The 66,941-nt window shown below is 49.1% G+C and overlaps 1 pseudogene; it reads left to right on the top strand.

Moving 5' to 3' along the window:
• The first annotated feature begins 32,332 nt into the window (after nucleotides 1-32,332).
• Nucleotides 32,333-58,436, top strand: LOC123082239 (subtilisin-like protease SBT3.9; annotated as a pseudogene).
• Nucleotides 58,437-66,941: the final 8,505 nt, after the last annotated feature.

The raw sequence follows: 66,941 nt of genomic DNA, 5'->3' as shown, positions 1-66,941 counted from the left end.
GCTCCGCCACAACCCCCTCCACCTCCTCGTCGAGCCACGAAGCTCCGGACGCCCTGTGTAGCCGCCATCGCCATCGTCTTCCTCCTCGGGCTCCGCCGTCCGTCGCCGTCGATTCGCCGTCACCGGTTCTCCCCCGACCCCGCTGTGCTGCTCTGCGTGACCGCCGTGAGCCTCTCTTCCTTTCCCCTCACCTCTCTCTCTCGCGCGTGCCCTGTAGCCGCTGCCCCACGAGCGCCCGAAGCCACCGTCCGCCATGGCCGGCGAGCTCCGTGCCCCCGAGCACCTCCGCCTCGCGTAGATAGCTCGATGTGCTCCTGCTGCCTCGTAGCTACCGCATGTGCCCTCCGTTCGCTCGAACGCGAGCTGCAGCCCCACGCCCGCACTGTTCCGAACTCCGGCCGCCGCCCCGAGCTTCGCTCCGGCGAGCTCCGGCCGTCCCCGCTCCCTCCACCTACCCTATCAGATGCGCGAGAGCCCGGGCTACGCCCCGGTGCTCTCAGACGCCGTCCCCGTGGCCTGTGGCGCGGACTCCGGCGCGTCCAGAGGTCGCCGGCGACGAGCCCCCGTCGCCTGAGTCCTGCCAGGTGGGGCCGGCCCGTCAGGTGATTAGCTTAGTGCTAATCACCGTTGACTAACCCCCCCCTGACGCTGACCAGTGGGCCCGACCCCCCTTAACCTTTTTATTAAATTAAATTAACCCTGTTAACCCCCCCTGTCACTGACGTGTGGGTCCCACACGTCAGGTTTGACCCGGACCAGCTCAGTTGACCGCTGATGCAATGATGACGTCATGCTGACGCAATTATACATTTTCTGGAATTAAAATAATTCAGAAAATCCAGAAAATGATTTAAACTTCAAAAATTCATATCAATTCAACCGTAGCTCAGATTTAAATAATTTATATATGAAAAATTATCAGAAAAATGCCATCTTTCCATCTGTACTAGTTTCATGCATGAAAAACCAACTTATACATGCTGAATATGGGAAAACACATTATGGCATATATAAGAGACCTAACTTAGAAATGCATTTGAACCTTTGGTTCAAATGGACTTCAAACCAATTGAACACTAGTTGCATTAGCTCAACAGCATCACATCTACATGCCATGTTCATGCATCATATTGTTGCATATGATTGTGTATTGATTGCCGGCACCGTTCCTTCTCGATAGGTCCTGCTCCGGAGACGTTCCAGAGTACCTGTCTGTGAAGCAGTGCCTCCCTTGTTGATTTACCAGGCAAGCAAACCCCCTTGTTCATTTCGATAAAACCCTACTCTCTTGCTCCTGCTCTCAGTTATTGCATTAGGACAACAACGATTCATCTGCTACTTTATGCTGCGGTAGTTGAACCCATTCCTCTGCATGACCTGTCATTGCCACAGTAAATAGTTGAAACCCACTAGCATGTGTAGGAGTTGATTGAAGCCACTGATGTGTTCCTACCATGCTATGCCTGCTATTGCTTAGAGTGTGTCAGGTCTGGTTCATTTGGAATGAATTGGAGTGTCACGATATGTCCTATTGCTGAGAGTTAAGTGTGTGAACACGATTTGGTAAAGGTAGCGGTGAGAGGCCATGTAGGAGTACATGGTGGGTTGTTTCACTGGAACCGTCCTTAAGCACTGAGTTCTGTGTATGTTGTCCAATGACTCGATACTACCACACATTGGGTTCCGGTAACTCGACCCCTCTCGACTTATTAACCAACTTGGTCTCTGTCCAGGAGTCGCAACTAGTTTCTGGTGTTTGTAGGTAGTGCTATTTTTCTACCAAGTGGCACCCGGCAGGGTGGGCTTGGGACAGACTAGGCACACGTGGCACGGTGTACCGAGTGGCACCCGGTTGGTGGGCTCGGGAACCCTGCTCACATCGTTTGGGGCCGTGAGTGACACCCCGGCCGGATCTCCTTGCGGATGGAACCCGAATAGGCGATAAACCTGGACTAGAGTCTTGTGTGGTTAGTCAGGTCGTGGCCGACACCCTCGCCAGGCTTCCGCTTGAAGGTTGCCGAGATACATGACGTGTACATGGCGGTAAGTGGCGAGAGCGTGTGTGAAGAAGTACACCCCTGCAGGGTTAACATGATCTATTCGAATAGCCGGGTCCGCGGTTATGGACTTCTTGGATGCTTACATGGTACATAGACAACTTGAAGTGGATACTCTAAAATGCTCAAAACAAGTGTGAGTGCTATGGATGGCCTTCTCGTAGGGAGACGGGGATGAATCCATAGTAGTGTATTGTGTGGTGATTAGTGGACTCGTGTACGTTGTTTCACCTCCAGAGTTTCTGGTAGTCGTAGATTAGGATAGCCACAGAGTCAAAGCTGGCTTGCTGCAACTAAACCCCACATTACCTCTTGATACAAATGCATGTATGATAGGATCTGATGTAAGTCTTGCTGAGTACCTTTGTACTCATGTTGCTTTATTTATGTTTTTGCAGCGGAGACTTCGGTCTTACTAGTGTTCTCGTGGACTTCGACTAGTAGCTAGTACCTCAGCTACGATCTTGATCGGATGTTGTAGATAGTCAGGCTCTTCAGCCTTTTTCATTTGTAGATGTCTGTACCCAGACATGTAATGCTTCCGCTTGTTGTTTGTATGCTCTGTATGATGGGTCTAGTGACCCCTGTTTGCAATAAATGCTATGACGGCTCTTCTGAGCCTTTATCTATATAATTGTTGAGTTATGCTGTGATGCCATGTTGTACAGCACATACTTGCATGTTATGCGTACGTGTAATGTGTAGTGCTATGTGTGGGATCTGACTATCTAGTTGTTTATCTTTAGTAGCCTCTCTTACCGGGAAATGTCTCCTAGTGTTTCCACTGAGCCAGGGTAGCTTGCTACTGCTCCGGAACACTTAGGCTGGCCGGCATGTGTCCTTCTTCGTTCCTGTGTCTGTCCCTTCAGGGAAATGTCACGCTTTGAGTACCGGAGTCCTGTTAGCCCGCTACAGCCCGGTTTACCGGAGTCCTGCTAGCCCAGTGCTACAGCCCGGACCCACTTGCTGATGACCGACACGTTCGAAGCTGGGTCATGGATGCCTGTCCCTGTAAGTCTGTGCCACTTTGGGTTTACGACTAGCCATGTCAGCCCGGGCTCCTTATCATATGGGTGCTAGCGACACTATCATATACGTGTGCCAAAAGACGCAAACGGTCCCGGGCAAAGGTAAGGCGACACCCGTGGGGATACCGTGCGTGAGGCCGCAAAGTGATATGAGGTGTTACATGCTAGACCTATGTGGCATCGAGTCGGGGTCCTGACATACGACTACATAAACCGCGTTGTCATAACACTTCCGCTTACGGTCTATGAGGGTACGTAGACAACACTCTCCCCTCTCGTTGCTATGCATCACCATGATCTTGCATGTGCGTAGGCAATTTTTGAAATTACTGCGTCCCCCAACAATATCCTCTCTCATGCCTCTCCATACCCCTTCTTCTCTCGCATCGTTGTTGGTGATGGCTCTACTCTTCCCATCACTCACCACGGTGCATCCTCCCTCCCCTTACCATCATCATCTTTACCTCTTAACAATGTTCTTGTGTCTCCGTCCTTAATCAAAAATTTATGTTCCGTTCATACTCTTACTCATGAACGTCCTATTACAGTTGAGTTTGACAAACATGGTTTTTCTGTTAAGGATGCCCACTCCCGGAAGGTTCTGCACTGATGTGATTCTCCCAGAGATCTCTATACGTGCGGCCCAATGACAAGCCATGGGCCCGCCGCCCTTCACTCGCCGACGTCTCCCTCTGGCACGCTCGCCTCGGCCATCCCGGTGTCGACGTCCTTCATAAAGTTTTGAGGACTTCTCCGTTTTGATGTAATAAATCGGAGGCACACACTTGTCATGCCTATCGCATAGGAAAACATGTTTGTTTGCCGTTTTCTGCTTCATCATCAATTGCCACTTTTCCCTTTGATGTTATTCACTGTGATGTTTGGACATCTCCCGTGCCTAGCAACTCGGGTTTATCATATTACCTCGTGATTTTGGATGATTTTTCTCATTTCACTTGGACCTTTCCGTTACGCCGCAAATCTGATGTTGCCTTAACACATCATGCTTAAATTGCTTGGCCATTGTAGAGCAAAAAGGCTGTGGAAGAAACGCCGGTTTACAAATCACTCAGGATGACATACAAGATGTAATGATATCAACATATACTGGTACATAAGATTGCGTAAACCGGAGACTGATATAATAGTGAAGGACAAGGTCATATCAAGGATATAAGCATATTGCTAAACTAGAGTTGGCAATTCTATACCAGAATTTATTAAATAAAGGCTATAAGAGGAAGTACATTGGTGGTTCAACAAGGGGACTAATGGTGTATACCGGAATATCATTCTTGCAAAGTTAAACCGCCTATATTGGTGTGAGGAGTACAGATCTAAAAATACCTAAGTAAGGGGAAACAGATTTCATAGAGTTATATGAAAATTTCAGATCTAAAGTATGACAGAAATTGGAATATATTCAGGTTCAAGCTTCAGGTATTTAAACAGTTCAGCAGATTCAGATAAGTTGTTCTTGATATAAAGAGGGAGTCTAATGAGGAGAATACGATTATGGCTATGGTCGCGCAAGGATAACAGGTCCAACCTAGCCTGGGATGCTACAGAGAAGAAAAGAGAAGAACAACACTGAGTTTTTTGATGCACTCCGACGAGCAGTGAAACACTAAAAAACAAGATCTAGGGTGGAAGTAAAAAGGGTTACCAGTGTCACAGGAACGGCGGAGAGATGCCGCAGTATTCTGGTGTGTTCAGGGTGATGCAGCGGCCAGGGTCAGAGCAGAGGCGACGGTCGATGGTGGCAGCGGAGCTCTGGAGGTTGAGCAGCGCAAGGAAGACGACATGAAGAGGAACGAGGGGGAAAAAGTGAAAAATGAGCCCTCGGTCTTATTTATAAAGGCAAGGGATAGGTGTCAGGCGCAAAATCGAGGAGCCAAAACTTGGAAGTGAGGCGGCGCTGTCGCCTCGATTGTCGGAGGCCCATTAATGAAGATGTGTCATACGTAGTTTTACAGATGACGTCACGACAGTTTACCACGATTCGAGAAGATGACGTCATGGCGGTTTACCAAAGTATGAGAAGATGTGGAAGACGAAGTTTTTACTAAGGATTGACATGAAACCTGTTCAAATCAATCTGGTGCCTGATGTTGGGGATATTATTATTGGGCGTAAACTGGCGAGGAAAGGCCGGGTTAACTTCATCCGTAATGGATTATGCTTGAAACCCATGTAAACAGAAGAGGAAAGTCCCAGGGCCCAGAAACCAGTTTAAAGCCCGTAGTCGTGAACCGGAATTAGTATGTAACTTGTGTTGTAAGATAGAAAGAGTGGAGACCGAACCGGACACGTTTATGAGCCGGTTGCGGGACTCTGTAAACGGACGGGCGCCACCCATGTATATAAGGGGAGGACCCGGCAGCGGTTGAAGGGACAGACAACAACTCGAGAGCCAGACAAAGCGGATTCGCTCCCTAGCCCTTGAAACCCAAGCAATACCAATCACAACTAGACATAGGCTTTTACCTTCATCGAAGGGGCCGAACTAGTATAAACTCCCCGTGTCCCCTTGTCCGGTTGAACCCCTTTAAGCTAACCTGTTGCAATGGCTCCACGACTAAGTCCTTTCACGAGGACATCTGCCGTGACAAACGCACGACAATGACGAACTTATGAACTATGAGGAAGCAATGATGAGCCTAGATTCCGCGACATGGCTTGAGGCCATGAAATCTGAGATGGGATCCATGTATGAGAACAAAGTATGGACTTTGATTGACTTTCCCGATGATCGGCGAGCATTGAGAATAAATGGATCTTCAAGAGGAAGACGGACGCTGATAGTAGTGTTACTATCTACAAAGCTCGAATTGTCGTAAAAGGTTTTCGACAAATTCAAGGTGTTGACTACAAAGAGATTTTCTCACTCGTATCGATGCTTAAAAGTCTATCCCAATCATGTTAGCAGTTGCCGCATTTTATGAAATCTGGCAAATGGATATTGAAACTGTATTCCTAATGGATTTATAAAAGAAGAGTTGTATATGATGCAACTAGAAGGTTTTCTCAATCCTAAAGGTGCTAACAAAGTGTGCAAGCTCCAGCGATCCATCTATGGACTGGTGCAAGCATCTCGGAGTTGGAATATACGCTTTGATGAGTTGATCAAAGCATATAGTTTTATACAGACTTGCGGTGAAGCCTGTATTTACAAGAAAGTCAGTGGGAGCACTACAACCTTTCTAATAGGTATATGTGAATGACATATTGCTGATCGGAAATGATGTAGAGTTTTATGGAAAGCATAAAGGAGTGTTTGAAAGGATTTTCAAAGTAAGACCTCAGTGAAGCTACTTACATATTGGGCATGAAGATCTATAAAGATAGATCAAAACGCTTGATAAGACTTTCAATGAGTACATACCTTGATAAGATTTTGAAGGAGTTCAAAATGGATCAGTCAAAGAAGGAGTTCTTGCCTGAGTTGTAAGGTATGAAGTTGAGTAAGACTCAAAACCCGACCACGGCAGAAAAAAGAAAGGGAATGAAAGTCATTCCCTATGCCTCAGCCATAGGTTCTATAAAGTATGCTATGTTGTGTACTAGACCTATTGTGTACCTTTCCATGAGTTTGGCAAAGGGGTACGATAGTGATCCATGAGTGGATCACTGAACAGCAGTCAAAGTTATCCATAGTTACCTAAGAGGACTAAGGAAATATTTCTCTGTTATGGAGGTAATAAAGAGTTCGTCGTAAAGTGTTATGTCGATGCAAGCTTTTACGCCGATCCGGATGACTCTGAGTCTCAATCTGGATACATATTGAAAGTGGGAGCAATTAGCTAGAGTAGCTTCATGCAGAGCATTGTAGACATAGAAATTTTGCAAAATACATACGGCTCTAAATGTGACAGATCCGTTGACTAAACTTCTCTCACAAGCAAAACATGATCACACCTTAGTACTATTTAGGTGTTAATCACATAGTGATGTGAACTAGATTATTGACTCTAGTAAACCCTTTGGGTGTTAGTCACATGGCGATGTGAACTAATCACATAAAGATGTGAACTATTGGTGTTAAATCACATGATGATGTGAACTAGATTATTTACTCTAGTGCAAGTGGGGGACTAAGGAAATATGCCATAGAGGTAATAATAAAGTTGTTATTTATATTTTCTTACATCATGACAAGTGTCTATTATTCATGCTAGACTTGTGTTAACCGAAAACTTAGTACATGTGTGAATATATAGACAAAACAGAGTGTCCCTAGTATGCCTCTACTTGACTAGCTCGTTAATCAAAGATGGTTAAGTTTCCTAACCATAATGTGTTGTCATTTGATGAACGGGATCACATCATTAGAGAACGATGTGATGGACAAGACCCATCTGTTAGCTTAGCATAATGATCGTTAAGTTTTATTGATATTGCTTTATTCATGACTTATACATATTCCTCTGACTATGAGTTATGCAACTCCCGAATACCGGAGGAACACCTTGTGTGCTATCAAACGTCACAACGTAACTGGGTGATTGTAAAGATGCTCCATAGGTGTCTCCGAAGGTGTTTGTTGGGTTGGCATAGATCGAGATTAGGATTTGTCACTCCGAGTATCGGAGAGGTATCTCTAGGCCCTCTCGGTAATGCACATTACTATAAGCCTTGGAAGCAATGTGTCTAATGAGTTACTACATGATGATGCATTATGGAACGAGTAAAGAGACTTGCCGGTGACGAGATTGAACCCGGTATGATGATACCAATGATCGAATCTCGGGCAAGTAACATGTTGATGACAATGGGAATGACGTATGTTGTTATGCGGTTTGACCGATAAAGGTCTTCGTAGAATATGTAGGAGCTAATATGAGCATACAGGTTCCGCTATTGGTTATTGACCGGAGATGTGTCTCGGTCATGTCTACATAGTTCTCGAACCCGTAGGGTCCGTACGCTTAACGTTTGATGATGATTTGTATTATGAGTTATGTGTTTTGGTGAACGAAGTTTGTTCGGAGTCCCGGATGAGATCACGGACATGACAAGGAGTCTCGAAATGGTCGAGAGGTAAAGATTGATATATTGGAAGGTTATATATACAGACACTGGAATGGTTCCGATAAGGTTCGGGGAATTTTCGGAGTACCAGGAGGCTACCGGAACTCCCCGGGAAAGTTAATGGGCCTATTGGGGCATAGTGGAGAGAGGGAGGCTGCCACAAGAGGTGGGGCACTGAGGGAGTCCTGGATTAGGGGGTCTCCGGACAGCTGGACTATATCCTTTGGCCGGACTGTTGGACTATGAAGATACAAGATTGAAGACTTCGTCCCGTGTCCAGATGGGACTCTACTTGGCGTGGAAGGCAAGCTAGGCAATACGGATATGCATATCTCCTCCTTTGTAACCGACCTTGTGTAACCCTAGCCCCCTCCGGTATCTATATAAACCGGAGGGTTTAGTCCGTAGGACAGCAGACAATCATACCATAGGCTAGCTTCTAGGGTTTAGCCTCTCTAATCTCGTGGTAGATCAACTCTTGTAATACCCATATCATCAAGAATAAATCAAGCAGGATGTAGGGTTTTACCTCCATCAAGAGGGCCCGAACCTGGGAAAAACATCGTATCCCCTGCCTCCTGTTACCATCCGCCTTAGACGCACAGTTCGGGACCCCCTACCCGAGATCCGCCGGTTTTGACACCGACATTGGTGCTTTCATTGAGAGTTCCTCTGTGTCGTCGCCGTTAGGCTTGATGGCTCCTACGATCATCGATAGCGATGCAGTCCAGGGTGAGACTTTTCTCCCTGGACAGATCTTTGTGTTCGGCGGCTTCGCACTGCGGGCCAACTCACTTGGCCATCTGGAGCAGATCGAAAGTTACGCCCCTGGCCACCAGGCCAGGTTTGGAAGCTTAAACTACACGGCCGATATCCGCGGAGACTTGATCTTCGACGGATTCAAGCCCCTGCCTTGTGCGTCACACGGTCACGATGAGTACGATTTAGCTCTACCATCAGACAGTGTTCAGGAGATCGCACCGGCAGCCGCTCCGACCCTCAATTCAGAGCCAATTGCGCCGTCCATGGACGGGTGGATGGACCCCGCCACAGAGGCCTTATCCTTAGCGGTGATCGAGCCAAACATCGACCTCACCCTGCACGAGAGCCGTGTTGTCAAACTGCCGAATCCTTCTTCGGCCACGGTGTCGGGTGGTAGGTGCGACATATGCCAATGGGTGGCTTATCATTGTGGGAGCCAGTAAGACGTCGCCGGTGCCTGGAAACGGGATGAGGCAAAGACATGCACGCCGGCGAATCTTACCCAGCTTCGGGGCTCTCCGTGGAGATAACACCCCTACTGCTGCTCTGCGGGGTCTCCGCATGATCACTGGATGGACAAGTAGCTACACAATGCTCCTTGAGCTGTTCGGTGGGAGGAGGAAGAAGGGCACGGCTAGCTTGCTTCTTCTCCTTGTGTGGTGTCTAAAACTAGCTGGGGGTCCAACCCTTTGCATGGACGCCCCGGGGGGTTTATATAGGCCTACCCCCCGGGGGTACAATGGTAATCCGACTGGGCGCGGGGCCCAGCCGTCTGTGACTGCGCTCGCCGGCTTCTGCGCTGGCTGCTGGGGCCCGCCGACTGGTGGGTCCCGCCGGCTGCCGGCCCCTTGGTCGACAGGCAGGCCCCACTGTCCAGGGCCTTGTCGGTGGCTGGTTACTATTGCTCAATCTTGGTGACGAGGGCTTCGCCGTGGTAACTGTGGCTACAGTGCCGCCGTCCGGCGAGTGACCACTGTAGCCTCACCGCGTCTTGTCTCCTTAATGGGGCGTCTCCTTTGAGGGGGTGGCAAGCCGGCTGGGAGCCGGCTCTGTCTTGGGCCGACTAGGGGAGGCGTGGCCGCCTTCGGGTGTCTATCTGCTCGCAGGGGCCCACCGCCCACGGGCCGTACTGGTAGCCCATCATGGATGACCTCAAGGTCAACATGGCAACAGTGCTGCGCCGGACGGGTCATGGCCGCCCGTACGGCGCACTGTGCTAGGCGTGCTTTGGGATTTGGGGGTGGCAGGCTTTACTATAGCCGCGCCCCGTCACATCACCGTTAGGTGGATGCAAACTTTGAGGGTACGGTCTCGACCGCTTTGTGGGAGCCAGCTTCTCGGAGTCGTCCTTCTCGCGGCCAGCTTCTCGAAGCCGGCCCTCCCGTGGCTTTCTTTATGAGGGCTAAAGTCGGGCCGCCTTCCGAAAGCCGGCCTGGGTGACAACCAGCAAGGGGAAGGCGGCCCCATGTCTTGGATTCTTGAGAGCCGGACGGGCTCGTAATTTTTTCAGAAGGGCCAGGGGAAGCCGGCTAGGCTACCCATGGCTATTTACTCCGACAATAGTCCCCGGAGCTGATCGAGCTTCGAGGCGGACAAAGGGACGAGAAGCTTGGTCAGCTTCCTACCCTGAAGAGCCGGCTCTGCTGGTGTATGCCGATTTCGGGGAGCCCCGCGTCTTGCAGGCGGGAAAGTGGTCGACCCGCGTGCTGACTGCGAGCCCTCCCACGGGCCACGTGGCAGCGAGATCCTGCCAGCGCTCGCGTGCGACGGGACGCTGCCGCAGGCCCGGGCCCGCCACTCCTAGGCCTCGGCCCGAACGCTGATCTTCTGCGGCCCAGGTGGACCGCTCGCCTTCTCGTGGCGATTCTATTTCGCCGTTAGGGCGCAATAAACGCGGGACATGGGGGAGTGGGCATGAACGATCCCCACGTTTCCCCACGCCATGCCTCCTCGGCTCCGCCACGCGAGCCTATAAGTAGGGGGAGGAGGGGGAGAGACAAAGGTTCGCACGCTCTCTCTCGCTCCGCCCCTTCTCGTCCTTCTTTCTTCCTCTCGTTGCCACCACAGCCTCCCGTCTCAGCGCCGCCGCGCCGCCACATCGTCTTGCTCCCATGGCGCTGTCGAGCTCGTGGGATGGCTCCAACGTCCATGAGGACCATGTTGAGTTCCTCCGCCAGACTCGACGCCTGCCCGACGCCAACCTCGTGCGGGTCCACCTGGCGCCAGAGACGGAGATCTCGCCGGCACCGGAGGAGGGCGAGCGGGTCGTCTTCCGCTCGCACTTCCTGCGCGGCTTCGGCCTTCCGGCGAGCGGATTCCTGCGCTCCTTCCTCGAGTTCTACAATCTTCAGCTGCATCACCTCACGCCCAACACGGTGATGCTGCTCTCGGCCTTCGTCTCTCTCTGCGAAGGTTTCTTGGGGCTGCTCCCCACGCTGGAGCTCTGGGGGGGAATTCTTCCAGAGCAAACTCGGCACCGTTGTCACAGGCGTGCCCACCCCCTGCGGGGCCTTCATCGCCATGAGGAGGTCGGGCGAGAACAACCCGTTCCCGCCCATCCCCCTGATCCAGTCGGTGAAGATCTGGCAGAAGTCGTACTTCTACGTGAAGAACGTCGCCCAGCAAGGAGACCACGTCAACCTGCCAGCTTACGTAGTCGGCCCGCCGGCTAGGAGGCAGCCCTCATGGAGTTTCCGGTCCAGGTCACTGTCTTAGGCCGGGAACGCTGCCGTCTCCCGGCTTCGGGTGATGATCCAGTCGGAAGGCCTGAGCAGCGCCGGATACTTCCTCTCCAAAGCCGGCCCCACATGATGTGTCAGATGAGCGGCTGCTTCGACCCAAACCGGCTGAGCACCAGGGAGATGCCTCATGCGGAGGTGTCGTACATGGTAAATCATATCTCCAATTGCAAGCTCGCCGAGGACTGGCGATATGGCAAGGTGCCGTATTCTCGCGCCAACCCTCCGCCCGTGGTAAGCTTTCCTCTCTTTCTTCTTTTTGTTGGTAGCCGGCTTTATGATGGCCGGCTTCTGATCGGTCGGTTGTTCTTAGCAGAACCCCCTTCTTCCGCCGACGACCAGGGCAGCAGGGATAGGACGCCAGTATGTCCCCGACCGCACGGTGGACGACGTCGACGACCCGGATTTGGGGGCGGCTGCCATGGAAGACGCCGTCGTGGGGGACGACACCGAGCCCGGAGGCACAGGGCTTACCTCCAGCTTCAAGGACTGGCCGGATGATGCCGAAGCCGAAGTCACCCCACGTCGCCAGCGGGCGGCCGACCATCAGGGCATGGGCTCGTCCACCGCGCCGGCTGCCGGCGGCGGCGCGCAGAAGCGCTGGGCCGCGTCAATCCTCTTCGGCAGTCGGCCGAAGAAGTCCAAAGCCTCCACCGCGGCGACCAAACGAGATGAGGCGGCCGCGAAAGCGGCCCGCTTTCGCAAGGCGGTGAAGCAGCCTCAGGCGGTCTTAGCGTAAGTCGACGATTGCCTGGTCGCATGCTTTTCATCATTCTCTCCTATTTGAACATTCTTCCTAACCTTTTCCCGCTCGCTGGACAGGGCGCCGCTTTCCCTTGAGCGGGGTCTGGGCGGCTCCGTAGTTGGGCCGACTGGAGGGTCTTCGGGCTCCCGCCGCGTGGACCCCCGCGCCGACCTCAGGGAGGCCACGGAGCGGAACGCTCATGAGGCGCGGGAGGAGCGTGAGGCGGCGGAAAAAGCGGCCGCCCAGGCTGCGAGGGAGCAGGCCGACGCGGCAGCCAAGGCCCAGGCGGAGGTGGTGACCGCGGAAACGGAGGCGGAGGGTTCGCGTAACCAGCCTCCGCTGCTCGCCATTCCCCTCCGAGCCGTGGCCCTTGACACCTCATTGCCCCTGGCGGAGGAAATCGTCCAAGACCCGCCGCTGATGGAGAGGAGGGAGGACCTCGTGGCCTTCACGGGGAGAGCGCCGCCGGCAGCGCCAACCGGAGTGGGCCAAGGCAGCCAATCGTCAGCGGCGCCAGAGGAGCCGGCCGGGGGTGAGCCGGAGGACGGATCCGGCTTCGAGGTGCAGCAGGGGACGCGTCGGCGCGCAGGGGGAGGCGCCGCTCGCCGGAGTCGCGCCGAGTTGCGGGCGCCGGCCAGTCGGCGGAGGCTCTGGAGGCGGCCAGCACCGCCACGTCCGAGTGGACTCCCAGCGGGGGGACTGGCGAGCTGAATGTGGCGGCTCAAGAGGTCCGGAGTCGGCTTCAAGCTCAGGCCGCCCTGCTGCAGCAGTACACCCAGGAGTTCCTGTCGACGCGGGCCGCCATCCGGGTGAGTCTTTCATTCTTGGCCGCTTTGGTCTCTTGATTTCTTCCATGGGGGCGCATCAGCGCACCCACTGGGTGTAGTCCCCGAGATTCGGGCCGACTGCTGAGCAGTCGGGTCGGATCTTTCTTGACGACTACCTTATTTTTGCTTCCTGTCTGAACTTCCAGGAATATCATAACTCCCGTGCTGCCGCCTTCAACTCCCAGGCTCAGGAGTTGGGTCGGAAGACCGACGACCTGGTCAACAGCCGAAGTAAGTGCTTGATCTTATCTGTCTCCTGTGGGGGCGCGTCAGCGCACCCGCTGGGTGTAGTCCCCGAGATTCGGGCCGACTGCTGAGCAGTCGGGTCGGATCTTCCTTGACGACTTTTTCCTTATTGGTTTTTTCTTTCGTGCTTTCAGGGGCCAACGCCGACTTGAGGAGGGAGCCAGGCGAAGTGCAGGCCGCCCTTCGTTCCAAGGATGCTGAGTACGTTGCCTTGGTCCAGGAGCGTGACCGCCTGGCCAAGAAGCTGGCTGACCAGGAGGAGAGCCACAAGGCAGCCCTGCAGAAAGCGCAGGATAGCGAGGCCGCCCTGAAGGTAGAGTTTGAGACCGAGGAGGCGAGCTGGGCTGAGACCCGGCGAGCGCTGGATGAAGCCTTCGGCCGCATCGAGGACTTGATCGACGGTAAGCCGCCTTCCTCGCTCCTCTCCTGCCCCTTGCCGCCTGGTTTTTGGCCTGACTTGTGCTGCTGCCTATTTTCTTGTGCAGACTACTTTCCCGGCTACTCCGCCTTCGCCGCCCAAACCATCGAGGCCCATCACGAAGCGCGCCGTCAGGCGGGGGTCAACATCGCACCGGATGCGAATCGGACGCTTGAGGAGCAACTGTTGGCTGTCCAAGCGCGGCTGCAGCCAGCTCACCGGATGCTTCGCCGGCTCCAACGTGCCGAGGCGCAGGTGTTGGCCGCCCTCTGGCCCGGCGAGACGATCCCCCGCACTCCAAGCCGGACTGCCGACTGGTTGGAAGTCGCAGTCGGTCGCTTTGAAGCTTGGAAGGCGTCGGCGGGCCGTCTTGGAGCCGGGCGGGCGTTGGAGTTCGCTTGAGCTTGGTACCCAAGGCTGAACCTGGACCAGCTGCGCACTTGGCGGCTGGAGGCCGACGCGGAGCTGGAGGAGGTGCGGCCGGCTATCGCCCAGCGTGCTTCGACAATCGCCGAGTGCACCGACATAAGCGTTTTTGCACCTAAAATCAATGATGACGGTGTTGCCCAGCCGGAGGAGTGGTTCGGGCTGAACCCGGTGGTGAGCGAGGACTCGGCATAGGAGATCGCCTCCAGCGACGAGGGCGAGGATGACGAAGAAGAGGACGGTGAAGACGTCAAGCCGGCTAGTGGAACAACCGGCCGGCCTCAGGTTGACCGTGCCTCCAGCAACGAGGCGCGTGGAAGCGCGCCCTCTGCAGGAGGCGGTGATCAAGCCGAGGTTCGCCAGCCGGCAGAACCGTCTCCGCCGACCAGCCCGGCTCGTCGGTCGCTCCGACAGCTTGACCTACCGTCCTTATTTTTCCTGCTTGTTGCCTGTTGAACAATCTTTATTAAGCTTTCGCAGTTCCACCCACTGGGGGTGTATCCAAACTATGTTGAATACTGGCCTCTTGGAGGTCTTTTATGTAAATATTATTATGTGCATGTTTGGTTTCCATTCGCGTATGCTTTTTATCCTTAGGCTTTTTCCTTTGCCGCCTTCCCTCTTTGGGGAGGCAAGTACTCGAGCTTTCTTGGATTGAAGTGAAGTGAATGGAAACCGGCCGGCCGGCTACTCTGGTAGTCGGTCGGTGGTAGACGGCAAACCGGCTTTCGTTATATTAGTCCGTTGGTCCCTGGCCATTTTTCGTGTGGGCATCCTTTCCTGCTTTTGACTCTTGCCAGCCAGACAGCCGGTTCTTCGAACTGCGACTTTGGCAAGAGCTAAGCCTGGGTGTCGGCACACTACTTGTCTGACCGCGGGTAGGACTTCTAATATAACTCCAGCCGGCCAGTCCCCGGGCCGACTAGTCGAACCCGGTGCCGGACGGAACAAGTAAATAAAATGACAAGGTCATAAGCATGATACTTTTCATTCATAGATAAAAGATGGCAGTCCCCGAGCCCTCCTCGGGGGGCCTATTGTCTCGTATTTAGTACAAAAGTTAGCATGATACATACTGCATTTCAACTGTAAAATCTTCGAAGGAGGTTGGTGTTCCATGGTCGTTCCGACTCCTTGCCAGAGTCGTCTTTCTTTCGTGCCTTCGGCTTCTGCGCATCGATTAGGTAGTAGGAGTCGTTGCCTAGAGCTCTGCTGATGACGAAGGGGCCCTCCCAAGGGGCCGAGAGCTTGTGCTGGCCGGATATTCGCTGGATCAGCCGGAGCACAAGATCGCCCTCTTGGAAAGATCTTGGCCTGACCTTCCGACTGTGGTAGCGGCGCAAACCCTGCTGGTAGATGGCAGACTAGCTGAGGGCTAACAGCCGGCCTTCTTCTAGCAGGTCGACGCCGTCTTCTCGTGCTTCCTTGGCCTCCGCCTCCGTGTACATGGTTACCCGGGGCGAGTCGAACTCGATGTTGGTTGGGATGATCGCCTCGGCACCGTACACGAGGAAGGAAGGAGTGAAGCCGGTTGACTTGTTTGGGGTAGTGCGCAGGCTCCAGAGGACAGCCGACAGCTCATCGAGCCAACAACCGGCTGAACGCTCCAGTGGCACGACCAGTCGGGGCTTGATGCCGGAGAGGATGAGGCCGTTGGCTCGCTCGACCTGGCCATTTGACTGCGGGTGGGCGACGAATGCTAAGTCTAGCCGGATACCTTGTGCTACGCAGAAACGTGCCAAGGCTCCTTTGGCAAAATTCGTGCCATTGTCGGTGATGATGCTGTGTGGCACGCCGTACCGAGTTGTTATGTCTGCGATGAATGTCACCGCAGTCGGCCCATTCAGCTTCTTGATCGGCTTTGCCTCAATCCACTTGGTGAATTTCTCCATGGCGACGAGCAAATGCGTCATGCCGCCGCGCGCCGTCTTGAATGGGCCCACCATGTCCAGTCCCCAAACGGCGAAGGGCCAGGTGAGGGGAATGGTCTTGAGTGCCGAAGCCGGCATGTGTTGCTTGGAGCTGAAGAGTTGGCACCCTTTGCAATATTTAACTAATTATTTGGCGTCATCCAAAGCAGTCGGCCAGAAGAAACCATGGCGGAAAGCTTTGGCGACAAGTGATCTTGAAGCTGCATGGTGGCCGCATTCTCCTTGGTGAATGTCTCTGAGGATTGCAATGCCCTTCTCTTGCTCGACGCACCGTTGGAGGACTCTAGTGACACTGCGCTTGACGAGTTCTCTGTTGACGATTGTGTATGCTCCGGCTCGACGTTGGACTTGTCTCGCCTCTGTTTCGTCAGCCGGCAGATCTTGGTTTACTAGGAAGTTGAGGATGGACTGAGCCCATGACGGAGCCGCGACTTCTCCTACTGCCAATGTGGCTACTGCCACCAGGGTGGGCGGGCTGGGTGGTGAAATGCTGGAGTCGGCCGCCGGCTGTTGTGTTGGTGCATCCCCGGGCCGGCTACTGCAGTCCCCGAGCCGGGTGTGGCAGTCCCCGAGCCGGTTGCCGAAGTCCCCGGGCCGACTACTGAAGTCTCGGGGTCGCCTGCTTGGTTCTTCGAGCCGGACCCGGCCGCGTCGGGGTCAGGCGGTACGAAGATGGAATCGGACTCTGGAGACGGCTTGATGGACGGCTTGAGGAGGCGTTGTAGAGCGATGCCGGTTGGTATTGCTTGCCGAGTGGAGCCTATTCGATCCAGGGCATCGGCTGGCTCGTTGTTGGCTCGCGGTACGTGGAGGAACTCGCATCCTTCAAAGTATCCGCTGAGTTGTTGAACCAGGAAGCGGTAGCTTGCTATATTTGCGTCCTTGGCGTCCCAGTCACCGGATGATTGCTGAACCACCAAGTCCGAGTCGCCATAACATAGGATCCGGCGGATGCCGAGTTCCTTGGCAAGCCGGAGCCCGTGTATGAGTGCCTCATACTCGGCTACATTGTTGGAGGCGGCAAAGTGAATCTGCAGCGTGTATCTGAGCTTGTCGCCTTTGGGAGAGGTAAGGACGACGCCGGCTCCCAAGCCAGTGCGCATCTTGGACCCGTCAAAGTGCATGCGCCAATGGGTGGAGTCGGGAGCCGGCGGCAGGTACTGGGTCTCGGCCCAGTCGACGAGGAAGTCGGCCAGTGCTTGGGACTTGATGGTGGTGCGGGGCTGGTAGAAGATTGTGTAAGGGGCCAGCTCGATGGCCCATTTCGCCACCCGGCCGGATGCATCCCGGCTGCCTATGATCTCGGCCAGCGGGGCGGTGCATACGACCGTGACGGGATGCTCTTGAAAGTAGGGCTTCAGCTTCTTGGCGGTGAAGTACACGCCGTAACACATCTTCTAGTAGTGCGGGTAGTTCTACTTTGAAGCGAACAGCACCTCGCTCAAATAATACACCGGCCTCTGGACCGGCTGGGCTCGGCCTTCTTCTGGGCGTTGGATTACGATGACGGTGCTGACCACCCGGCTGGTTGCGGCAATGTAAAGAAGCATGGGCTCTTTCTCAGTCGGCGCCGCTAGGACGGGCGGCGTGGCCAACATCTTCTTCAGCTCGTGAAAAGCTTGATTGGCCTGGTCGTTCCACTCGAAGTGAGTGCTCTTCTTCATGAGGCGGTAGAGGGGGAGAGCTTTCTCTCCGAGCCGGCTGATGAAGCGGTTCAAGGAGGCCAGGCATCCGATGAACTTTTGGATGTCTCAGAGCTTGGTGGGGATCGCCATTCTCTCGATGGCCTTGATCTTCACTGGGTTGCATTCGATGCCGCGTTCGGAGACCAGGAAGCCTAGGAGCTGGCCGGCTGGCACTCCGAACACGCATTTCTCGGGGTTGAGCTTGATTTGGAACCGGCCTAGGTTTTCAAACGTTTCTTTGAGGTCTTCCAGCAAGGTGCCGCGCTTCTCCGTCTTCACCACAATGTCGTCCACGTAGACGTGAGCATTTTTGCCAAGTTGCTTGAGGAGGCACTTCTGCATGCAACGCTGAAAAGTGGCACCGGCATTTCTTAAGCCGAATGTCATAGTCAGGTAGCAGAAGGCTCCAAATGGCGTGATGAAGGCGGTCTTCAGGCGTTCGTCCGGATCTAGCTTTATCTGGTGATATCCTGAGTAGGCATCCAAGAAACTCAACAGCTCGCATCCGGCCGTGGAGTCTATCACTTGGTCAATCCTCGATAGGGCAAAGGGATCTTTAGGGCAGGCCTTGTTGAGGCTTGTGTAGTCTATACATATGCGCCACTTGTTGTTCTTCTTTAACATGAGGACCGGGTTGGCAAGCCACTCTGGAAAGAAGACTTCCATAATGAAGCCGGCTGCCAGAAGCCGGGCTATCTCCTCCCCTACAATCCTTCTCTTTTCCTCTGATAGTCGGCGGAGGGGCTGCTTGACTGGTTTTGCGTCTTTTCGGACGTGTAGTTTGTGCTCGGAGAATTCCTTCGGAACACCCGACATGTCCTTGGGGGACCATGCAAAGATGTCCCGATTCTCACGGAGGAAATCGGCGAGCTCGCCTTCCTATTTGCTGTTCAGGCTTGCCCCGATGATGGCAAACCTCTCGGGATGCTCGGGGTCAAGGGATATCTTCTTGGTTTCTTTGGCCGGCTGGAAAGATCCTTGGGCATCATACTCCTTGGGGTCGGGGGACTGGTTCGGCTGCTTGCTGGCCATGGCCACGACCCGATCCAACATCTTCTTCTCTTCGGCAATCACAAGGGACTCGGCCAGCTGGCTGCTGGCGGCAGCGCACTCGGAAGACTTCATGTAATCGCCGGCTACGGTGATGACGCCCTTGGAACTTGGTATCTTCATCTTGAGGTATGCATTGTGGGGAACTGCCATGAACCTGGCCAAGGCGGGTCGGCCAAGCAGCGCGTGGTAGGGGCTCTCCAGGTCCACCACTTCAAACCAGATTGCTTCCCGACGGAAAGGCTCCTTGTCCCCAAAGAGTACATCAATCTTGATCTTGCCAATGGGGGAGCAGGACAAGCCGGGTATGATGCCATGAAACACTGTCCGAGTAGGCATGAACTGCTTCGTCTTGACATTTAGCTTCTCCAGGGTGTCACGGTACAGGATGTTGATGCTGCTCCCGCCGTCTATCAGCACGCGGGAGAAGCGGGTAGCGCGTCTGTCCGTCGCGAGGGTGGCTTCCAAGACCAACGCATAAGAGCCGGGAGACGGCATCACCTCTGGATGGTCGGCCCGGCTCCAGCTAATGGGTTTTTTCTGACCAATGCATGTTTCCGGCGGGGTTGGCAGCGACCATGCTGACTTCCTGGTGCTCTCGGCGTTTGCCGCGCCGGTCTTCGAGCTGGCTTGTAAAGATGATGTAGGTTGCTTGCTCGTCGGGGAATTCGTCGTGCACGGCTCCGATTGCGGGCCGAGCGGCCGGAGGCAGCAGAGCCGGAGGCGGTGGGCCGGCAGGCGGAGGCGGCGCGAGCCCCTCACCTTTAGAGATTCGGGTGAGCCAATGGCACTTCCGGGTTGTGTGGTTGGACGGCTTCGCGCCGCTATGGAATTTGCACGGGGCGTCGAGAGTTTGCTCGTAGGATAAAGCCGACTGCCAAGCCGGCTGGCCGCCCTTGGGCTTCTTGGGCGCGGGTCGCCCTTCAGGCAGCGCGTCTTCGACCGTGGCCACCTGCCGACTGGCGGGAGGCGGTGCAGAGCCCTTGCGCCTGTGGTCGTTCGGGTGTGGGCGTCGGCCGGAATCCCATGCCGGCGTCTTGGGCGCCGGGTTGAGTACTTTCCCGGACGCGTCTACCCAGAGCTCGGTCTTCATCGAAGAGTCGGCGGTGGCGTATTTGTCTGCTATGTCCAGAAGCTCGTCGAGGGTAGTCGGCTCGTCGCAGAGGAGCTTGTGCTTGAGGAGGGTACCTTCTCGGCACCCGGCAGTGAAGTATTCGATGGCTTGCACCTCGTGCACCCCCTTGCAAGAATTGCGGAGCTCGGCCCAACACGTGAGTTAGTCGCGAGTGGACTCGGCTGGGCCCTGTACGCACAGGGAGAGCTGCCTGGGCTTGGGGGCCCGCTTGTAGGTGCTGGTGAAGTCGCGGATGAAAGCTTCGGTGAAATCTAGCCAGCTGTTGATGCTGAGAGGCTTGAGGCTGTTGAGCCAGGTCCGCGCCGTGCCTTGCAGCATGAGGGGCACATACTTCACGGCAACGCGCCGGTTGCCGTTGGCTATGCTGACCGCCGTGGAGTAGTCGATCAACCAATCTTCCGGCTTCACGGAGCCATTGTACTTGGGCATGTCTCTTGGGAGCGAGAACCCTTTGGGGAAAGGCTCGTCGCGGATGCGGGGGCCGAAACAAGGCGGGCCGACATTGTCTTCTTCTTCCAGCGCCAGGGATCGCGCCAGGCGGTCGATCCGATGGCGGGCGTCGTTCTCGCCGACTCGTTCGCGGCGACCTAGTCGGCCGCTGAGAGTGGGGTGCGCCACTGGCGGCGGGGTGGGATATCTCTGTCCACAGGGTCGAGGCGGAGGCGGGTTGCCCCGCCATTCCATGGCTCGGGGATGGCCGTCCGCGTCTCGCTCGATGGAGATTCGGGTCCGGCTTCGACTGGCCGCCGGCTCTTTCTCACGCCGCGCGCGGGCGTTGCTCGTAGTCGGTGTTCGGGACGTCGCGCCATGATCTCGGCACGGGGGAGGGCTTCCCGCACGGGCGTCGGCTTCGTGCCGCCGTGCAGCCGCGTCAATCAGTTGCTGGATGCACCGGGTCATGTGGGGGAGTTCTTCGGCCTCCAAGCCGTCCAACTCGTCCACGGCCGCCTGGGCGGCACGCAAGTTCTCGAGCGGAGTGGCATAGACCGGGAGGTCGACTCCCAGCGTGTCGGCGATGACGGCGCCACGTTGCTTGATAATGCCGGCCCGGCTTGGCCCGCCCGGGGCCGGCGTGCCGAAGGCGGTGCGGTCAGCTTCGCGCTGGTAGGCCTCAGTGAGGCGTCTCACGGAAGCCAGCCTCCGGCCCTCTGCGAGGAGGGCGAGGCGGCGCGCCTCCAGTGCTTCATCGTCGGCATCAGCCGGGAGGGGGGTGGACAAGTCGTGGGCCGCCGCGTGCGGGGCGTCATGGGTGCTCTCGTCGGCCGGGCCGCCGTGGCCGACGATCATCACTTCGGTGGTGACAGTATCGCGGCCGTCGGTCCGAGGAAGCGGGTCGTTGTAGATCGCGACGTTGGTGGGGAAGGTGTCGAAGGAGGCCATGTCGGAGTCGACAGGCATCGGGTCGATGGAGCCAACCGACTCCAGATCCACAGCGGGCTCGCTGGAGACATGGAGCTGGCCGAGGAGGTTGGCAAGGTGGTCGGTGCCCGCATCGGAGGCGAGCTCATCGGAGATGAGGGTTTCATCGAGGAGATTGGCGAGGCTGCTTGCCGCGCAGATGCTGGTGATGCCTTGCAGTGCGTCGTAGCAAGCGCCATCGGGCGTGCCGGGCTGGCTACGCTCGCTGGGGAGGAAGAGGGTTCCCGTCCAGAACAGGTCTCCGGACGACGATGCACCTGGCCCCACGGTGGGCGCCAAATGTCGGGTGGTAGGTGCGACATATGCCAACGGGTGGCTTATCATTGTGGGAGCCATTAAGACGTCGCCGGTGCCTGGAAACGGGATGACGCGAAGACATGCACGCCGGCGAATCTTACCCAGCTTCGGGGCTCTCCGTGGAGATAACACCCCTACTGCTGCTCTGCGGGGTCTCCGCATGATCGCTGGATGGACAAGTAGCTACACAATGCTCCTTGAGCTGTTCGGTGGGAGGAGGAAGAAGGGCACGGCTAGCTTGCTTCTTCTCCTTGTGTGGTGTCTAAAACTAGCTGGGGGTCCAACCCTTTGCATGGGCGCCCCGGGGGTTTATATAGGCCTACCCCCGGGGGTACAATGGTAATCCGACTGGGTGCGGGCCCAGCCGTCTGTGACTGCGCTCGCCGGCTTCTGCGCCGGCTGCTGGGGCCCGCCGACTGGTGGGTCCTGCCGGCTGCCGGCCCCTTGGTCGACAGGCAGGCCCCACTGTCCAGGGCCTTGTCGGTGGCTGGTTACTGTTGCTCAATCTTGGTGACGAGGGCTTCGCCATGTTAAGTGTGGCTACAGTGCCGCTGTCCGGCGGGTGACCACTGTAGCCTCACCGCGTCTTATCTCCTTAATGGGGCGTCTCCTTTGAGGGGGTGGCAAGCCGGCTGCGGGGAGCCGACTCTGTATTGGGCCGACTGGGGGAGGCGTGGCCGCCTTCGGGTGTCTCTCTGCCCGCAGGGGCCCACCGCCCGCGGGCCGTACTGGTAACCCGTCATGGATGACCTTAAGGTCAACGTGGCAACAGTGCTGCGCCGGACGGGTCATGGCCACCCGTACGACGCACTGTGCCAGGCGTGCTCCGGGATTTGGGGGTGGCAGGCTTTACTATAGCCGCGCCCCGTCACATCGCCGTTAGGTGGATGCAAACTTTGAGGGTACGGTCTCGACCGCTTTGTGGGAGCTGGCTTCTTGGAGTCGGCCTTCTCGCGGCCGGCTTCTCGAAGCCGGCCCTCCCGTGACTTTCCTTATGAGGGCTAAAGTCGGGCTGCCTTCCGAAAGCCGGCCTGGGTGACAGCCAGCAAGGGGAAGGCGGCCGCATGTCTTGGATTCTCGAGAGCCGGACGGGCTCGTAATTTTTTCAGAAGGGCCAGGGGAAGCCGGCTAGGCTACCCATGGCTATTTACTCCGACACACAGACTCCGAACCGCCTGCGCCCGTTCCTAGCGAATCCGATTGGGCGCCGATCATGGAGTTTACCTACGCGGATATTTTTCAGCACTCGCCCTTTGGCGACATACTGAGGTCATTAAGGTCTCTCTCCTTGTCAGGAGGATCCTGGCCGAACTATGTCCGGCAGGATTGGGATGCGGATGACGAAGAAATTCGCTGCCCACCCACCACCCACTTAGTAGCCACTGTCGACGACTTAACCGACATGCTCGAATTCGACTCCGAAGACATCGACGGTATGGACGACGATGCGGGAGACGAAGAGGAACCACTGCCCACAGGGCACTGGACAGCCACCTCATCACACGATATATACTTGGTGGACACACCCAAAGAAGGCAATGGCGATGAGACAGCAGAGGATGACCCCTCCAAGAAGCAACCCAAGCATCGACGTCAGCGGCGCCGCTCTATGTCCTGCCAAAGCAAAAGTGGTGATACCGGCACAGGAGATAATAGCACTTCGGATAGTGCCGAAGATGGCAATAATCCCCTCTAGCATGATTTAGGGCAGGAGGATGGAGAAGCCAGCCCTCCAGAAGGAGCGGCAGACGGAGAGGCGGAGGATGATAATTACATGCCTCCCTCCGAATACGAGGCAAGCCTCGACGATGACGAATTCGTCGTGCCAGAGGATCCCGTCGAACAAGAGTGCTTCAAGCACCGGCTTATAGCCACGGCAAATAGCCTTCATAAAAAGCAGCAACAGCTTCAAGCTGGTCAAGATCTGCTAGCTGACAGATGGACTGAAGTCCTGGCGGCCAAGGAATATAAACTCGAACGCCCCTCCAAGAGTTACCCAAAATGCAGGTTGCTACCCCGACTGGAGGAAGAAGCGTATGACGCGACTGATCGGCCACCTCGTGGCCGCGACAGAGAGGCATTCCAGCCAAAAGCTCAGCCTGCACCCCGATGCCATTCAAATAAAAAGGCATGGGGAAATACGCCAGACCTGCGAGACGTATTGGAGGACAAAGCAAAAAACGCAAGATCGATCTACGGATCGCGGGGGCGTGCCATTACGCAAAATGATAATCGTCATGCTGGATACAGTAAAAGTAAATCCGGCCGGGCCGAGCACAGCGGGCAAGACTCATTGGAGCTGCGTCGTGATATAGCCCAGTACAGAGGTGCCGCACACCCCTTATGCTTCACAGACGAAGTAATGGATCATCAAATCCCAGAGGGTTTCAAACCCGTAAATATAGAATCATACGACGGCATAGCAGATCCTGCGGTATGGATCGAGGATTTCCTCCTGCATATCCACATGGCACACGGTGATGATCTACACGCCATTAAATACCTCCCACTCAAACTCAAAGGACCAGCTCGGCATTGGCTCAATAGCTTGCCAGTAGAGTCCACTGGCTATTGGGAAGATCTGGAAGCCGCATTCCTCGACAACTTTCAGGGCACTTATGTGCGACCACCAGATGCCGATGACTTGAGCCACATAATTCAGCAGCTAGAGGAATCGGTCAGGCAATTCTGGACACGGTTCCTAACAAAGAAAAATCAAATCGTCGACTGTCCGGATGCAGAGGCCCTAGCAGCTTTCAAGCACAACATCCGTGATGAGTGGCTAGCCCGGCACCTTGGTCAGGAAAAGCCGAAATCCATGGCTGCCCTCAGGACACTCATGACCCGCTTTTGTGCGGGAGAAGACAACTGGCTGGCTCGCAGTAATAACATATCAAAGAACCATGGTACTTCGGATACCAAGGACGGCAATAGCAGGTCACGTCGCAACAAACATAAGCGCCGCATTAACAGCGACAATACCGAGGATACGACAGTCAATGCCGGATTCAAAGGCTCTAAACCCGGTCAGCGGAAAAAGCCATTCAAAAGAAGCACTCCGGGCCCGTCCAGTTTGGACCGTATACTCGATCGCTCGTGTCAAATACACGGCACCCCCGACAAGCCAGCCAACCACACCAACAGGGATTGTTGGGTGTTCAAGCAGGTTGGCAAGTTAATTGCCGAAAACAAAGATAAGGGGCCACATAGCGATGACGAGGAGGAGCCTCGGCAGCCGAATATCGGAGGACAGAAGAGGTTCCCCAACAAGTGCGGATGGTGAACATGATATACGCAACCCACATCCCCAAGAGGGAGCGGAAGCGTGCACTCAGGGACATATATGCGTTAGAGCCAGTCGCCCCAAAGTTCAACCCATGGCCCTCCTATCCGATCACCTTCGATCATAGGGACCACCCCACTAGTATCTGTCATGGCGGATTCGCCGCACTGGTCCTAGACCCAATCATTGACGGATTTCACCTCACTCGAGTCCTTATGGATGGCGGCAGCAGCCTGAACCTGCTTTATCAGGACACAGTGCACAAAATGGGTATAGACCCCTCAAGGATCAAACCCACAAAAACGACCTTTAAAGGCATCATACCAGGTGTAGAGGCCCATTGCACAGGCTCAGTCACACTGGAAGTGGTCTTCGGATCCCCGGATAACTTCCGAAGCAAAGAGTTAATCTTTGATATAGTCCCGTTCCGCAGAGGTTATCATGCACTGCTCGGGCGAACCGCATTTGCGAGATTCAATGCGGTACCACATTATGCATACCTGAAGCTCAAGATGCCAGGACCTCGGGGGGTCATTACAGTTAATGGAAACACAGAGCGCTCTCTCCGAACGGAGGAGCACACTACGGCCCTCGCAGCGGAAGCACAAAGCAGCCTCTTAAGGCAATCCACTAGTTAGGCGTTTAAGGACCCGGACACCTTCAAGCGGGCTCGGAGTAATCGGCAACAGGACCGCCTGGCACGTTCCGAGCTCGCATAGCAATGTGGCCCCCACCCCGGTCCCAGCCAAACGGCGAAATCCGTGCCACGCGTACATAATTACGCATTAAAAATAGCATGGGCACAGGCGGGGAGGGGGCACGATGGTGGCACGCCCCAAGTAGCGACTTAAACCACACTAGGGGCTTCCCGCTTTGTTATTTTTCTCTTTCAGGACTTCAATCTCTGGAAACCCTGTCCGGCAGCATGATTGCCGAACACATGATGCAGCATCCAAGGAGGCAGAAAGCTACGTCACACCATGGAACTCCCAGGTGGATTACGATAACGAGTGAAATATTTGCTTTACTACCATTCCTCAGCTTGCCCTTGGAAGGGACATGTAGAACAGTCCTACTTTTTGCTTATCGCACTACTTGTATCATTCTGCTTTAACGCACCCTTTTTGATAAAAAATGCATAGCATTAAGACTATTATTGCATTCTTCTTTATATATATATATATATATATATATATATATATATATATGTTCATTTATGACATCCAGCACCCGTACACTCTGGTATGGCCAATACGCCAGGGGCTTAAGCATACCCCATAATATGGCGTTAGAAGTCCGAACACTTTTGATAGTGCGGCACCCCGAACTTATAACATTATATGCATCAACTCTGAATCATGTCTTGGGTCAATAGTTGAGTTTGCCCGGCTCCCATGTTTTGGTACCTTACATTCCGCTATATCGGCTAAGGTAGCACTGGGAGAACTACTGCGATTGTGCCCCGGTTCTGCTGGGCTAAGCACCTCAGTAGAGAAAGCTAAAACTGACTGTCATGATAAGGCAAGAGACTGGTCGTTGTTCGAGAGGTTTCAAGTCCCTAAAGGCTTATGCCGCTTAGAGCGAGGAGTTGGCCCTGTCCGGCTTAAGGCGTGTATCGCGCCCCGAATTCGGCCTTCCGAATACTAGGAGCTTCGCGGAAATTTAAAATTATAGAATTCTATGGCTAAGTGAGAGTGATAACGCATTATAGTCTGATTGCCTTGTTCGTTGTGCTGAGCACCTCCCTCGAAGGACCCAACAATGGTAACAAGAGTGCTCAGGTTTATCCCGAACACCCCGGCACTCGTGGCGTGGGGGCAGAAGCCGACGACTAGCCATCTCTCAGATTTGATAAACAGTCGAACAGAAGGTAATATTTTAAATTCAAATAAGCGTTGCATAGTGCATATGAACAAGTTTTCATAAATACAGGATTACACGAGCGAATTTACTCAAATATTATATCTTTCGTACACTCGTCCGCTACGAGACGAGCACCCTTCAGGACACCCTCATAGTACATCTCGGGGTGGCGATGCTCCTTGCCCTCCGGCAGCCCTTCCTTAATCAGCTTCACGGCGTCCAGTTTGGCCCATTGCACCTTCACACGGGCGAAAGCCCGACGTGCACCTTCGATGCAGACGGACCGCTTGATGACTTCCAGCCATGGGCAGGCATCCACAAGCCGCCTCACCAGGCCGAAGTAGCTGTTGGGAAGGGCGTCGCCAGGCCACATCCAGACTATAAAGCCCTTCATGGCCTGTTCGGCCGCCTTGTGTAGCTCGACCAGCTGCTTCAGCTGGTCACTCAGAGCCATCGGGTGTTCGGTCCCAGTATACTGAGACCAGAACAGCTTCTCCGTTGAGCTTCCCTCCTCTGCCTGGTAAAACTGTGCGGCATCCGACACACTGCGGGGCAAATCTGCAAATGCTCCAGGAGAGCTCCGGATTCGGGTAAGTAACAGTCAATTTACTTTCACATGCTTGCTTTGCATATAGAATGCCTTACCCGCCGCTATCTTCTTCATCACATCAATCTCCTGGAGGGCCTTTTGGGCTTCGGCCTTGGCATTTTTTGCGCTCTCAAGGGCCGCGGCAAGCTCGGACTCTCACGCCTTCAAGTCAAGCTCCAACGCCTCGTGCTTCGTCATGAGAGCGTGGAGCTCTTGCTGCACCTCGCCCACCCGTGCCTCATGCCTTTCCCGCTCGGCGCGCTCCTTGGCCACTTTGTTTTCGGCCTCAGATAGCGCTTGCTTCAGGGTCGCCACCTCGGTCGTGGCCCCTGGCAAATTTACGATGATCCTGTCATTTTGCAATCGCATTCTCTTTATACATATCCATAGACTAGGTACTACTTACCTTTGTTCTCCTCGAGCTGCCTCTTGGCAAGGCCGAGCTCGTCCTTGGACCCTTTAAGGTCCTGCTTCAGTGCGGCGACCTCCGCAGTTAGTGCGGCAGAGGCCAGCAGTGAAGCCTGCATACGCATATTGACATACTTATATTAGACTCCTGCGATATTGTTTGATCCTCCGTTCGGCTTTTCTTTGTGAACACCGAACAGAGCATTAGGGGCTACTGTCTATGCGTTAATATTTTTCCCCATATTTCAAAAACTTACCTCAAAGCCCGTTAGAAGGCTGGCACAGGCTTCAGTCAGTCCGCTCTTGGCGGACTGAACCTTCTCGACCACCGCACTAATAATAGTACAGTGCTCTTCATCGATGGAAGTAGTGTGAAGCGCTCCCAGCAGATTGTCCGGTGCCTCTGGATGGACAGAGGTCACCGACACAGGCGTCTTGCCCCTTTTGGAAGGAGGCCGCCTGCCTGAGTCTAGAACCACTGGGGGTTCCGGTGCGGTGTTCGGCTGAGGGCCGAACTCGGAGCCCTCGGGAGCCATGCTCACTCTGCTCCCGGAGTCCGGAAGGTCGCCTTGAGGCGCCTCCGGGACTGTCTCCCTCGACTCGGTGCCTCTTGAGACAATACCTCAGCGTTGTCCGTAGGGCAAGGGGAGGTGGCGGTCGGAAGTGGATCGCTATCCATATCCGACGAGCCCAAGGAGCCGTCCGACGATACGTCAATACGGGCTCGTGGCGGTCTGCATAGTCATAATTTGGTGTTAGGAGAGGCAGTGCGACAAAGGTATGCTATGAGTTACTCTGGCATCCGAATACTTATGACTTCGCCAGGGGCTTGTCCCTGAGCAGCCATTCGTCTTCGCCTTCGGCGGCGGTGGTGGAGTAGTCCGGAAGGAGATTCCTTCCCTTCTTGGACCCTTCGCCCCCCCAGTTGGGGCGACCTTCCTTTTCTTGTCTCCCCCGACTGGAGGGGGAGCATCTTCATCTTCCTCCTCGTCTTCGGGGGAGGAGTGCGTTGCGGAGTTATCGGATGATGAGTCCGATAACACCTGGCATCGGGAACTCTTTAGGGTTCCCTTGGCCTTCTTGGTCTTCTCCGGCACCTTGTAAGGAGTCGGAGTCAGCATCTCCATCAGGAGAGCGTCCGCAGTGTCTTCGGGCAGAGGGGCCGGACAGTTAATCTGTCCCGATGTCTGCACCCAGTCCTGTCAAAGGCATGGAGGTTAGACCCCGCACATGGTTAAGCTAGGGGAAATAAATATCCTATCGGATGTATAGAACTCACCGAATGCGCTTGGTGCTTCGTGCTTAGCCCGCGGTCCTCAGTGACGGAGGGAGGGACCTCGGCGCCCTTGAACAACACCTTCCAAACGTCCTTGTGCGTCGTGTCGAAGAGCTCGCTCAGAGTCTGGTGCTGCGCCGGGTCGAACTCCCAAAAGTTGAAGTCCCGTTGTTGGCACGGGAGGATCCGACGGATGAGCATGACCTGGACTATGTTGACAAGCTTGAGCTTCTTGCCGGCCATATTCCGGATACATTTCTGGAGTCCGTCCAGCTCTACCAACGAACCCCAGGACAGACCCTTCTCTTTCCAGGAGGTGGGCCGCGTGGGGATTCCGGTTCAAAACTTGGGGGTAGCCACCCATTTGGCGTCGCGCGGCTCGGTGATGTAGAACCACGCCGATTGCCACCCCTTTATGGTCTCCACAAAGGAGCCTTCGAGCCATATAACATTGCGCATCTTGCCCACCATGGCTCCGCCGCATTCTGCTTGTTGGCCTCCCACCACCTTCGGCTTGATATTGAAGGTCTTTAACCACAGGCCAAAGTGGGGCCGGATGCGGAGGAAAGCCTCACACACGACGATGAACGCCGAAATGTTGAGGTTGAAGTTCGGGGCCAGATCATGGAAGTCCAGCCCGTAGTAGAACATGAGACCACGGACGAATGGATGGAGGGGAAACCCTAGTCCACGGAGGAAGTGCTGGAGGAAGACTACCCTCTCGTGAGGTTTAGGGGTAGGAATGATCTACCCTGCGGCGGGCAGCCGATGCGCGATGTTCGCGACTAAGTATCTGGCTCCGCGCAGCTTCTTGATGTGTCCCTCTGTAACAGAGGAAGCCATCCATTTGCTTCCCGCTCTGGACATGATTGGAGAAGGTTGAGGGGAAGGATGTGGACTTTGGCGTTGGAGCTCGAGTGCGCAAGAATGGATGAGCAAGGAGGAAGAAGGCGAGGGTAGAAAAGGTGAGACCTTGTCCCTTTATAAGGGCGGACTAAACTATGCACCTCCACTAGCCTGGTAAAACTTGCTTATCCACCAAGTGTCGTAATTGATGGTGCGGTTGGGTTACCCACGTCCGTATTGATGAGAATCCCATAATAAGGGGAACACGATCTCTGCTTTGACAAGACGTGTCAAGAAACTGCCTCGCATTATGTGCGGGGCTAGTTAAAGAAAAACGGTTCGAATAATCGCCGAGCCATGGCATGATGTCATGTTGCCTAAACGTGTCAGCAGATTAGATTTGTGGAAATATTATTCTCTCTATGGTGGTATGTGGAACTTATTTTGCAGGGTCGGACACTATCCTTTATTTGAACTCTTCTGTGGTATATCCGGAGGAGGAACCCGCCTTGCAATGCCTAAGACAACACTGCGTGTCGGACTCGTCGTCATTGAAGCCTGGTTCAGGGGCTACTGAGGGAGTCCTGGATTAGGGGGTCTCTGGGCAGCCGGACTATATCCTTTGGTCGGACTGTTGGACTATGAAGATACAAGATTGAAGACTTCGTTCCGTGTCCGGATGGGACTCTACTTGGCGTGGATGGCAAGCTAGGCAATACGGATATGTATATCTCCTCCTTTGTAACCGACCTTGTGTAACCCTGGCCCCCTCCGGCGTCTATATAAACCGGAGGGTTTAGTCCGTAGGACAGGAGACAATCATACCATAGGCTAGCTTCTAGGGTTTAGCCTCTCTGATCTCGTGGTAGATCAACTCTTGTAATACCCATATCGTCAAGAATAAATCAAGCAGGACGTAGGGTTTTACCTCCATCAAGAGGGCCCGAACCTGGGTAAAACATTGTGTCCCCTTCCTCCTGTTACCATCCGCCTTAGACGCACAGTTCGGGCCCCCCTACCCGAGATTTGCCGGTTTTGACACCGACATCCCCCCCAAGCCCAAACCTAATTGGACTAGGGTTGGGGGCACGGCCCCCCTTTCCTTCTCCCTCTACCCCCTTTCCCTTCCCGTTAGTTGGAAGGAGGGGGCCCGAATCCTACTTGGACTAGGAGTCCAAGTAGGACTCTCCCCTTGGCGCGCCCCCCTTGGGCTGGCCACCTCCTCCTCCCCCCTTTATATATGGGGGCAGGGGGCACACCAAGATTTCTCTTAGTCGTGTGCAATGCCCCCCTCCATAGTTTACCACCTCAGTCATATTGTCGTAGTGCTTAGGCGAAGCCCTGCGCGGATCCATCACGAACACCATCATCACGTCGTCGTGCTAACGAAACTCTCCCTCGTCCTTCTACTGGATCAAGAGCTCATGGGACATCATCATGTTGAACGTGTGCGGAAGATGGAGGTGCCGTACGTTCGGTACTTGGATCGGTTGGATCGTGAAGACGTTCGACTACATCAACCGCGTTACATGACGCTTCCGCTTTTGGTCTACGAGGGTACGTGGACACACTCTCCCCTCTTGTTGCTATGCATCTCCTAGTTAGATCTTGCGTGATTGTAGGATTTTTTTTTGAATTACTATGTTCCCCAACAATAATTTCTGCCGTTAAGTATGTAGCTTGGTTCTTGCATGAAACACAGGATTAGCAGCTAAGTATGTAGCACCAAGATTTTCAAGAGAATATTTTATCCGTGCACATTGATGTACACTAGGAAATTAAAAAAATCCTCAGAGGGAATAGGAATTTCTAAATGGTAGGATTATGTAATAGTTATGCACTTTCCAAAGTTGGTTAACAATGGGTGTGGTCACGTCTCAATGCTAAACCAGTGTTGCCTTTAGATTATCATAGATGGTTGATATTGTTTCTTCTACCCTGAGAATTACAGTATGCAACGCAAACCGGAGCTATGGTTGATTGAGTATGAGATGTTACTAAAGGTTTAGATATTGTACCTTGTGCACTTTAATACATGGCATGTATTATAATTTCACATGTCGTTTCCTTTAGGAGCAAGTCTTTGTGAAGATTCCTAAATTTTCTCGTGGGTTAATCCCTTCTGATGGACAACAATTTTGGGGGTTGGGAATAGGTATGGATTTTTTTGGTGTTCATTTTATTTAAAATCATAAAATGTAGGTTACAGTATCCAAAAGTAAATACATAAACATAAGTTCTAGAGAAAAAATGAAAATATTGGAGAGACACCATGACTAAGAGAGCACGAATAACTTGTGAAATGCTACGCATCCATTACTACTACACATCAGTAAACTGGTAAGACATTTGTGGGGTAGTCCAACCCATGGTTCAGAAAACTAGACAAAACCTGTTTGACCCTTTTCAAGCAGGTACTACTAATAATCGAACCTACCACGGAGTAGTCGTGTTCCCTAAACAGTAAACATGTTAAGAAACCCTAATCCTACAATGCATAATTGCTAATTGCAGGTATGATTTATCAAAAATATATGTTGGTTAGTGGTTAGTCATGCTTGTTCAAAAGTTACCTTGATGTCTATCTTAATGTAATGTTTTTCTATGTGACATTTGTCTTCTAAATAAATTTTGTAACAGCCTATTACCAAACTACATATATAAATACCAATTTCACATAACTATTTAGGGATAACGTGCATCACAAAACTACAAATTTAAAGACTAATTTCACATAAACAGATTTATGTACTATTGACTACAGGAGTGTGATGTATTTTCACAAAACCAAGTCTTACATAAGCACACAAAATTCTTATATAAATAGTTATGGGATATGTTTGATCAATAAACCGGTAGAGTATAGACTAATGTTCTATTCTGTGAAATTTGTTCTTCAACCTGTTATTTTGTGATACTTTGTGTTGGGAACGCAGTAATTTCAAAAAAATTCCTACGCACACGCAAGATCCATCTAGGGGATGCATTGCAACGGGAGGGGAGAGTGTAATCCACGTACCCTCATAGACCGTAAGCGGAAGTGTTATGACAACGCGGTTCATGTAGCCGTACGTCTTCACGATCCGACCGATCCTAGCACCGTAGGTACGGCACCTCCGCGGTCTACACACGTTCAGCTCGGTGACGTCCCACAAACTCTAGATCCAGATAAGGTCGAGGGAGAGTTTCATCAGCATGACGGCGTGATGACGGTGATAATGAAGTTACCGACGCAGGGCTTCGCCTAAGCACTACAACGATATGACCGAGGTGGAAATTTGTGGAGGGGGGCACCGCACAAGGCTAAACAATCAACTTGTGTGTCTATGGGGTGCCCCACTCCCCTGTATATAAAGGAGTTGAGGAGGGGAGGGCCGGCCCTCTCATGGCGCACCCAAGGGGGGAATCCTAGGGGAGTAGGATTCCCCTTTCCCTAGTTGGAGTAGGAGAGGTAGGAAGGGGGAGAGAGAGGGAAGGAAAGGGGGCCGACCCCCCACCCAATTCGGATTGGTCTTGGGGGGGGCGCCCTCCACCTTGGCCGCCTCCTCCTCTCTCCCACTAAGGCCCAATAAGGCCCATTGACTCCCCGGGGGGTTCCGGTAAGCCCCCGGTACTCCGGTAAATGCCCGAACTCATCCGGAACCCTTCCGATGTCCAAACATAGCCTTCCAATATATCGATCTTTATGTCTCGACCATTTTGAGACTCCTCATCATGTCTGTGATCATATCCGGGACTCGGAACTACCTTCGGTACATCAAAACACATAAACTCATAAAACCGATCGTCATCGAACGTTAAGCGTGTGGACCCTACGGGTTCGAGAACTATGTAGACATGACCGAGACTCATCTCCGGTCAATAACCAATAGCGGAACCTGGATGCTCATATTGGTTCCTACATATTCTACGAAGATCTTTATCGGTCAAACCGCATAACAACATACGTTGTTCCCCTTGTCATCGGTATGTTACTTGCCCGAGATTCGATCGTCGGTATCTCAATACCTAGTTCAATCTCGTTACCAGTAAGTCTCTTTACTCGTTCCATAATGCAACATCCCGTAACTAACTCATTAGTCACATTGCTTGCAAGGCTTATAGTGATGTGCATTACCGAGAGGGCCCAGAGATACCTCTCCGATACACGGAGTGACAAATCCTAATCTCGATCTATGCCAACTCAACAAACACCATCGGACACACCTCTAGAGCATCTGTATAGTCACCAAGTTATGTTGTGACGTTTGATAGCACACTAAGTGTTCCTCCAGTATTCGGGAGTTGTATAATCTCATAGTCATAGGAACATGTATAAGTTATGAACAAAGCAATAGCAACAAACTAAACAATCATCGTGCTAAGCTAACGGATGGGTCAAGTGAATCACATCATTCTCTAATGATGTGATCCCGTTAATCAAATGACAACTCATGTCAATGGTTAGGAAACTTAACCATCTTTAATTAACGAGCTAGTCAAGTAGAGGCATACTAGTGACACTCTGTTTGTCTATGTATTCACACATGTAATAAGTTTCTGGTTAATACAATTCTAGCATGAATAATAAACATTTATCATGATATTAGGAAATATAAATAACAACTTTATTATTGCCTCTAGGGCATATTTCCTCCAGTCTCCCACTTGCACTAGAGTTAATAATCTAGATTTACACAGTAATGATTCTAGCACCCATGAAGTCTTAGTGTTGATCATGTTTTGCTCGTGAGAGAGGCTTATTCAATGGGTCTGCAACATTCGGATCCGTATGTATCTTGCAAATCTCTATGTCTCCCTCCTTGACTTGATCGCGGATGGAATTGAAGCATCTCTTGATGTGCTTGGTTCTCTTGTGAAATCTGGATTCCTTTGCCAAGGCAATTGCACCAGTACTGTCACAAAAGATTTTCATTGGACCCGATGCACTAGGTATGACACCTAGATTGGATATGAACTCCTTCATTTGCTGCTTCTGAAGCAGCTATGTACTCCGCTTGACATGTAGATCCCGCCACGTGGCTCTGCTTGGAACTGCACCAAATGATAGCTCCACCATTCAATAAAAATATGTATCCAGTTTGTGACTTAGAGTCATCCGGATCAATGTCAAAGCTTGCATCGATGTAACCACTTACGATGAGCTCTTTGTCACCTCCATAAACGAAAAACATATCCTTAGTCCTTTTCAGGCATTTCAGGATATTCTTGACCGCTGTCCAGTGATCCACTCCTCGATTACTTTGGTACCTCCCTGCTAAACTAATAGCAAGGCACACATCAGGTCTGGTACACAACATTGCATACATGATAGAACCTATGGCTGAAGCATAGGGAATGACTTTCATTTTCTCGCTATCTTCTGAAGTGGTTAACCATTGAGTCTGACTCAACTTCACACCTTGTAACACACGCAAGAACCCTTTCTTTGCTTGATCCATTTTGAACTTATTCAAAACTTTATCAAGGTTGTGCTTTGTGAAAGTCCAATTAAGCGTCTTGATCTGTCTATATAGGTCTTTCATTGAAAAATTCTTATTCAAGTATACTTTTATGCTATTCAGAAATTCAGTATCATTTCCGATCAACAATATGTCATCAACATATAATATCAGAAATGCTACAGAGCTCCCACTCACTTTCTTGTAAATACAGGCTTCTCCAAAAGTCTGTATAAAACCATATGCTTTGATCACACTATCAAAATGCATATTCCAACTCCGAGAGGCTTGCACCAGTCCATAAATGGATCGCTGGAGCTTGCACACTTTGTTAGCACCTTTTGGATCGACAAAACCTTCTGGTTGCATCATATAAAACTCTTCTTTAAGATATCCATTAAGGAATGAAGTTTTGACATCCATTTGCCAAATTTCATAATAATAAAATGCGGCAATTGCTAACATGATTCGGACGGACTTAAGCATCGCTACAGGTGAGAAGGTCTCATCGTAGTCAACTCCTTGAACTTGTTGAAAACCTTTCGCAACAAGTCGATCTTTGTAGACAGTAATATTGCCGTCAGCGTCAGTCTTCTTCTTGGAGATCCATTTATTCTCTATGACTTGCCAATCATCGGGCAAGTAACCAAAGTCCACACTTTGTTCTCATACATGGATCCCATCTCAGATTTCATGGACTCAAGCCATTTTGCGGAATCTGGGCTCATCATCACTTCCTCATAGTTCCTAGGTTCATCATGGTCAAGTAACATGACCTCCAGAACAGGATTACCGTACCACTCTGTTGCGGATCTTACTCTGGTTGACCTATGAGGTAGTAACTTGATCAGAAGTTTCATGATCATCATCATTAGCTTCCTCACTTACTGGTGTAGGAATCACTGGAACTGATTTCTGTGATGAACTACTTTCCAATAAGGGAGTAGGTACAGTTACCTCATGAAGTTCTACTTTCCTTCCACTCACTTCTTTCGAGAGAAACTCCTTCTCTAGAAAGGATCCATTCTTAGCAACGAATATCTTGCCTTCGGATCTGTGATAGAAGGTGTACCCAACAGTCTCCTTTGGGTATCCTATGAAGACACATTTCTCCAATTTGGGTTCGAGCTTATTAGGTTGAAGCTTTTTCACATAAGCGTCGCAGCCCCAAACTTTAACAAGCGACAACTTGGGTTTCTTGCCAAACCACAGTTCATAAGGTGTCATCTCAACGGATTTCGATGGTGCCCTATTTAACGTGAATGCAGCCGTCTCTAAAGCATAACCCCAAAACGATAGCGGTAAATCAGTAAGAGACATCATAGATCGCACCATATCTAATAAAGTGCGGTTACGACGTTTGGACACACCATTACGCTGTGGTGTTCCAGGTGGCGTGAGTTGTGAAACTATTCTGCATTGTTTCAAATGAAGACCAAACTCGTAACTCAAATATTCTCCTCCACGATCAGATAGTAGAAACTTTATTTTCTTGTTATGATGATTTTCCACTTCACTCTAATTTTTTTTGAACTTTTCAAATGTTTCAGACTTATGTTTCATCAAGTAGATATACCCATATCTTCTCAAATCATCTGTGAAGGTTAGAAAATAACGATACCCGCCCGAGCATCAACACTCATCAGACCGCATACATCAATATGTATTATTTCCAATAAGTCTGTTGCTCGTTCCATTGTTCCGAAGAATGGAGTCTTAGTCATCTTGCACATGAGACATGGTTCTCAAGCATCAAGTGATTCCAAAAGTCCATCAGCATGGAGTTTCTTCATGCGCTTTACACCAATATGACCTAAACGGCAGTTCCACAAATAATTTGCACTATCATTATTAAACTTTTATCTTTTGGCTTCAATACTATGAATATGTGTATCACTACTATCGAGATTTAGTAAAAATAGACCACTCATCAAGGGTGCATGACCATAAAATATATTACTCATATAAATAGAACAACCATTATTCTCTGATTTAAATGAATAACCGTCTCGCATCAAACAAGATCCGGATATAATGTTCATGCTTAACCTGGCACCAAATAACAATTATTTAGGTCTAAGACTAATCAGAAGGTAGATGTAGAGGTAGCGTGTCGACGACGATCACATTGACTTTGGAACCATTTCCCACGCCCATCGTCACCTCGTCCTTAGCCAATCTTCGCTTAATCCGTAGCCCCTGTTTCTAGTTGCAAATATTAGCAACAGAACTAGTATAAAATACCCCGGCGCTACTGCGAGCATTAGTAAGGTACACATCAATAACATGTATATCAAATATACCTTTCACTTTGCCATCCTTCTTATCCGCCAAATACTTGGGGCAGTTCCGCTTCCAGTGACCAGTCCCTTTGCAGTAGAAGCACTCAGTCTCCGGCTTAGATCCAGACTTGGGCTTCTTCACTTGAGCAGCAACTTGCTGTTGTTCTTCTTGAAGTTCCCCTTCTTCCCTTTGCCCTTCTTCTTGAAACTGGTGGTCTTGTTGACCATCAACACTTGATGCTCCTTCTTGATTTCTACCTTCGCAGCCTTTAGCATTGCGAAGATCTCGGGAATTGTCTTATCCATCCCTTGCGTATTATAGTTCATCATGAAGCTCTTGTAGCTTGGTGGCAGTGATTGAAGAACTCTGTCAATGACACTATCATCAGGAAGATTAACTCCCAACTGAGTCAAGCGGTTGTGGTACCCAGACATTCTGAGTATATGTTCACTGATAGAACTATTCTCCTCCATTTTGCAGCTATAGAACTTATTGGAGACTTCATATCTCTCAATCTAGGCATTTGCTTGAAATATTAACTTCAACTCCTGGACCATCTCATATGCTCCATGATGTTCAAAACATCGTTGGAGTCCCGGTTCTAAGCCGGAAAGCATGGCACAATGAACTATTGAGTAGTCATCAGCTTTGCTCTGCCAGACATTCTTAACGTTGTCAACAGCATTTGCAGCAGGCTTGTCACCCAGTGGTGCTTCTAGGACGTAATTCTTCTGTGCAGCAATGAGGATAATCCTCAAGTTACGGACCCAGTCCGTGTAATTGCTACCATCATCTTTCAACTTAGCTTTCTCTAGGAAAGCATTAAAATTCAATGGAACAACAGCACAGGCTATCTACAACAACATAGACATGCAAAATACTATCAGGTACTAAGTTCATGATAAATTAAAGTTCAATTAATCATATTACTTAAGAACTCCCACTTAGATAGACATCCCTATAATCATCTAAGTGATCACGTGATCCATATCAACTAAACCATGTCCAATCATCACGTGAGATGGAGTAGTTTTCAATGGTGAACATCACTATGTTGATCATATCTACTATATGATTCACGCTCGACCTTTCGATCTCAGTGTTCCGAGGCCATATCTGCATATGCTACGCTCATCAAGTTTAACCCGAGTATTTTGCGTGTGCAAAACTGGCTTGCACCCGTTGTATGTGAACGTAGAGCTTATCACACCCGATCATCACGTGGTGTCTCGGCACGATGAACTGTAGCAACGATGCATACTCAGGGAGAACACTTGTACCTTGAAATTTAGTGAGAGATCATCTTATAATGCTACCGCCAAACTAAGCAAAATAAGATGCATAAAGGATAAACATCACATGCAATCAAATATAAGTGATATGATATGGCCATCATCATCTTGTGCCTTTGATCTCCATCTCCAAAGCACCGTCATGATCACCATCGTCACCGTCTTGAAACCTTGATCTCCATCAAAGCATCGTTGTTGTCTCGCCAACTATTGCTTCTACGACTATCGCTACCGCTTAGTGATAAAGTAAAGCAATTACATGGCGATTACATTTCATACAATAAAGCGACAACAATATGGCTCCTGCCAGTTGCCGATAACTGTGTTACAAAACATGATCATCTCATACAACAATTTATATAATCACGTCTTGACCATATCACATCACAACATGCCTTGCAAATAGACGTCCTCTACTTTGTTGTTGTAAGTTTTACGTGGCTACTATGGGCTTCTAGCAAGAACCGTTCTTACCTATGCATCAAAAACCACAACGTAGTATAGTGATTGCTTATTGATCTTCAGAAAGAACCATGTTCATTGAAACCGATTCAACTAAAGTTGGAGAAACAGACACCCACTAGCCACCTGTGTGTGAAGCACGTCGGTAGAACAATTCTCACGTAAGCGTACGCGTAATGTCGGTCTGAGCCGCTTCATCCAACAATATCGCTGAATCAAGAATCAACTAGTGACGGCAAGCAATATGTGTATACTCACGCCTACAACTCATTTGTGTTCTACTCGTGCATATAACATCTATGCATAGACCTGGCTCGGATGCCACTGTTGGGGAATGCAGTAATTTCAAAAAAATTCCTACGCACATGCAAGATCCATCTAGGTGCACAGCAACGAGAGGGGAGAGTGTAGTCGACGTACCCTCGTAGACCATAAGCGGAGAACGTGGTTGATGTAGTCGTACGTCTTCATGATCCGACCGATCCTAGCACCGGAGGTACGACACCTCCACGATCTGCACATGTTGAGCTCGGTGACGTCCCACGAACTCTAGATCCAGCTGAGGTCGAGGGAGAGTTTCGTCAGCACGACGGTGATACGTCGCCAACGTATCTATAATTTTTGATTGTTCCATGCTATTATATTATCTGTTTTGGATGTTAATGGGCTTTATTTTACACTTTTATATTATTTTTTGGACTAACCTATTAATCGGAGGCCCGGCCCAAATTGTTGTTTTTGCCTATTTCAGTGTTTCGTAGAAAAGGAATATCAAACGGAGTCCAAACGGAATGAAACCTTCGGGAGCATGGTGTTTGGAACAAATGTGATCAAGGGGACTTGGAGTGGACGTCAAGCAATCAACGTGGCGGCCATGAGGCAGGGGGCGCCCACCCCCTGGGCACGCCCTCCACCCTCATGGGCCCCTCGTTGCTCCACCAACCTACTTCTTCCTCCTATATATATTGACATACCCCGAAAACATCCAGGAGCACCACGAAACCCTATTTCCACCGCCGCAACCTTCTGTACCCAAGAGATCCAATCTTGGGGCCTTTTCCGGAGCTCCGCCGGAGGGGGCATTGATCACGGAGGGCCTCTACATCAACTCCATGGCCCCTCTGATGATGTGTGAGTATTTTACCTCAGACCATCGGGTCCATAGCTAGTAGCTAGATGGCTTCTTCTCTCTCTTTGGATCTCAATACAATGTTCTCCTCAATTCTCTTGGAGATCTAATCGATGTAATCTTCTTTTGTGGTGTGTTTATCGAGATCCGATGAATTGTGGGTTTATGATCAAGTTTATCTATGAACAATATTTGAATCTTCTCTGAATTCTTTTATATATGATTGGTTTATCTTTGCAAGTCTCTTCGAATTATCAGTTTGCTTTGGCCTACTAGATTGATCTTTCTTGCAATGGGAGAAGTGCTTAGCTTTGGGTTCAATCTTGCAGTGCTCGATCCCAGTGACAGAAAGGGAAATTACATGTATTGTATTGTTGCCATCGAGGATAAAAAGATGGGGTTTATATCATATTGCATGAGTTTATCCCTCTACATCATGTCATCTTTCTTAAGGCATTACTCTGTTCTTATGAACTTAATACTCTAGATGCATGCTGTATAACAGTCGATGTGTGGAGTCATAGTAGTAGATGTAGGCAGGAGTCGGTCTACTTGTCACGGACATGATGCCTATATACATGATCATACCTAGATATTCTCATAATTATTCGCTTTTCTATCAATTGCTCGACAGTAATTTGTTCACCCACCGTAATACTTATGCTATCTTGAGAGAAGCCACTGGTGAAACCTATGGCCCCCAGGTCTATTTTCCATCATACAAGTTTTCAATCTATTTTATTTTGCAATCTTTACTTTCAATCTATATCATAAAAATACCAATAATATTTATCTTATTATTATCATCTCTATCAGATCTCACTCTTGCAAGTGGCAGTGAGGGGATTGACAACCCCTTTATCGTGTTGGTTGCGAGGTTCTTATTTGTTTGTGTAGGTATGAGGTGACTTGCGCGTGGTCTCCTACTTGATTGATACCTTGGTTCTCAAAAACTGAGGGAAATACTTACGCTGCTTTACTGCATCACCCTTTCATCTTCAAGGGAAAACCAACGCAGTGCTGAAGAGGTAGCAAGAAGGATTTCTGGCGCCGTTGCCGGGGAGATCTACGCCAAGTCAAGACATACCAAGTACCCATCATAACTCATATCCTTCGCATTACATTATTTGCCATTTGCCTCTCGTTTTCCTCTCCCCCACATCACCCTTGCCGTTTTATTCGCCCTCTTTCCGTTCGCCTCTTTTCCGCTTGCTTCATCGTTATGGCTGGTCCTTTATCTACTCCTTTGTCTCCCGAGAATAAAGTTCTTAATTTTAAACAAAGGGAGGGAGAAAATCTAAAAGATGCTTGGTACAGAATTTGCAATGCGCAAAATAGATCTACTAGGAAGCAATCTACTTCTGTTCTTCTTCGCAATTTTTATGTAGGCATCACTCCTTGGAATAGATATATTCTTGATACCATTACCGGAGGGAATTTCTTGGGTAGCCATACTTTTGATTCTTACAATGCTATGATAGATTTGTTTGGCCCACCTCCTCTTTTGGTTAACGGAACTATCATAACTTTGGAACATGTTATGCAATGGCTTGAAATTATTGAAAATAAAGTTGCCACCATAGAGTTAATTGAAAATTTGGATAGAAAGATCCACAACCAAATTACCCAATATGGATCTAAGGTAGGAGTTGCTCTTAAAAAATTTAAAGAAAAGGGACCTATGGTTAATGAAAAGATAGATCAAGATTCCACTAGAATTGATAAATTTGAGGATATTATTACCAACCTTGGGTCTGCCTTTTGTTCCGTGAAAAACACTCCTCCATATGCTAAGATTTCCAAATTGATGTATGTTCCTAAAAATAAGGGTGAAACTTCTAGTAAGGAAAATGCGGACCTCAAATCCATAAGTGTTCACCCCAACTTTCTCACTATCCTTAAGGAACCTTTTGCTACAAATGATTTTCTCGATTTTGTGCCTAGGAGTTTGATAATTAATAAAAAGAAAGAAACTCCTAGGAGTTATAGGTGTCATATTGAATAATTGCCTACCAAAGATGGCAATACCTAGATCTATCTTCGTTTTTATGCCTAGCTAGGGGTGTTAAACGATAGCGCTTGTTGGGAGGCAACCCACTTTTATTTTTATTACTTGCTTTTTACTCCTGTTTAGTAACAAATAATTTATCTAGCCTCTGTTTTGGTTGTGTTATTTGTGTTTAATTAGTGTTTGTGCCAACTAGGACCGTTGGGAAGACTTGGGGAAAGTCTTTTTGATCTTGCTGTAAAAAATAGAAACTTTACGCTCACAAGAATTGCTGCCATTTTTTATTGGAGAGTGCTATTTAGTTAATTATTTTTGCAGATTATTAATAGATAAATTCCTCACATCCAGCAATTTATTTTAGAATTTTTGGGGTTCCATAAGTTTGAGTTAGTTACAGATTACTACAGACTATTTTGTTTTTGACAGATTTTGTTTTTCGTGTGTTGTTTGCATTTTGATGAATCTATGGCTAGTAATAGAGTTTATAAACCATAGAGAAGTTGGAATACAGTAGGTTTAACACCAATATAAATAAATAATGAGTTCATTACAGTACCTTGTAGTGGTGTTTTGTTTTCTTTCGCTAACGGAGCTCACGAGATTTTCTGTTAAGTTTTGTGTTGTGAAGTTTTCAAGTTTTGGGTAAAGATTTGATGGATTATGGAACAAGGAGTGGCAAGAGCCTAAGCTTGGGGATGCCCAAGGCACCCCAAGGTAAAATACAAGGACACAAAAAAGGCTAAGCTTGGGGATGCCCCGGAAGGCATCCCCTCTTTCGTGTTCGTTCATCGGTAACTTTACTTGGAGCTATATTTTTATTCGCCACATGATATGTGTTTTGCTTGGAGCGTCTTGTATGATTTGAGTCTTTGCTTTTTAGTTTACCACAATCATCCTTGCTGTACACACCTTTTTAGAGAGACACACATGAATTGGAATTTATTAGAATACTCTATGTGCTTCACTTATATCTTTTGAGCTATATATTTTTTGCTCTAGTGCTTCACTTATATCTTTTAGAGCACGGTGGTGGTTTCATTTTATAGAAATAATTGATCTCTCATGCTTCACTCATATTATTTTGAGAGTCCTTTAGAACAACATGGCAATTTTCTTTTAGTCATAATAAGAAGCTTTCATATAAGTGCATTGAATACTAAGAGAAGTTTGATACTTCATGATTGTTTTGAGATATGGAGATAGTGATATCAAAGTTGTGCTAGTTGAGTAGTTGTGAATTTGAGAAATACTTGTGTTGAAGTTTGCAAGTCCCGTAGCATGCACGTATGGTAAACATTGTGTAACAAATTTGAAACATGAGGTGTTATTTGATTGTCTTCCTTATGAGTGGCGGTCGGGGACGAGCGATGGTCTTTTCCTACCAATCTATCCCCTAGGAGCAAGCGCGTAATACTTGGTTTTTGATGACTTGTAGATTTTTGCAATAAGTATGTGAGTTCTTTATGACTAATGTTGAGTCCATGGATTATACGCACTCTCACCCTTCCATCATTGCTAGCCTCTTCGGTACCGTGCATTGCCCTTTCTCACCTTGAGAGTTGGTGCAAACTTCGCCGGTGCATCCAAACCCCGTGATACGATACGCTCTATCACACATAAACCTCCTAATATATTCCTCAAAACAGCCACCATACCTACCTATTATGGCATTTCCATAGCCATTTCGAGATATATTGACATGCAACTTTCCACCATTCCGTTTATTATGACACGCATCATCAATGTCATATTGCCTTGCATGATCATGTAGTTGACATCGTATTTGTGGCAAAGCCACCATTCATAATTCTTTCATACATGTCACTCATGAGTCATTGCACATCCCGGTACACCGCCGGAAGCATTCATATAGAGTCATATCTTGTTCTAGTATCGGGTTGTAACCATTGAGTTGTAAATAAATAGAAGTATGATGATCATCATTAATAGAGCATTGTCCCAATAAAAAAATAGAGAAAGGCCAAAAAAGAAGGCCCAAAAAAGGGGCAATGCTATTGTCCTTTTTCCACACTTGTGCTTCAAAGTAGCACCATGATCTTTATAATAGAGAGTCTCTTGTTTTATCATTTTCATATACTAGTGGGAATTTTTCATTATAGAACTTGGCTTGTATATTCCAACAATGGGCCTCCTCAAGTGCCCTAGGTCTTCGTGAGCAAGCAAGTTATATGCACACCCACTTAGTTTCTTTTGTTGAACCTTCATATATTTATAGCTCTAGTGCATTCGTTGCATGGAAATCCCTACTCCTTGCATTGACATCAATTGATGGGAATCTCCCTAGCCCATTGATTAGCCTCGTCAATGTGAGACTTTATCCTTTTTCTCTTCTCCACATAACCCCCTTCATTATATTCTATTCCACCTATAGTGCTATATCCATGGCTCACGCTCATGTATTGCGAGGAAGTTGAAAAAAGTTTGAGATTACTAAGTGTGAAACAATTGATTGGCTTGTCATCGGGGTTGTGCATGATGAGAGCATACTTGTGTGACGAAAATGGAGCATGACCAAACTATATGATTTGTAGGGATGAACTTTCTTTGGCCATGTTATTTTGAGAAGACATGATTGCTTAGTTAGTATGCTTGAAGTATTATTATTTTTATGTCAATATTAAACTTTTATCTTGAATCTTTCGGATCCGAACATTCATGCCATAATAAAGGAAAATTACAATGAGAAATATGTTAGGAAGAATTCCACATCAAAAATTCTGTTTTTATCATTTACCTACTCGAGGACGAGCAGGAATTAAGCTTGGGGATTTTTGATACGTCTCCAACGTATCTATAATTTTTTATTGTTCCATGCTATTATATTATCTGTTTTGGATGTTAATGGGCTTTATTTTACACTTTTATATTATTTTTTGGACTAATCTATTAACCGGAGGCCCAGCCCAAATTGTTGTTTTTGCCTATTTCAATGTTTCATAGAAAAGGAATATCAAACGGAGTCCAAACGGAATGAAACGTTCGGGAGCATGATTTTTGGAAAAAATGTGATCCAAGGGACTTGGAGTGGACATCAAGCAATCAATGAGGTGGCCACGAGGCAGGGGGCGCGCCCTCCACCCTCGTGGGCCCCTCGTTGCTCCACCGACCTACTTCTTCCTCCTATATATATTGACATACCCCGAAAACATCCAGGAGCACCATGAAACCCTATTTCCATCGCCGCAACCTTTTGTACCCAAGAGATCCCATCTTGGGGCCTTTTTTGGAGTTCCGCCGGAGGGGGCATTGATCACGGAGGGCCTCTACATCAACTCCATGGCCCCTCCGATGATGTGTGAGTAGTTTGCCTCAAACCTTCGGGTCCATAACTAGTAGCTAGATGACTTCTTCTCTCTCTTTGGATCTCAATACAAAGTTCTCCTCGATTCTCTTGGAGATTTATTCGATGTAATCTTCTTTTGTGGTGTGTTTGTCGAGATCCGATGAATTGTGTGTTTATGATCAAGTTTATCTATGAACAATATTTGAATCTTCTCTGAATTTTTTTATGTATGATTGGTTTATCTTTGCAAGTCTCTTCGAATTATCAGTTTGGTTTGGTCTACTAGATTGATCTTTCTTGCAATGGGAGAAGTGCTTAGCTTTGGGTTCAATCTTGCGGTGCTCGATCCTAGTGATAGAAAGGGAAATGACACGTATTGTATTGTTGCCATCGAGGATAAAAAGATGGGGTTTATATAATATTGCATGAGTTTATCCCTCTACATCATGTCATCTTGCTTAAGGCGTTACTCTGTTCTTATGAACTTAATACTCTAGATGCATGCTGGATAGCGGTCGATGTGTGGAGTAATAGTAGTAGATGTAGGCAGGAGTCGGTCTACTTGTCACGGACGTGATGCCTATATACATGATCGTACCTAGATATTCTCATAATTATTCGCTTTTCTATCAATTGCTCGACAGTAATTTGTTCACCCACCGTAATACTTATACTATCTTGAGAGAAGCCACTAGTGAAACCTATGGCCCCCAGGTCTATTTTCCATCATACAAGTTTTCAATCTATTTTATTTTGCAATCTTTACTTTCAATCTATATCATAAAAATACCAAAAATATTTATCTTATTATTATCATCTCTATTAGATCTCACTCTTGCAAGTGGTCGTGAAGGGATTGACATCCCCTTTATCGCATTGGTTGTGAGGTTTTTATTTGTTTGTGTAGGTATGAGGTGACTCGCGCGTGGTCTCCTATTGGATTGATACCTTGGTTCTCAAAAACTGAGGGAAATACTTATGCTGCTTTACTGCATCACCCTCTCTTCAAGGGAAAACCAACGCAGTGCTCAAGAGGTAGCAGATGGCATGATGACGGTGATGATGAAGTTACCGACGCAAGGCTTCGCCTAAGCACTACAACGATATGAAAGAGGTGGAAATCTGTGGAGGGGGCACCGCACACGGCTAAACAATTAACTTGTGTGTCTATGGGGTGCCCCCTCCCCCGTACATAAAGGAGTGTAGGAGGGGAGGGCTGGCCCTCTCAAGGCGCGCCCAAGGGGGGAGTCCTACTCCCCATGGGAGTAGGATTCCCTTTTCTCTAGTTGGAGTAGGAGAGGAAGGAAGGGGGAGAGAGAGGGAAGGAAAGGGGGGCAACCCCCCACCCAACTCAGATTGGGCTTGGGGGGCGCGCCCTCCACCTTGGCCGCCTCCTCCTCTCTCCCACTAAGGCCCGATAAGGCCCATTGACTCCCCGGGTGGTTCCGGTAACCCCCCGGTACTCCGGTAAATGCCCGAACTCATCTGGAACCTTTCCGATGTCCAAACATAGCCTTCCAATATATCGATCTATATGTCTCGACCATTTCGAGACTCCTCATCATGTCCGTGATCATATCCGAGACTCCGAACTACCTTCGGCACATCAAAAAACACAAACTCATAATACCGATCGTCATCGAACGTTAAGCGTGCGGACCCTACGGTTCGAGAACTATGTAGACATGACCGAGACTCATCTTCAGTCAATAACCAATAGCGAAACCTAGATGCTCATATTGGTTCCTACATATTATACGAAGATCTTTATCGGTCAAACCGCATAACAATATATGTTGTTCCCTTTGTCATCGGTATGTTACTTGCCCAAGATTCGATCGTCGGTATCTCAATACCTGGTTCAATCTCTGAGGGAGTCCTGGATTAGGGGGGCTCCGGACAGCCGCACTATATCCTTTGGCCGGACTATTGGACTATGAAGATACAAGATTGAAGACTTTGTCCCGTGTCCGGATGGGACTCTACTTGGCGTGGAAGGCAAGCTAGGAAATACGGATATGGATATCTCCTCCTTTGTAACCGACCTTGTGTAACCCTAGCCCCCCTCCGGTGTCTATATAAACCGGAGGGTTTTAGTCCATAGGACAATATACAATCATACCATAGGCTAGCTTCTAGGGTTTATCCTCTCTGATCTCGTGGTAGATCAACTCTTGTAATACTCATATCATCAAGAACAATCAAGCAGGACGTAGGGTATTACCTCCATCAAGAGGGTCCGAACCTGGGTAAAACATCGTGTCCCCTGCCTCATGTTACCATCCGCCTTGGACGCACAGTTCGGGACCCCCTACCCGAGATCCACCGGTTTTGACACAGACATTTGTGCTTTCATGAGAGTTCCACTGTGTCGTCACCATAAGGCTCGATGGCTTCTTCGATCATCGCTAGCGATGCGGTCCAGGGTGAGGCTTTCCTCCCCGGACAGATCTTCATATTCGACGGCTTTGCACTGCGGGCCAATTCGCTTGGCCATCTGGAGCAGATTGAGAGCTACGCCCCTGGCCATCAGGTCAGATTTGGAAACTTGAACTACACGGCCGATGTCCACGAAGACTTGATCTTCGACGGATTGAAGCCCATGTCGGACGCGCCGTGCAGTCACGACGAGCAAGACGTAACTCTACCGTCGGACAGTGTTCGGGAGATCGCATCCGCAGCTACTCCGGTTTTTAACCTGGAACAAGTCTCGCAATCCGAGAGCGGAGGGATGGACCCCGCCATGCAGGCCGCACTCTCAGTAGTGATAGAGCCGGATACTGACTTCACCCCTTACGAGAGCCGTGTTGCCGAACCACTGGATTCATCTTCGGTCACGGACTCCGAGCCACTCGTATCCGCGCCCGTCGAGTCCGATTGGGTGCCGATCATGGAGTTCACCTCCGCGGATATCTTTCAGCACTCACCTTTTGGAGATGTCCTAAATTCATTAAGGTCTCTGTCCCTGTCAGGAGAACCTTGGCCGAACTATGTCCGTCTAGAATGGGATGCGGACGACAAAGAAATTCGCGCCCACTCACCACCCACTTAGTAGCCACTGTCGACGACTTAACCGACATGCTCGACTTCGGCTCTGAGGACTTCGATGGTATGGACGACGAAGCCGGAGACGAACCGGAACCACCGCCCACAGGGCGCTGGACCGCTACTTCATCACATGACGTGTACATGGTGGACACCCCCAACGAAGCCAATGGCGACGAGAAAGCGGAGGATGACCCCTCCAAGAAGCAACCCAAGCGCCGACGTTAGCGGCGCCGCCCTAAGTCCCGCCATAGCAAAAACAGCGATAACAATAGTCCACGCGACTCCGGAAAAGACGACAACTGCACTACCCCAGTGGCAGGAAACGATCAAGATGCAAACAGCAAACATAGTACGGATCCGACGTCCAAACACGATGACGCCAAAGATAAGCATCATCCATCCCCATCTAGGGAAGAAAACAGTCCGGACGATGATGCACCCATCATCCCGGAAACACACTTGGAGCAAGAGAACCTCCGCAGAAGGCTTACTGCCACAGCGAGAAGCCTGAAGAAACAGAAGCAAAGGCTCAAGGTTGCACAAGATACACTCAACAGCAAGTGGAACAAAGTAACAAAGTATGGTAGAAGCTACCACCCAAATAGCTATCCAAAGCGCAAGCTATTACCGGAATTCGACAACGAGGCCTTAGAGCCCATACAGCCGATAAGTGATACGGCCAACCGGCCGGATCCACCACCCCATGAACACGATAGAGCGGCTAACAAAGTCACGCATAAGTCAACACACGTTCTACGTGAGAACTTGCGTCAAAAATCTGGCGCGAACAGATCTATCTATGGATCTAGGAAGCACGCTACGGTACACAACCAGCACCGAATACTACAACCGTCTGAACACTATGGCGCATCCCAATACAGGGGTGCCGCACACCCACTATGTTTCACTGATGAGGTGCTGGATCACGAATTCCCAGAAGGATTCAAACCAGTGGACATAGAGGCGTACGACGGAACCGCAGACCCTGGAGTCTGGATAGAGGACTTCATCCTCCATATTCATATGGCTTGTGGAGACGATATCCATGCCATTAAATACTTGCCCCTTAAGCTTAAAGGGCCAGCTAGGCACTGGCTGAAAAGCCTCCCTGAAAACCCAATTGGAGGTTGGGAGGAGCTCGAGGACGCTTTCCGGGCCAATTTTCAAGGGACTTATGTCCGACCTCCGTATGCAGACATTTAAGTCACATAATCCAACAATCCGGAGAGTCCGCCCGAAAGCTTTGGAGCAGCTTTTAAACACAGCGTCCGAGACGAATGGCTCGCCAGACACCTTGGTCAAGAAAAACCGAGAACAATGGCAGCCCTAACAAGCCTCATGACCCGCTTTTGTGCAAGCGAGGACAGCTAGTTGGCCCGTAGCAGCACCAGCGACCCAAGCACATCCGAAGTAAGGGATGGCAATGGTAAACCACGACGCAACAAAAACAAGCGTCGAAATAAAGAAGGTAGCCTAGATAATACAGCGGTAAACGCCGGATTCAGGGGCTCCCGACCAGGTCAGCAGAAAAAGCCTTTCAAAGGCAGCAGAGAAGGACAATCTGGCCTAAACAAAATTCTTGACAAGCTCTGTCAAATTCACGGCACCCCAGACAAACCTGCAAATCATACCCACAGAGAATGTTGGGTCTTCAAGTAGGCCGGTAAGCTAAAAGCCGAACACAAAGGGGAGGAGACACCAAGCGAAGACGAGGATTAACCTCGTCAGCAAAGCGCCGGAGGACAGAAAAAAATTCCCACCGGAGGTTAAAATAGTAAGCATGATCAATGTGACAAGGAGGAGAAGCAATCACGCACTCCGATGCACACGCGCCATCGAGCCCGTCACCCCTAGGTCCAACCCCTGGTTGGCCTGCCCAATCACTTTTGATCGTAGGGATCACGATACACATATCCGGCGCGAAGGACTGGCGGCCTTGGTGTTAGACCCAATAATAAATGGGTACCATTTCACAAGGGTCCTCATGGACGGCGGCAATGATCTCAATCTGATATATCAAGACACAGTCCGCAAAATGGGGATAGACCTGACACAAATAAGCCACAGTAATACTACCTTCAAGGGAGTAATACCAGGCCAAGAGGCCCACTGTACGGGCTCTCTACTACTAGAGGTGGTATTCGGTTCTCCTGATAACTTCCGAAGTGAAACGTTAACTTTTCACATCGCTCCATTCCGAAGTGATTTTCAAGCACTACTCGGAAGGGCGGCTTTCGCTTGTTTTAACGCAATACCGCATTATGCTTTTCTCAAGCTCAAGATGCCCAGTCCACGAGGCGTCATTACATTTAGCGGAAATACCAACCGTTCTTCACATACGGAAGAGGACGCGGCGGCTCTAACAGCCGCACACTAGACGGCCTCACCAACCAGAAAAATGGCAGGTCGTCAAGACCATGGACATGGTTAGACGAGTCCGGCGTTCCATCATACATGTATAAGATTGGTTTTCAAACCCTCATAAAGCGATGCCAGGGGCTTCCCACGTGTAATCACAGCCAGCCCGGCTCAACTAGGCTTCTCTGGAATTCTGATAACTCATTCTTCTTTTCGGCACGGCAACCTTCATCTAAGTTCTTTCCTTTTTGCAGGTTACAATCGTGCTACACCCGTCCAGGACACGGCACAACGGAGACACAGGCGCAGACGTGCAGCAGGGACCCGCCAAAAGGTTTCTTTTTAGATTAAGGCCCTGCGTAAACCTTTTTTATTGTCTCTTGTTGCTCACATCCTCCGGATACTCCACACAACCGAGAAGGATGCCGGCGTTATTGGCATGTGGCCACGCCAGGATTTTGCACGTACCTGAACACATGGGGTTTCTTATAAAGGGCATTGTTTAGCCCGGTATATGTTATAAAGACCAAACACCTTAGGGAGTGTTCGGTGTCGCGATTTTGGCCCTATATGCATCAGCTCCGAATCATGTCTTTGGTCAAATGTTGGGTTTGCCCGGCTCTCATGTTTTGGTACCTTATGTTCCATTATATCGCTAAGGTAGCACTGGGAGAACTACTGCGATTGTGCCCTGGTTCATCCGGATGAGCACCTCAGTAGAGGAAGCCGAAAACTGACTATCATGATATAGCGAGAGACTTGTCAACCACTCGATGACTAATAGGAATCTTCGGGATTCCTCCGCATTAACAAAGGGCCGTTTCCCGGTCATGTACGTATGCACACCGTATTCAGACGAGCGCAGAAGTACCAGGGGCTATATAGTAGCCCCACTGTCAAACTCCTATGGCTAAGTGAAAGTGTTAAAGCAATATAGTCCGATTGCCTTGTTCGCTATGCTATCACCTCCTTAACGGACCAAGACGTTGGATCAAGTGTGGATATGCATATTTTGCAAACACCCCCGCATTATATGCGTGGGTGCGGAAGCCAACTACTGCAAACTTTCAGGTTATATACATATATACATAAACGGCCGCACAGGAGGCATCATAGTACTTTCGGGCAAAAGTATAAATACAGCCTTGATTAATTCAGAAAAACATTGTTTGTACAATGGGACTACATGTCACTAGAAAATAATATTCTTCGAGCACTGAGCCTCTATCGAGCGAGCGCCTTCAAGGACTTCTTCAAAGTAGTGCTCGGCAGCCACTCGGCTTATGGCCGAACCCTGTGCCGCAATAGTGGTGGCCTCCATCTCCACCCAGTATGTTTTGACACGGGCAAGGGCCATCCGCGCACCTTCTGTGCATGTTGATCTCTTTACAGCATCGATGCGTGGCACGGCCTCAAGGAATTGTTGCACTAAGCTAAAGTAGCTACTCGGCCTTGGCCCTCCCGGCCACAGGTGATCCACAACGGACCTCATGGCAAGTCCGGACAACCTATGGAGCTCGGCCCAACCAGTCAATCGCTCATTCAGCAGCAATGGACGGACTGGAGCGTGAAACTGTGGCCAGAACAGCTTCTCCACTTCGGGACCTTTCTAATCCTTGAAGTACTCGGTTGCATCAGCAACACTTGCAACCAAATCCATGTACTCGTCCGCAGAACTCCATAGCCGGTCTAGAGGAGCATACTTAGGATCTCCGAACTTAGTCCACAACAAGAAGGGCTTCCCAGACACGATATCTGCAGCTTGATTCAGCTCCTCCTTCGTCGCTCTAATTTTGGAGCGGGCTTCCTTGGCAGCCACCCGGGCCTTCTCCAGGTCCGTCGCTTTCGCCCGGTCTTCTTCTTCAAGAAGCCGGTAACGGTCAGCAGCATCTTTTAATTCTACAGCCATCTTGGCTATTTTTTCCTTGCTCTCGCAATGCGCGGCCTGTTTGGCCCTTAACTCTTTGACCGCCTTTAAAGCGGCCGCATTGCTACTCCTTGCTTGCTCCTTGGCTCGGGCAAGCTCCGCCCAAAGGGTCTCCACGGTGGCAGCTCCATCTGCAGTCACAACATATTAAAGATACTAGCATCATGCTGCACTTACTATGTGACGATCACCAAAAAAATCACTCACCCTTTGCCTCGTCAAGCCGCTTGTTGACAAGCACGATGTTGGCATCTGCCGCATCCAGCTGCCGCTTTAGTTCGGCAAACCCATCAGTCCGGCTAGCCACCGGAGCTTCAACCACCTACACATAAAGGCAGTCTGGTTATTACCTGGCACTATGATCCTCTGTTTGCCACCGTTCTCGACAACAACTAGAGTCTCAGGGGCTACTATCTGCATGGGCATACCTAACGTATGTGGTACTGTTAAAGGCATACATTATTTCACGTACCTCGAAGCCTTTTAGCAGACTCATAAAAGCTTTGTGCAAACAGCTTTTGGCAGATGAAATCCTTTCAATTACCGTACCCATTAGCGTATGATGTGCTTCCGAGACGACAGCTTGCCCCAAAAGATCCTTCAGCACGTCCGACCGCACACTGTACGGACCCTTGATGTCGCTCTCCTCAGGAGCCGGATAGTGGGGATGTCGGGCAGCCAAAGGGTTATCTTCTGGCGATATTGGATCCGGAGATACCCTTCGCGACGACACTTCAAGGTCGCCCGCTTCTTGAGCTGGGGAGTGTGGGGGAGGCTTTTCGCTCTCCATCATCCCCGGAAGAAGATCCCCCGAAGATGAACTCTGTCGAGAAGAGCTGCGATTCAGACTACAATTTACAAGCATCGGTTATTGTCTTCAGAAGCAAGGTAGGATATCTTCACTTTTAAGTACTTTTTGATTACTTACAGCTCGGTAGAGAGCTGATCCCCGCGCGGACATTGAGCGGCAAGAATACCCTCTAAGGCAGGACCCTCTGGTGGAGATTTCTTCTCCCGTTTGGAAACCTTAGTTTCCGGATCTTCAGAGGTAGTCCTCTTCCTTCCCCGGGGAGGGAGAATGTCAGATTCTTCCCCTTGGTTATCCTCCCTCGCGGAGGTGCTCATTCCTTCGATTGGAATAGGTAGCGATGGAGGCCCGCTTTCGCCCTTTTTATTCCCCCCTTCATCTTCCTTTGAGGGCACTAGACGAGGTGCTGGCTCGAGCATCTTTTCCAGCACCGGATTGTCCAAGCCTTCAGGAAGGGGGGCCGAACACCGAATCATGTTCGCCTTTGCTATCCAGTCCTGGTCAAAGAGCGATTCGTCAGAATGATGCCATGATAAACAAAAGGACAGTGTGTTCGGCCAGGGGATTACTTACTTGGGCAGCAGGGCGGTTGCAGCTCAGGCCCACGTCCTCGGTAGTGTCTGGACACTCTATTTGGGCTCCGAAGAACAATTTGCACATCTCCTCGTGCGTCATGCCGAGGAAATTCTGAATAGTGCGCGGTCCTTCCGGGTTGAATTCTTACATGCGGAGGGGCCGGCGTTTGCAAGGCTGGACTTGATGAACCATCATAACTTGCATTACCTTAACCAGACTGAAATCTCCCTCGAAGAGATCTCGGATACGGCTCTGCAGTATTGGCACGTCCTTGGCTGGACCCCAGCTCAGCCCCCTGCTGATCCATGGCATCAATTGTGGTGGGGGGGGGCCCAAGCGAAAGGTGGGGGCAGCTACCCATTTGGCATTTTGAGGAGTTGTGACGTAAAACAACTCCCGTTGCCACAATCCGGACACCTCTGGAAAGGAACCCTTTGGCCATGGAGCGTCAGCAATTTTGCTTATTAAAGCACCTCCGCACGCTTCGTACTGCCCCTCGACCATCTTCGGCTTCACATCGAAGGTCTTGAGCCACATGCCGAAGTGAGGGGTAATGCGGGGGAAGGCCTCACACACGACAATAAATGACGAGATGTGAAGAAGGGAATCCGAGGCCAGATCATGAAAATCCAGACCATAATAGAACATAAGACCCCTGACAAAGGGATCCAGAGCGAGGCCTAGTCCTCGGAGGAAGTGGGAGACGAACACAACGCTCTCGTTGGGTTCTGGAGTAGGGACGACCTGCCCTCGGGCGGGCAGCCTATGCGAAATTTCGGCGGTCAGATATCTGGCCTCCCTCAACTTCTTGATGTCCTCCTCCGTGACGGAGGAAGGCACCCACCGGCCTTAAAGGCTGGATCCGGACATGATTGAAGGTCCGAAGCACCTGACCTGAGCTTTGGGTGTTAGAACTCTAGGCGGGGGAAGGATTCGATTAAGCACAAGAGGGAAAAACAAAAAGCCTTGTCCCTTTATAAAGGGGATGAATATCAGGCGTCCTCCTCATGGCCGTTCGAGACTTACCTAAGATCTAGGAGTCATACCAACAAGCACGGTTGGGTTACCCACGTTTGTATTGATGAGAATCCCGTGATAAGGGGAACACGATCTCTGCTTTGACAAGACGTGTCAAGAAACCGCCTCGCGTTATGTGCGGGCTGATTAAAGAAAAACGGTTCTAATAATTAACGGGCCATGGCGTGATGTCATGCTGCCAAAACGCGTCAACAGATTAGATTTGTGGAAATATTATTCTCTCTACGGTGGTATGTGGAAGTTAGTTTGTAGGGTCGGACACTATCCTTGTATTCAAACTCTTCCGTGGTGTATTCGGAAGAGGAACCCGCCTTGCAATGCCGAAGAAAACACTGCACACCGGACTCATCATCATTGAAGCCTGGTTCAGGGGCTACTGAGGGAGTCCTGGATTAGGGGGTCTCCGGACAGCCGGACTATATCCTTTGGCCGGACTATTGGACTATGAAGATACAAGATTGAAGACTTCGTCCCGTGTCCGGATGGGACTCTACTTGGTGTGGAAGGCAAGCTAGGCAATATGGATATGGATATCTCCTCCTTTGTAACCGACCTTGTGTAACCCTAGCCCCCCTCCGGTGTCTTTATAAACCGGAGGGTTTTAGTCCATAGGATAATATACAATCATACCATAGGCTAGCTTCTAGGGTTTAGCCTCTCTGATCTCGTGGTAGATCAACTCTTGTAATACTCATATCATCAAGAACAATCAAGCAGGACGTAGAGTATTACCTCCATCGAGAGGGCCCGAACCTGGGTAAAACATCGTGTCCCCTGCCTCCTGTTACCATCCGCCTTAGACGCACAGTTCGGGACCCCCAACCCGAGATCCGCTGGTTTTGACACCGACAATCTCGTTACCGGCAAGTCTCTTTACTCGTTCCATAATGCAACATCCCGTAACTAACTCATTATTCACATTGCTTGCAAGCCTTATAGTGATGTGCATTACCGAGAGGGCCCATAGATACCTCTCCGATACACGGAGTGACAAATCCTAATCTCGATCTATGCCAACTCAACAAACACCATCGGAAACACCAGTAGAGCATCTTTATAGTCACCCAGTTACGTTGTGACGTTTGATAGCACACTAAATGTTCCTCCGGTATTCGGGAGTTGCATAATCTCATAGTCATAGGAACATGTATAAGTTATGAACAAAGCAATAGCAACATACTAAACGATCATCGTGCTAAGCTAACGGATGGGTCAAGACAATCACATCATTCTCTAATGATGTGATCCCGTTAATGAAATGACAACTCATGTCAATGGTTAGGAAACTTAACCATCTTTGATTAATGAGCTAGTTAAGTAGAGGCATACTAGTGACACTCAGTTTGTCTATGTTTTCACACATGTACTAAGTTTCCAGTTAATACAATTCTAGCATGAATAATAAACATTTATCATGATATAAGGAAATATAAATAGCAACTTTATTATTGCCTCTAGGGCATATTTCCTTCACTTTGTGCATTAAAAATTGCAGTTTTGTGAAATTTACTCTTGTTATTCAGAATGTACGTGCATATTTGTTACTTTAGTTGGCCTTAAACACTTCTCCTTCTCAACAGTACCAGTCAGGATCTGGTAGCAAAGGTTTCTATAAGTCAAACAACAACTGGAAGTGGATTTCTTACTCCAAAGATTGCATCTTTCTCATCGAGGGGTCCAAGCTTCGTCTATCCTGCAGTGCTCAAGGTATATACTGCAAAATTACAGTTTTTACATCATAAATTTGTTGATCTTTGTGTCTTTAACATATCACTGTTCTTAACATATGAAATGATACCTTCACACTGCATTGTAAACAGCCTGACATTGCTCTACGGGGGCTGAATATTTTAGCAGTGGCGCCACAGGTTGGTATTTACAAGGAACTGGGGCTCTACTTCTTCGATTCAAGGACATCGATGGCTTGCCCACATGTATCCGGCATTATAGCTGTGCTCAAGTCACTCCATCCAGACTGGTAACCTGCTGCTTTCAAATCAGCACTAATGACAACCGGTAGGGATAGGCTAATTATATTATTAGGATAACAACGTCTTCCCATAGACTTCGAAGTATGTTGAACATTATATGTCCAAAAAGAAAATCATATGTTCATAATGCATTTTTTAACAGAACTAAGTTGTTTTGCAGCATACATTACAGACAACAACGGTGTCCCGTTACTAGCTGATGCAACCCCAAATAAGATTGCAAATCCTTTTGATTATGGAGCTGGATTTATTAATCCGACTCATGCAAGTGGTCCTGGACTTATATACGACATCGATGCTTCAGATTACCAGAAATTGTTCAACTACATGCTTGGGTCAGATACAAACAGTAGTTGTATAGCAACACATAAATCTTTGTTTGACCTAAATCTCCCATCAATCGCCATCCCAAATCTCAAGTCATCGGAAACAGTATCAAGGACTGTCACCAATGTGGGCCAAGTTGATTCTGTGTATAAAGCATTTGTTGAGCCCCCTGCTGGAGTTGATATGCTGGTCAAACCTATGGTGTTGGTGTTTGGCAAGGATACAAGCTCACAGTCTTTCAAGGTGAGCTTCAAGGCAACACAAAAGATCCAAGGCGATTACTCATTTGATAATTTGGTGTGGCACGACGGAGGCAGCCATTGGGTACGAATCCCGATAGCGGTTCGTGTTGTTATCGATGATCTCTATTCAACCGTCTCCTAAACTATCGATGTGGCGGCAAAGGGTTAAGTTTGTAGTTAATGTATGCAATAAGTGATGTGCTACCTGATGTTTGAATTTTTTGTCAGTTGCGTCCATAATTTTACAAGAACAAAATGCTCACGTATCATGATATCTGAGCTTCATTTGATGGAATAAAAGCAATTTAATTGTTATTTTCAAGCATTTTTTGGGGGTTATTTTCAAGCAATTTGAAAGTCTAGCAACTATAGGTTCTCAATTGCAACATAAATGTTCTTGGAAAAACTTGTTTGTAAGTAGATGAAATATGAGTAGGCGCGATTTGTAGTGGAAACACCGAAACTGAAACAGTAGCATCAGTGTGAGTGCCATCGCTATGACTCATATTCCATCTGTTCAAACAACAATCTATCCATCGGGAGGACAACATGATTCATACTCCCTATGTCCCATATTATCTGTTGCCCAAACGGATTTATTTTAGCATTGAAATACGCCTAGATACATTCATTTCAGTGATAACTAATATGAGACACAGGGAGTACTTAATTCCTATATTTATTGCAGGAAGCTGATACATCTCCATTGTATCTATATTTTTTGATTGTTCCATGCTATTATATTATCTGTTTTGGATGTTTTATATGCATTAATATGCTATTTTATATGAATTTTCGGACTAACTTATTAGCCTAGAGCCCAGTGCCAGTTCCTGTTTTTTCCTTGTTTTAGAGTTAGGCAGAAAAGGAATATCAAACAGAGTCCAAACGGAATGAAACTTTCGCGATGATTTTTCTTGAACCAAAAGACATCTAGAGGGCTTGGAGTGCACGTCAGGAACGCCACGAGGCAGCCACAAGGTCGGGAGGCACGCCAAGGGGTAGGGCATGCCCCCACTCTTGTAGGCCCTTCGTGACTCCACCAACCTATTTCTTTCGCCTATATATTCTCAAATATCCCAAAACCTACCAGGAGAGCCACGAAACCACTTTTTCACCGCCGCAACCTTTTGTACCTGTGAGATCCCATCTAGGGGCCTTTTCTGGCATCCTGCCGGGGGGGATTCGATCACGGAGAGCTTCTATATCAACACCATTGCCTCTCCGATGAAGCGTAAGTAATTTACCACAGACCTACGGGTCCATAGCTAGTAGCTAGATGGCTTCTTCTCTCTCTTTGATTCTCAATACAAAGTTCTCCTCGATGTTCTTGGAGATCTATTCGCGGTGTGTTTGCCGAGATCCAATGAATTGTGGATTTATGATCAGCTTATCTATGAATACTATTTGAATCTCCTCTGAATTCTTATATGCCTGATTTGATATCTTTGCAAGTCTCTTCGAACTACCGATTTGGTTTGGCCAACTAGATTGGTTTTTCTTTCAATGGGAGAAGTGCTTAGCTTTGGGTTCAATCTTGCGGTGCTCGATCCTAGTGACAGAAGGGGAACCGACATGTATTCTATTGTTGCCATCGAGGATAACAAGATGGGGTTTTCATCATATTGCTTAAGTTTATCCCGCTACATCATGTGGTCTTTCTTAATGTGTTACTCTGTTCTTATGAACTTAATACTTTAGATGAAGGCAGGAGTCGGTCGATGTGTGGAGTAATAGTAGTAGAAGCAAGCAGGAGTCCGTCTACTTGATACGGACGTGATGCCTATATTCATGATAATTGCCTTAGATATCGTCATAACTCTGCGCTTTTCTATCAATTGCTCGGCAGTAATTTGTTCACCCACCGTAATATTTTCTATCATGAGAGAAGCCTCTAGTGAAACCTATGCCCCCCGGGTCTATTTTCCATCATATAAGTTTCCGATCTACAATTTTAGTTTCCTATTTACTTTCTTTGCAATCTTTTACTTTCTGTTTCATAAACCAAAAATAATAAAAATATTACTTTACTATTTATCCATCTATATCATATCTCACTTTGCAAATAACTATGAAGGGATTGACAACCCCTTTGTCACGTTGGGTGCAAGTTGGTGTTTGTTTGTGTTGGTATTCGGTGGCTTGTTGCGTTGTCTCCTACTAGATTGATACCTTGGTTCTCAAAAGTTGAGGGAAATACTTACTCTACTTTGATGCATCACCCTTTCCTCTTTAAGGGAAAAACCAACACAAGCTCAAGAGGTAGCAGGAAGAATTTCTGGCGCCGTTGCCGGGGAGATCTACGCCAAGCCGAGACATACCAAGTACCCATCATAAACTCTCATCCCTCACATTACATTATTTTCCATTCGCCTCTCATTTTCCCCTCCCCCACTTCTAAAACAATTTTCGAAAAGATTCTCCTTTTCTTCAACCCTCTTCCGTTCGTCTTCTTCGCTTTATTTTTGTGTGCTCGTGTGTTTGATTGCTTGCTTTGTCATGATGGCTCAAGATAATACCAAATTGTGTGACTTTTCCAATACCAACAACAATGATTTTATTAGTACTCTGATTGATCCCGCTACTAATGCGGAATCTTGTGAAATTAATACCGCTTTGCTGAATCTTGTTATCAAAGATCAATTTTCTGGCCTTCCCAATGAAGATGTCGCATCCCATCTTAATATTTTTGTTGATTTGTGTGATATGCAAAAGAAAAAAAGATGCGGATAATGATATTGTAAAATTGAAGCTATTTCCATTCTCACTTTGAGATCGTGCTAAAACTTGGTTTTCATCTTTGCCTAAAAATAGTATTGATTCATGGAATAAGTGCAAGGATGCTTTTATCTCCAAGTATTTTCCTCCCGCTAAGATCATCTCCCTTAGGAATGATATTATGAATTTTAAACAACTTGATCATGAACATGTTGGACAATCTTGGGAGAGGATCAAATTGATGATACGGAATTGCCCTACTCATGGTTTGAATTTGTGGATGATTATACAAATTTTTTCTGCCGGATTGAATTTTGCATCTAGAAATCTTTTAGATTCGGCCGCGGGGGGTACTTTTATGGAAATTACTTTAGGAGAAGCTACTAAACTCCCAGATAATATTATGGTTAATTATTCTCAATGGCATACTGAAAGATCTTCCACCGATAAAAAAAGTGCATGCGATTGAAGAGATTAATGTTTTGAGTGGAAAGATGGATGAGCTTATGAAATTATTTTCTACCAAGAGTGCTCCTACTGATCCTAATGATATTCCTTTGTCTACTTAGACTGAGGATAATAATGAATATATGGATGTGAATTTTGTTGGTAGGAACAATTTTGGTAATAACGCGTATAGACGTAATTTTAATCCTAGGCCGTTTCCTAGTAATTCCTCTAATAATTATAGTAATTTGTACAATAATTCTTATGGAAATTATAATAAGATTACCTCTGACTTTTAGAATAGTGTTAAAAGAATTTATGAGTTCGCAAAAGAATTTCAATGCTTTGATTGAAGAAAATTTGCTTAAGATTGATGATTTGGCTAGGAACGTGGATAGAATTTCTCTTGATGTTGATTCTTTGAAACTTAGATCTATTACACCTAATCATGATATTAATGAGTCTCTCAAAGCCATGAGAATTTCCATTGATGAGTGCAAAGAAAGAACCGCTAAGATGTGTGCTAAAAAGGATTGGTTTATAAAAGTGTGTTCTTCTAGTTTCCGTGAGAATAATGATGAAGATCTTAAATTAATAGATGTGACTCCTATTGAATGTTTTTTCCAATGTAAATCTTGATAAATATGGGACTGGAGATGAGTCAACTTTAGTTAGAAGGCGTCACGGTGATTCAATGTTTTTAGATCTTGATGCAAAAATTGATAAAAGTGGGATTGGAGAGGTCAAAACTTTAAATAGCAATGAACCCACTCTTTTGGATTCCAAGGAATTTAATTACGATAATTGTTCTTTAATAGATTGTATTTCCTTGTAGCAATCCATGTTGAATTCTCCTCATGCTTATAATCAAAACAAAGCTTTTACTCAACATATAGTTGATGCTATGATGCAATCTTTTGAAGAAAAGCTTGAATTGGAAGTTTCTATCCCTAGAAAACTTTATGATGAGTGGGAACCTACTATTAATATTAAGATTAAAGATTATGAATGCTATGCTTTGTGTGATTTGGGTGCTAGTGTTTCCACGATTCCAAAAACTTTAGTGATGTGTTAGGTTTCCGTGAATTTGATGATTGTTCCTTAAATTTGCATCTTGCGGATTGCACTATTAAGAAACCTGTGGGAAGGATTAATGATGTTCTTATTGTTGCAAATAGGAATTATGTGCCCGTAGATTTCATTGTTCTCGATATAGATTGCAATCCTACATGTCCTATTATTCTTAGTAGACCTTTCCTTAGAACGATTGGTGCAATTATTGACACTACTGCAGGACGGTCCAAACGCGACACTACGATCAGAGACCCTTCGATGAAACTGCGTGTGATGCCATAATCACAAATGGTGGTGTAAAAGAACCGTCAAAAAAGGTGCAAAACGTTTGCGATGGTGGAGCTATCAAACACGGTTCGGATTTTAGTTGCGTGTGCGATGCAGGGCATATGGTTCAGCTCAATGAACTGTTTGTGATGAGGAGGAACAAAAGAAACGGGGAGCATGATGAAGGCATGTGCGATATGGAGCATACGGTTCACTCGGATGAACTGTTTGTGATTAGGCAACACAAAAGAAACGGTCAGCTAGATCAAGGTGTGTGTGATACGCGGCAAACACGTTTGTAATCAGAAATGTGTGCGAAGACCAATAATAACACAGACGATTGCTGCTAATAAGACGTGTGATTTGCTCTGTCTACAGTAGAATAACATGTATATATATAACTGAAATAAACATCCAATTACATAAGTGACTATACAGATCATTCGCACACACCTCAATAAACAATTGTGTGCATTCTAAAGTAGGAGAAACGATCGTCTAGTCATCTACTTCTTGTGACGCTGATACGTCTCCATCGTATCTACCTTTCCAAACACTTCTGCCCTTGTTTTGGACTCTAACTTGCATGATTTGAATGTAACTAACCCAGACTGATGCTGTTTTCAGCAGAATTACCATGGTGTTATTTATGTGCAGAAACAAAAGTTCTCGGAATGACCTGAAACTTCACGGAGCAACTTTTTGCAAAATATGAAAAATACCTGCAAAAGATGAAGGCCAGGGGGGCCACCACCTGTCCACAAGGGTGGTGGCGCGCCTGCCCCTCTACCTCGTGGGGCCCCTGGAGCTCCTCTGACCTCAACTCCAACTCTATATATTTGGTTTCGGGAGAAAAAAAATCAGAGAGAAGGATTCATCGCGTTTTACGATACAGAGCCGCCGCCAAGCCCTAAAACCTCTCGGGAGGGCTGATCTGGAGTCCGTTCGGGGCTCCGGAGAGGGGAATTCATCGCCATCGTCATCATCAACCATTCTCCATCACCAATTTCATGATGCTCACCGCCGTGCGTGAGTAATTACATCGTAGGCTTGCTGGACGGTGATGGTTGGATGGGATCTATCATGTAATAGAGTTAGTTTTGTTAGGGTTTGATCCCTAGTATCTACTATGTTCTGAGATTGATGTTGCTATGACTTTCTTATGCTTAATGCTTGTCACTAGGGCCCGAGTGCCATGATTTCAGATCTGAACCTATTATGTTTTCATCAATATATGAGAGTTCTAGATCCTATCTTGCAAGTCTATAGTCACCTATTATGTGTTATGATCCGTTAACCCCGAAGTGACAATAATCGGGATACTTACCGGTGATGACCGTAGTTTGAGGAGTTCATGTATTCACTATGTGTTAATGCTTTGTTCCGGTACTCTATTAAAAGGAGGCCTTAATATCCCTTAGTTTCCGTAAGGACCCCGCTGCCACGGGAGGGTAGGACAAAAGATGTCATGCAAGTTCTTTTCCATAAGCACGTATGACTATATTCGGAATTCATGCCTACATTATATCAATGAATTGGAGCTAGTTCTGTGTCACCCTAGGTTATGATTGTTACATGACGAACCGCATCCGGCATAATTCTCCATCACTGATCCATTGCCTACGGGCTTTCCATATATTGTTCTTCGCTTATTTACTTTTCCGTTGCTATTGCTAACTACAAAATACCAAAAACATTACTTTTGCTATTGTTACCTTTTGCTACCGTTACCACTACTATCATATTACTTTGGTACTAAACACTTTGCTATAGATATTAAGTTTCCAGGTGTGGTTGAATTGACAACTCAGCTGCTAATACTTGAGAATATTCTTTGGCTCCCCTTGTGTCGAATCAATAAATTTGTGTTGAATACTCTACCCTCAAAAACTGTTGCGATCCCCTATACTTGTGGGTTATCAGACGCTCCCGCCACTGCTATGTGGCTCGATCCCTCGTCTGGGTCAGGAAGAAGACAGTTCCTCATGTCAATGATCCGCATGTACATCTTGTAGCTTGTGTACGCGTCCATGGCCGCATACTTGACATGTTGTTCATCCATTCTCTTATGCCACACACTGTGCCATGCGTTCCTGTCCTTATTGCTCTCATTTTTCATCTTCATGTAGTAGGGGTCGATGATGGCCGAGGCGAGGTCAACCAGGGAGTTCACTTTGTTTTTGTCGCTACCCCAGACCTTGTAGTGGCTTTGGAAGTTGACAAGATTCGGGCATTTCAAGTCCGAAACCTTGAGCGCTTTTAGATCGTTGGTGGTGTCCACCGTAGCGAAACTTTAGTCGGAGCTATTGATAAACCTGGAGAAATGCTCGCAAGGCCTTGTGGCAAGGTGGTAGTGGTAGACGAGGACGTCATGTCGCACGCACAACTGGGCGACGGCAACCTTCTTATCGTGCCCCGAACGACCGCTGGTGTACTCGAGGTTGAAGCCGACCACTCAGTACTTGTCCTCGGGAAGGAACTGCTCCATAGTTTGGATGGAGCTCTCCACCGAGACCGGATCATTTGTGTACACCACCGAGAGGGTCTTCCCCCTCACATGGGTGTCCACTACATGATGCGTCGTGAACTGCACATCGTTGTCGTCGTCGGCCGCTGGGAACGCCATTGGAGCCACGGGGAGCGCCATTGGAACCGCTGGATGTCCTCTCTGTATGTGTCCTCGTGGGTGTGCTTATTGTGTCGTGTGAGACGAGAGATGAAGGTAAATGGCCACAGGAATAAAAGGGGGCCGGGTGGCATGGATTCTCGGCGCGTCCGCATGGCAGTTTTTGCAGCGGGTAACTGCATCGTCGCGCCGCACCCGGCGCAACCGCTTGCACACGAACGTGCGTGATCGTGCGCCGGCCCCACACACTGGCAGAGCGCGTGGAGGGACGAGGGCAGAGCACCCGAAGGGACGCGAGGGTAGAGTGCACGCGGCGGGACGCGAGCAGAGCGCGTCGTGGCCGCCTGAACCGCAAGCAACCACACGCATAGAGCAGTTGAACAGGCAGGAAATGGTCGCCTACAAGCCGGCCAACAGTTGCATCGCTGCGTAGAGAGCGGCCGTGTGCTACCACCTCTGACTAGTCTATAGTCTCCTTTATATTCTGTGTCATAGTTTTCCCTCAAATTTAACCAATAAAATGTTAATGCTTGTTTTAAAAATTATATAATTGGAAACTATGTTCAAATTCAAATCCAACTATATAATCTTTGGCGACATGCACTCATATTTTATTACTTAAATCATACTTATAAACCAGGACGGTGGTGTAGTAGGTAATTAAATCAAAAACATTTTTTATTAACCGTATGTGTACATGGTCTTTCGTCCTCCTCTTGCACGTCTTGTCACCCTGCTGTCGCAGATGGCTTACAGCGCAAGCTTGCGCAGCGCACGGGGGCATTCTTTTGGCCAAACGATGGCGCCAATGAATCATCAGTGAGCCCGTTCCCGTGCAACCTCGCAGGTTCCCGCACAAGCTTCCCGCCCGACTCGGTGAAATCCCCTGAAATCCCAATGCTTACCGGCCTGCTATATAAACCCCCACGACCGGTGAGTCCTGCGTCACATTTTCCCCTCCCTCCCTGTAGCTTATCTCGTCTACTTCTCCCACAATCGCCAATGGCACCGGTCCGTCGTCGTCGCTCAGCCACTCTGCTGCCATCAGAGGACAGCTCCAGCTGGGAGGCTACACCATGGCGGCGGCGCAGTCCCCGGTGTAGTGTAGTGCACGTGGCGTCCCTGTTGGGTGTGCGTGGAACACCCACCACACGCTCCGCCGCCAGTGCCCGTCGGCAGCTGTAGCCGGCCGCCGTTGCCTCCACACCATCATCGAAAGCCAGGGCCATCGCGCGCTCCGTCGATGCGGCCTGAAGGTGGGAGGTGGTCGTCATGGCCTCCACCCCACTGCCGGCCACTGTGGCCCTCACCCGCTCTGCCACCGCGGCCCGAAGGCGGGAGGTGGTGGTCGTGGCCGCCACCCCGTCGTCGGCCACCGTGGCCGCCAGCCCATCGTCGACCGTCGGGGTCATCACCCGCTCCGCCATCGCCGCCTGAAGGCAGGAGGCGGAGGTGGATGCCTGCACGTGCGTCAGCGACCTTTCATGCTACACTGAGTTCCTGCGGGAGGAGGAG

The sequence above is a fragment of the Triticum aestivum genome, chromosome 4A (genome assembly GCF_018294505.1).
Source record: "Triticum aestivum cultivar Chinese Spring chromosome 4A, IWGSC CS RefSeq v2.1, whole genome shotgun sequence".
Lineage (NCBI taxonomy): Eukaryota > Viridiplantae > Streptophyta > Magnoliopsida > Poales > Poaceae > Triticum > Triticum aestivum.
The sequence above is the reverse complement of the archived record's forward strand: the minus strand, read 5'-3'. Positions and strand labels throughout refer to the sequence as shown.